Source organism: Grampus griseus, assembly GCF_964374135.1.
Source record: "Grampus griseus genome assembly, chromosome: 19".
NCBI lineage: Eukaryota > Metazoa > Chordata > Mammalia > Artiodactyla > Delphinidae > Grampus > Grampus griseus.
Genome location: NC_139013.1, coordinates 16,921,505 through 16,982,452, shown reverse-complemented (window position 1 = coordinate 16,982,452; position 60,948 = coordinate 16,921,505). Strand labels below are relative to the sequence as shown.

At 46.4% G+C, this 60,948-nt stretch overlaps 1 long non-coding RNA gene across 1 annotated transcript; it reads right to left on the bottom strand.

Annotated features, from left to right (window-relative positions):
• Positions 1-519: 519 nt before the first annotated feature.
• LOC309837295 lies at positions 520-27,086 on the bottom strand. The gene is made up of 5 exons (XR_014298245.1): positions 26,985-27,086; positions 22,796-24,024; positions 22,375-22,531; positions 1,576-1,631; positions 520-1,114 (listed from the first exon to the last, which is right to left on the bottom strand). It is a non-coding gene; the product is annotated as an uncharacterized lncRNA (long non-coding RNA).
• Positions 27,087-60,948: the final 33,862 nt, after the last annotated feature.

Sequence of the window (60,948 nt, the reverse complement as noted above, 5' to 3'; positions counted from 1 at the left end):
TTAGTGCAGTGCCAGCAGGGTCCAGCCTGCTCCCAGGCAGGACTTGGGCTTGAGGACACTTGCTTCCCCCATGACACTGACTGAGGGAAGCAAAGGGACAGAAACACATTGGGGCTGCACATCTGAGTGGGGAGACGACAGCAAACCACTTAGCACTTAAGAGGTTAATACAATTCCTAAGTGTTCGGCAATCACTGCAATTTAGTGCCATTTCGATTATTACACAATAAACAGACCATGTTGTCTGGAAGCAAATTTTTATGAGTATAGCTGAAGGGGCTGCAACTCCTTTAGCTGCAGAAACTAGAAGGGAAAGAGCGTTTCCAAATGCTAACATCACGGATCAGAAACTCAGGTAGAAGGGAAAGGTTATTTTTAGGTCACTGCTCTGGCAACTCAACACCCTGACCTTTAAAATGAGCCTGTTGTTAAAAGGAAACAAAGTTCACTAAGGTGTTCTTTAAACAGAACCATTTTAATAACAATATTGTTGAGTTTCAGAGTGAAAGATTCAGGAATTTTCAGAAACATGTTATGTTCAGGAAAGAACATCTTGTTAACATGGGTTGGGAATATGTAAACCGTTTTGCCTGCCTTGAATATATATTACACACACACACACACACACACACACACACACACACGGAGGCACGCATGCACACCAAAAACAGCCAATTCGTAGACACCAGCCACTGCTGTATTTTTGTATTTTACAGGTACTCAGGTGCAATGATCACAAAGCAGGTCTAATTCCTAATATAACAAGAGATGCAAACATTTAATCTGGAAAAGAGGATTGTGGGGACATGCTACAACCCTCAAAGCCTGTGCAAAGTTTCACTGCACACAGACCTTCAAGAGGCACTTTTCTCTCGCAAGGCACATAGAGGTTCAGATCTGGAGGGGAGGAGAGTCTTCCCCCAGATCCACCAATGGAGGAAGGAAATCACCCCAGATACACTTCAGGATTCAAGGTTAAAATGGGCCCATATGCGCAGAGCCTTTGCGCATTTTAAGACTTGCAAAGGTTTCTCACATTCCCGTGGTGTCCGAAGCAGCCAAGGAGGTTGTTCTTCTTACTCCCAGTTTACAGATGAGATAACTGAGGCTCCACCTAAGAAGAAATAGCTTCGTTAGTCCACACCGACAGCTGCTATATCCCAGGAATTCCTCCCAGAATCCCAGAAGGAAATGTCTAGGCTCCCTCCTTTGGGGGAATTGGACGAGCTTGTAGCGAACCACTGATCCAAAGGGCCTGGGGCCTCTCACAAGGTCCCTGCTACTCAAGGAGCTTAATGTGGGCAGCATGGGGGCAGGGCAAAGCTGCAAAAGGTCCACCCTGATCCCAGGGTGTGAGGAAGAAGCCTGCTGCTGAGAGAGATCGGATGGGGGCTATGGGAATGTAGCCTCGGCCTTGTGGCAGGGAGGGCACCTAGTGTCCAGGAGGCTGGGCTGGGTCCTCGGGCTGCCTTGGATCAGGTAGGTGGTGCAGAAAGGAGGTTTTAGCTGCTGATACCAGGGAAGAGCTTCTGCTCCCCCTCCAGGAGATCAGCATCCTAACTCCTAAAATCTTACCTTTAGAAAAGCAGAACTTCTCAAATACTGGAGTGCAAAAGAATCCTCTGGAGCACCTATTAAAAAGACACATTTCTGATTAAGTAGGTCTTGAGTGGGGCCCAAGGACCCAATGAAAAGGCTGCTCAGGTAAGTCGCATAACAGGTGGTCAGAGGAGCAAACTTTGGGTAACCCCACTTTGGGGTAACATTTCTTGGTGTGTGTAGCATCCTTCCTAGTGATAGAAGAAATGTTCACATATTGAGAAAAGGGGAAGTCATTCTGGCTTATACATGAATTAACTTGAACTGTATGCTAACTAAAGCAGACTGTTTGTGGCCTATCAAACACACGTTGTACGTCTGCTTTAATTATTAAGAAAAGGGTGCACTGGCCAGAAGTAAAGAATGTCCATATTAAAAATAAAGATGAAATGCCTACCTTACTGGGGTGCCAGTGCATACTCCTTTGATAAGACTCCCTTCCCAGGTGCCAGGCCATACTGACTCGCTGTGGACGTGCGGATCTGTTTTTTATGGAAACCCTGAAGGAATGTATCCCAGACTTGTTTAATGTTCCTTGTTCTGCCAAGGTATAACACTGTGCTGAAAACCGTGCTTCTCCGGAGCAGTTCCTCAGAGTTCTCCGAGAGGCTGTCTTCTAGACTATAGTCCTCAGTTTGGCTCACATAAAACTCTTTTCTATTCCTATCATAGATTGTTTATTGATTATTTTCTTCAACATTAGGTCTTTCAAAAAATGCCGATGCTCCTCGGAGGAGTAGCCTATTTCAGTTCCTGACATGAGTTTATGAGATACTCTCAACCATTCTCCAGTCTGTCCGTCCATCCATCCACCCATCCATCCATCCTTCTGCTCAACAGATCCTACCTGGACACCTGTTCTGTGTCAAGCCATGTTCTGGGTGCTGGAGTGATAAAAGAGATCTCAGCATGCAGATGAGGGAGCAAACCTTAATGGAGGCTAGTGACTCAGAAAGGGGACACCACGGTGGGAGACGCAGAGGTGGGTGAGCCCACCATGATTGTACACACTGCTGGCCCTGGGCTCAGGGTCCCACAGCAGGCCCTGCGTTGTCTGGACCACGACAAGAGATGGCTCACGGCAGTTTGGACCCCTATGGCACTAATCATCTCCTTGAGAGGTCTTTTCTTGCCATCTCAGAGAGGAAAATGCAATGCATCATCATTGCATGGTGAGAGAGGTGAGGACGCATGGGCAGCAAGGAAAAACAGGCATAGGAGGAGAATGACAATGGCAGCCACAAAGAGACTGTGCAGAACATTCTGCATCTGATTCCCCTTTAGAGACCAGAGCAAAGCCTATTAGGAGCCCAGAAGCCACCAGGCTTAGAGCCTTCTCGTCCCCATGCTCCAGCTCTATTTTGAATTCTCTTTGAAACATTGTAATTGGCCATTCAAAACAACCTTAGTAATTATAAAGCCATCACCTATGTGGTCCAGTCTCAGGGTAGTGTCTCAGACAAAGAAACACAATCTGTCAACGTAAACATAATAAATTTCAAAATAAGCCAAGTTCAATCCTGACATTCCTCCAACAGTCTAAGGGAGATACACAGATCACAGCACTACTTCTGAACCTGTCTCTTCTCTCCTGCTTTCTCCCTGACGTACTGCAGTGGCCCCATCCTTTTCAACACTCCTCAGCACTATCCCCCAGGCCTCTCCCTCTCCACCCTGACCTTCTCTCCTCCTCTCTTTCTTTCTGATCCTGCTGTCAAAACCCCAGAGGGACTGGCCTGGCTGGCCAGAGAGGGAAGGTGCTGGATGATCGTGGGCCCCTTGCACCTCTTATCAGAAAAGTGGAGACAATACCATGACCTCATGGATTTGTGGTAAGAATTCAATGACATAATATAAATAAAGCTTTAAATAAAGGAATTGGTAGACAACAGGTGAATAACTTTCCCATGTGAAAACTTAAATGTAGGGAGAAGACCATACTAGATTTTATTTCAGAAGAATTTATTATTTCACATAAAATGATTCTATATATTATAAATTATAAATTTGGGGGGGATGTGCTCATAGTTTATGGCAAGGAGAATTGGAGAGTAAAGTTACTATTATGCAACATTTCCCCCCCAATAATTCCCATACTGATGGTCTAATGAAAACGGGCTGCCAAAATTCTGCATTTTTATCATGTGTGTCTGTGTTAGCATTTATGGTATATTCTGAATTAACAAACATCAAACACTAAAACATTACATATGCATAAAAATGGGGAAAGGAATTTGCATCTTTTGTAAATCTCAGTGGAACGCAGTCAAACCTCTAGCCCCACCAGATACTCCCAGCTGAAACCACATGCTAATTTTGGAATAGAGGAGCATTAATGACTACAAAACAATAAGAAGGCTATTTGGGCATGTGCTAAAAAAAAAAAAAAAAAAAATCTTTAAATCAGGCTGTCCTTATCGTTGGATGCCTACTAATGAATATCATTCTCAGTAAAGAACCTTCTGGTTCACTCATGTTCTTTCTGTTTGTTAAAATGGCATTCAAGTCATTTTATATAACACAAAGTTAATGCAAACCCAAAACAAAATAAAAAAGAATGTCAAAAGAACAAACTTTTAAACTCTGCACTTTTTATTATTAGATGCTATTCCTAACTTGTTAAAATTGATCAAATAGAAAGCTGTGAAAAGAGAAAAAATTAAGCCAACTAGAAAAGTGTGACTTGGATTTAATATTTTATAATTGCCAAGGGACATACTGAGATCAATGAATTTTTGCCTGAGATGAACGTCAGAAAGAGATGTACTTCAGTCTTTTAGGGAACATTGGTCTATTTAATTCTTGTGTCTGATGCATGTGAAATAGGCCTGCCTTGGCCTTCTTTCTTTGCCAGGGGCACCGCCGGCAGCAAACATTACCGCTTTTAATAGGCCGCTGTCTGAGGAGTGGCAAGGGATCCGGTAACCCATCGACTCTAATGGATCTGCCTGTTTATTCACTTACACCTTTTTTCTTCCCAGCTAATTTCAGTTTTGCATGCTGAGTTGTTTCACTTTGAATTAAATGAAAAGAAACAAAGGAAAAAGCCCACGCAGCTAATAAACCATGATTATGTTCATGGCCCCTCTCGACAGGCTTCTCCACATACCAGGTGCACCATCGGAGAACAGATTCGCTGTGGCATTTTCTCCACTTGTTGATGAAATCAATATTTTATACATGCTCAAATTTAGAGGAAAAATGAGATTATTCAAATCACTTGACGTATAACGCACTGTTGTTTGTAGTAGATCCGAATGCCCAGCCTCAGGCCCCAGACGTCCTCAGATTTCAGACACCGGTCAGTGACTTTTCCTGCCTGGGGACTCACCCCAGAGCTCTCTCCAGGGTCATACAAACAGGACAAATGCCCAAATGCTTCGCTTTGTCTAATGTAAAACCAGAGAGACACAAGGAGACTAGGTCTAAGTGCCCTTCAACAGAAATAACAGGAGTCAGTGGTTTAAAAACATCCTCCCTCCCAAACTCCCTCCTTAGGCCTAGAAAGCTTTAAGTCTTCAGAAACGTTTTAGGCTGATACCTGCCAAGGGATTGGAGAGGGACAAGGATGTCCAATAGGAGAAGGAAAATTCCGGCTTCTCCGATTTTTCTGAACAAGAGCCATTTTCCATTGTGGGATTTTTGTCACAGAGATCCCGCCTACAGAGAGGGTGGGCAGTGCCACCCCTGCCCCATGGGAGGTCCCACTGATTGCTCGTGATCCCAGCCGGTTCCGAGGGCAGCCACCTCCCCACCACTGGGAAAGTCGGCCTAGATTGGAGGGTGGTGGCCTGAACTCCAGAAAAGGCATCCTCCCCTTGGGGGGAGGGATAACATTCCCCAAAGACCAGAAGGTTCACCTCTGACAGGTCACTATGCCCTGGCACCAGACTGTGCGGCTGAGTTGTCTCCTGGCCAAAAATTAATAGTATTGTTTCCCGGTCAGAAGCTAAGATAATTTACACAATAATCCGGAAAATTTTAGAGAATTTAGACTAGCCGGGAGGAATAGAACGTGATGTGTCATGGACCTCCAACAGAATGTCAACAGCTCTCTGAATGAAATCCCTTTTAGACGAAGCAACAGCCTAATACCTACTTCTGCCCTCACGTAATTAAAATAGGGTAATTTTTTAGCCCGTTTCTCTCAGCTATAATCTGTCACTCGAAGAAGCAAGCCCCTTAGCATCCCAGCTGTACCCAGTTTCACACAACGGCTCCTCTCCTCCCCACCAAGGCTCAGCGCAGCCGGAAGTCAGGCAGCTCGCAGACTCCTCAGCCCTGCCTTGCTTGGACTCACATTCCTGAGCGGTGCTTTCTTCTCTCCCTCTGAGCTCCACATCACCCGAATAGTCTTTCCTTCATTCAGCAGCATTTCTTCAGGAAATATGCATCGACTTCTACCCTATGCAAAGTACTAGACTGTCTGCTCGGTCGTTGGCCTGGAACTAAGATTTCCATGTGCTGAAGAAATGAAGAAATGCAGTGTGTAGGGTCCCCAACTTACCTCCCTGAAGTGTCATTCAATCCTGCTGTTCGACCCAGAGTCTAACAGGCTCTCTCTCTTATCAACACACAGGTTACAATGAAATAACAGACAGGTCCACAATCCACGCCTGCAGGGTTACTGCGAGCACATCCTCAACACGCAAGAAACTCTGCGGTCACTGAATAATTATATTTCCCTTCAGTCTGTGTGTGTGGACCTGGATCCTCACTCTCAGACGCAGTGTGCAGAGCAGACGGGAACAACAGACTCAAGTTGGAAGTGATTTACTTCATTAGCTGGGATTACAAGTTTAACTTACAAACCAGAGGTCAAAATTTCTCATTAACAAGGGGGCCGTGAATCGCTGCAGGCTTTGGTTCAAGAGGAGACCACTCTTACTACTAACTACACTTTTCAGTCTGTCTTTGATGTTCTCCTCCCTCCCTCCTCCCTTTTATTTTTGGCAGAGGAGCTGATTTTAATTGTGGCGCTACAACAAGGCTCTCTCCGTCCAGGGGGGCAGCCTCCTGGCTGCTGCCGCGAGCGAGCCAGGCTGCAAGATTGGGTGCAGCCAATCGCTCAGGGCACATTTTAATGGCTCCCTTTTCCTACAAGGCTTGGATTGTTTTCCACGTGATTCTGGTTAATGTCACCGCAGGAAAGGGCATCGCTTTTCCTTGTGAGCTTCTGCTCCGTCTGCCTCAGAGAGGTGAAATATATTACAACAGAGAAGGAGGCGTCATTCTAACTTTCCAAATGCAAAGGCCAGACCCAGCACATTCTCCAGCACTCGGAAAAGAGAAAGAAGTTTGACAGAGACCGTTACACTAGAAGAAAGTGCTCTTTTTGATAAATCAGCTTTGGTTGTTTACAAAATACTCAGACCGTCTTCACGTGCCTCTTCTCTTCAAAACCACTGCCAAGGGTTAAAAGAAGCAACTCAAATGAGAGACAAACTTTGCAGAGGACACTAGGAATATCAAAATTCAACAGCACAGAATCCTTCTCCAAATAGGAACACTGGGAAAAATATAGCAGAGCTTGAGGTGGGCAGCAGAAATAATAGAACGCTTAACATACACCTCCTATTTCCAAAGACCGAGCGCTACATGCAGGCCACGGTAGCACAATGACCATGTTAACTGAAACAGGGCTCCGAATGGAGTCACTGATGGAAATGATTACAATATCTAATTATTTAGAAGTACAGCCATTTTCGAAAATAACTAAATTGTTATTCTGCGCTAGTCTGGTAAGAAGGTCACATTCAAACCACATAAGCTCTAAATACTCCTCCGTTTCTGTTAATAGGCAGGGATGTTACCATTCAAGTCTGTTCTCCCTGAGAAATGTTTTCTTAGTCGCCTCCGTGTGAAGAGCCCGTGGGTACCGCAGAGACAGTGGATGAGTGGCCAGGGCCCAGCGGAGAGGCGGCTGTGCTGCTCCGGATTCAGGGGGCACAGTCAGATGCCTGAACCCCGGTTGGCCCACCTGGCTGCACCCGACTCCATCCACGTCCCCAGCAAGGCAGTCTGCTGTGGAAGCCACGTGCTACGGGGAAGAAAACTCACTGTGTAAAAGAAGCAAGATAAGTGGGGTTCAGCGGGGGTTCTGCGGAGGACCACCGGTCCCCATTCTGTGCCCCTTGGGGGCTCCTCCTCCTTGGAGGGATGACTGCTTTCTTTGCTAATGTTCAGGTCGAGTCCCTTTATGGCTCCAGTTCCCTTTAACAAAATACAGGTTAGAACTCAAGGAATCTCTTTTACCTGGAGGTGAGAGCAGTTCTCAGCCGGGGACAGTCAGCGGCTCAGACCTGGGAAGCAACGGTGGCTCCAGGTCATAGGGGCCCGAGGCAGCCCAGCCATCTGGGCTAGCGGCCACTTCCTGCCACCGGGCAGCACCTCCGGCCAAGCCAGGCGGTCACCTTGACCTGACTGCTGAGGTATCTCACCCACTCTGGTCGGGGGAGTGGGGGAGAGGCCCTCAGCAGCCTTTCAGACTCAACAGGGGGCTATCTTAACAACGAGACATCTTAGAAAGGTCATTATTGCTAGTCTAATTTCAAACAGGCACCACAATGAAGGGCTGTCTTTGTGTGGGATTAATTTCAAAACCTCAGGATTTGATGTCAGTGGGAAAGAACCAGCGTGGGACTCAGACGGCTGCCTTCCCCTGCTTCTGGCCAGCGCCGGCGGCTTGTTTCTTAGGAGATGAAAACTCTGACAAGCCCTTCAGTCAAGCTGAAAGCAGGCAGCGGCCCAGCAACATCCAAGGGCCCCCAGGGCATCCTGTGACCCCTCCGAAAAGTCACATTCACTTTGCTCTTGAGAAAGGAAAAATAAAGCTGGAGGCATTTTATTTTAAACCATGTGAAATAAGGAAATGCGAAGATGCGAAAATGAAGCGGAAAAAAAAAAGTTCGAATTCATTTCCGTCCTTTGCAGTGGCTTAGAAGCCAAACTGGTTCATTTTGAAAGAGTGTAAAAATCTGATCCGTTCACCAGTAGGCAGAGACTACAAAATGCTTAAGGTAAAATATGTAAATATGTAAAATTATCTGTTGAAAACCATCTCCTTTTGTGCTTGAAAGAATTTTTAAAAGCATCTTTATTTCTATTCTGCATTAATATACTGTTGAACAGAAAAGTTACTTTCTGGCAAAAACAACAAAACCAAGGTGCTGAAAATAAAGTGATTTTTTAAATGAAGTTCACAGATAAAGGGAAGGACAAAACAGTCTACCTTCCTGTTCCCCTGGATGGCATTTTTAGTAATAATTTAAAGAAGATCATTAATATAACAAATTATAGAATCCAGTTTTTTCAAAAGCAGTGTTTGCCTGAACACTTAAAATCTGCCTGCCTGCCTCCACTGCCATTTCTTTCAGAAGTGGGGTCCTTCTGCCCCTAGATTTCCTCCAGCTCCCCTGACCTGGTCTCCCGACATCCACCTTGATAGAACTGCAGCCCCCTCAGCAGCGACTTTATTTTCTGTTTTTTTAATAAATTATCTTATTATTTTTGGCTGCATTGGGTCTTCGTTGCTGTGTGCGGCTTTCTCTAGTTGCAGCGAGCAGGGGCTATTCTTCTTTGCGGTGCACAGGCTTCTCATTACAGTGGCTTCTCTTGTTGTGAAGCATGGGCTCTAGGAGGGCGGGCTTCAGTAGTTGTGGCTCATGGGCTCTAGAAAGCAGGCTCAGTAGTTGTGGCGCACGGGCTTTAGTTGCTCCGTGGCATGTGGGATCTTCCTGGACCAGGGCTCGAACCCGTGTCCCCTGCATTGGCAGGCGGATTCCTTACCACTGTGCCACCAGGGAAGCCCAGCAGCGTGTTTAGATACACACCACAAATAATTGCCACAAACAGCTTACCTTACTTCTAAATATTCTCAAATTAGTTTTTTAAAAAAATATATAGAAGAATGGCAGAATGCCTATGATTATATTATCATTCATTTAGTTTGACTTAAATATTGTATTGCAACAAAAATCATTTGTCACATGACTTCCAACTTGCAGAAGAACGTTTCTGGGTTTTTTTTCCCCCTAATCCCATTTCTTTTGGGAAGGGGTCAACCAACTAATGGATTGTCTCATCAAACCAACATCTTCTACACTGTAGCTGTTTCCTGTCTCTTCCTGGGTGAAAACATCCTCTCTCGCTGGGCATCCAGCCCCATCAGCCAGGGATGGGGGGATGTGCCTAGGATTGAGATGGGTGGTGTCTGAGAGCTAATCAGCTGAGCTTTCAAGCCAGGTGTACAGAATGCTCAGATCCTAGAAGGGCAGACAAGATGTACCCTTGAGCCTGTATTTACTGAAGCAGCATTGTTGGGGGAAAGCGAAAGCACTTAAAACTGAAAAATTGTTCTTGGTTTTGCAAACCCTTGACTATTTTCTGAAAAATAGACAACAGACAGTAGAAGACTTTCTGAAGTTTTCAAATCTGCTTTTTCTACTATAAACTCTCATGTTCCTATCACTTGTTTCTATGTTTTAAGTCTCTCATTTCCTCAATGAAGGTCACCAAAAAATAAAAATTAAAAAAAAATCATACACACACTCAAAGATAATTGTCCAGAAAGGTTTCCTAGCTCCTCCCCATGCTGATGAAAGGCAAGTCACAGAACCCATTTCCCAGTTCCCTTCCCCTAGACCAGGGCAGACCTAGCCGTGCCCAAGACACCCAGCAAGAAGGATGTTAGGACCCTGAGAGCTGCTGAAGGGGTCAGTAAGATGAGGCTGGAGGCCAGGGTGTAAAGTGGTGATATTTTGTTCATCATAATTTTTTTTTGCATTAATTCTTTTTTTAAAAAATTTATTTATTTTTGGCTGCGTTGGGTCTTCATTACTGTGCGCAGGCTTTCTCTAGTTGCAGCGAGCAGGGGCTACTCTTCGTTGCAGTGCATGGTCTTTTCACTGGGGTGGCTTCTCTTGTTGCCAAGCACGGGCTCTAGGCACACGGGCTTCAGTAGTTGTGGCTCGCAGGCTCTAAGAGCGCAGGCTCAATAGTTGTGGTGCACGGGCTTAGTTGCTCTGTGGCATGTGGGATCCTCCTGGACCAGGGCTCGAACCCGTGTCCCCTGCATTGGCAGGTGGATTCTCAACCACTGGGCCACCAGGGAAGTCCCTGCATTAATTCTTATTAAACATATATTGCAGTAAAATGTTATTTATCTTGACTACTGAGTTTTTTGGCACCTCCTTAAATTTTGCCCCCAGGCAATTGCCTCACTCACCTCTCCCTGGTCCTGGCCTTGCTGTGGGGAATGATGGGTGCCTCCCTAGCTGAATGGGGTCCCACCTCAACCAGCCAACATGGCAGAGGAGCTGACATTTCTCCCAACAAGCCTCCCTTGGACAGCTGGAAGCAATTTCTTTGCTGACCCTTCTGAATCCAGGCTCACTAGAGCTTTTTGAAACAGTGAAACTCCAACTTTACAAAACCCAGGATGGGAAAGACTTACTGAGTTGAAACACAGTTTTCCTGTTCATCACACTAGAATAAACTATTCTAAGTATGTCCCCACATTCATAGTACGTAAACATAGTGCGCTGTTCTGATAAAAGTCTTGAAGAGACAGGAGGAGATGTATCGTTAGCATCGTTATTTTCAACTACCACTATCACATACTGGGGGCCATTATGGAGCTGAGGGCTCGACACATTTTATTTTGCTTAGTTCCCAGAAACCCTGATGGCAAATCTGAGGTTGCACAAAGTTATACACGCTGGCCGTGGGGCTGAGCTGGCATATGAAGTCAGATCGGACTCCAAAGCCCACGTACTGTGGAGCCTGGGAGGTGGGTTTGGTTTTACTCTTCCTTTTGCATTTCTCTGGCCTAGCTCTGTGCAGGGATGCTGAGCCCAGGGCTGAAGGTTGGCCAGGTGGCTGCAACTGAGGCTCCCACACCACCCCCTCCTAAGCCTGAGGACCCCTGAGCATGACCCAGGAGAAGCAGGTTCCCCATCCACACAGCCATGGGCAGAAGCAGGTCTCCAGTCCTGCTGGGAAGCCCTGGACAGCAAAAGTGTGCCCAGGACCAGAGCCCACTTCCTTTGGATGATGGGGGGTCAGTAGCAGGAGCACTGATTTTCAATTCTGGGTCCTTATGCAAAAATAATCAAAACTTCCTATCTGAGCAGCGGAAGAAACAGATCTCCAGCTTAAAAGGAGGATAGGAGGGGTGTGAGGAAGAACCTTAGTTGTCACAGCTGGAAACTTAAGCATCAGGAAACACATCTCTGTGGGTCATGCTCCCAGCCCGGCCAAGGACAAAGCAATGAGCAGCCCAGCTCTTCACCTTCCCTCCCCAGTGATCCCTTCTGTGTGTCCAGGCTCCTTGACTTTCTCACTCTCCTCTTCTCTTTCCTCCCCTCTGCAAGCCCCAGAGGGCTTTTGCTCATAGTACACGCTCTCCCATTCCTTCTTAGCCATTCTCTCAGCTTTTCACGTATTCTGCCAACCACCCCCCTAGATGCACTATCTGTTTCCCCTAGCCAAACTCTTTTAAAAATTAACCTCTAGGGACTTCCCTGGTGGCACAGTGGTTAAGAATCCGCCTGCCAATGCAGGGGACACGGGTTCGAGCCCTGGTCCGGGAAGATCCCACATGCCGCGGAGCAACTAAGCCCGTGCACCACAACTACTGAGCCTGCGCTCTAGAGCCCGCAAGCCACAACTACTGAAGCCTGCGCGCCCAGAGCCCGTGCTCCACAACAAGAGAAGCCGCCGCAGTGAGAGGCCTGCGCACCACAACGAAGAATAGCCCCCACTCGCCGCAACTAAAGAAAGCCTGCATGCAGCCAAAAATAAATAAATAAATATATTTAAAAAAAATTAAAAATTAACCTCTATTCTACATGAGGTTCATTAACTCTTTTGCCTCCCCCAAACCTATAGCATTGCAGAGAAAGCTGAAGCCGCCCCACCCCCGCTGAACTCCTATCATCCACGGCTACCCTCAGCCTTCTAAAAGGTAGCCGCTGAGTCTGTATATATTCTTTCTGACTTTTATTCTATGCTTTTGCAACATACATGGGACTCCATTAAAACCAAGCAGTATTAGTTGTTATTGTTGAGGGTTTTTTTTTAACATAAACCATACATGTATTTGTTCTGCAGACTTTTTTCACTCAATAATACATCTTAGGGATCTATTTGCATACATATAGGCCCAACTCAGTTTTTTTTAATTGCTATATAAAACTCTACGCTGTGAAGATGCCTTCATCTATTTAGACATTTCAATATTGATGGGCATTTAGGTTTCTGCTATTACAAAGCCTGGTGTGATGATTCTCTCTCTGTGCACATAACATGTTTCTTGAGAGTAGGTAAAGCAGAAGGGAAATTGCTGGGTTTCAGGGTGTGTACATTTCTAGTTGTAAAGGAAACCGCTAGGTCCTCCAAAGAAGTTGCAGCAATAGGTAGCATCTGAGAGCAGTATCCTGACATACTCACTAGTACCTCCTATTATCAGACTGGTAAATTTTTGCCCATTTGATGAGTGACAAATGCTACCTCATTTTTAAAATTTAACTTTTATTTTATATTAGAGTATAGTTGATTTACAATGTTGCATTAGTTTTAGGTATACAGCAAAGTGATTCAGTTATATATATATCTCCATTCTTTTTCAGATGCTTTTCCCATATAGGTTATTACAGAATATTGAGTAACGTTCCCTGTGCTATACAGTAGGTCCCTGTTGATTATCTATTTTATATAGTGTGTGTATGTTAATCCCAAATTCCTCTCCCCACCTTTCTCCTTTGGTAATCGTAAGTTTGTATTTGAAGTTTGTAGTCTGTTTCTGTTTTGTAAATAAGTTCATTTGTATCATTTTTTTAGATTCCACATATAAGTGATATCATATGTTATTTGTCTTTCTCTGTCTGACTTCATTTAGTATAATTCCATCCATGTTGCTGCAAATGGCATTATTTCATTTTTTTTGACTAATATTCCATTATACATAAAAATGCTACCTCATTTAACTTGCATTTTCCTTAAGATTTGGCAGGATTGAGCATCTTTTTTTTTTTTTTTTTTTTTAGTAATCAATTTCCAAGCCTCTTCTGTGAATTGACTATTCATATTCTTTGCCCACTTAAAAAAAATAAGTTTATCTTTTTACCCTATCACTTGCTTTCCTGCTTGAGCACACAGCAGGTGCTTGGGACACATGGGATCTCAAGCCACCCATCCACTCTGTATGGGGGCACAGCACCTTTGGGCCACACTGTGGCTCTGACATATTCCTTTAAAAGAGATCACATAGCACCTCTTCTTGGAAGCTTTCTCAGTATTCCCATGGCATTTGGGGATCACTGATCCTGAAGCTGGCAGTGACATGTGCTAGCACTGACCAGGAGCCCCTTTTAAAGTCAGGGGAGCCTGTCACACACAGCACCTCGGGCCCCACAGCCAGCTGGGGCTTCCATCTGGAGCTGTCAGCCTCCAGTGGGCTAGTCCCAGGCCTGGCCTCAGCCCAGAGCTTGGGGCTCTATGGGCCCCACCCGCAGGAGCCTTCCACAGCTGAGGGCCTACTGTGTGCAAGCCGTAGGCAAGGTGGCCCGTGACCATCACTTTGTTTAATCCCACTACATTGACAGATGCCACCTCCCAGTTCCACAGCTTGCTCCAAACCTCCCAGTGTGGCCCCGGGAAGACTGGGATTTGAACTTGGATAGGCATCCCTGCTTTGCTGATGGCCCTGTGCACTCCTGGGTTGGCTGCTCCTGGAAGCTGAAGAGTGCAGGTCAGTAAAACCAGGGCCCAGCCACAGCATCCAGCACCCCCCAACACCCACACCCACTCCACAGCACACGCACCCTGGTCCATCGCCTGAGCTGCTGCAGGCAGAGCGCTGGACAGCCCGAATTTTCATTGAGGGGAACGCCCGCCTTCCCCCTCCCCATGGCCCCACTTTAGAGGATGCTGAGTAACAGGTACACAAGGGGAGAGTCATCCCTGAGCTCAGAAAGCCTCAGGTGGAGGACCAGATTCAGCCAGAGGTCCACCCACCCTGGGTGTCCCTGCCCCATGAGCCAAAGGGAGAGAGAGGGAAAGAAAGTGGCGCAGGGGTTCCTGAAGGTCAACAGACCAAAGTTTGGTCAACTTCTAATACATCTTCCACTTAATATTAATATTTAATACTGAAAAATCCTAATGGTGACCTGATTGTCTCCTGTGAATTCCAGCCCTCTCAGAGAGCCTATCTCTCAAGGTGACAAGCTGGTGGTACCTGAATTCATTACTGCCTGATTAATTATGCTGCCTTTGTACAAGGGAAATGGGGACTTCAATCAGCCACAGCCGCCACCCCCGGCCACCACCTCATCAGGCCGGCCGCTGTTTGGGAGCCTGGCCCAGCGCCTGACATGGGGGCGACCGGGAAGCTGTGAGTGGTGGCTGGTTACATGTGGCTGCTGGCGGTCAGAGGGCTTGGGATGTGGGGCCCTTTCTGCTAAAAAGGGCATTTGGGCAGTCGAGGGAAGGAGGGGTGAGTTGGTTCTACCAGCTGCTGAGTGGAGATTTCTGCTCTGTCCCAGGAGGGGCCTGACCAGGAAGCCCTCCTCTGGATTCTCTGAAACTGGCTGTCATCCCTTCAGGAAGGGGCACTAGGTCTCAGAAGGTGCTATTTAGAGCAAATGTATCCCTTGGGATACAAGGTCACTTTAGTGAAGGCAAAGGTTTACTTGCCAACTACCCAGAGCCGTGTTCGGGTACGGCCCTGGTGGGCATCAAAGCACAGTCTCACCATCTGGGGTGGGGCTCAGGGCAGCTCCAGGTACCTATGCAGGGTGAGAACGTCACCTACTGACTTCACTGGTTTGTTAACCTGCCAGGGCGCTCGCTGTGGCCCTTCTGCATTTGTCGAGGTCTACCAAGTTGTGCAATGCAGTCATATTTGAAGAGTTGCAGAGTGATATACTTTTTCAAAGAAGAAGAGACTAGATATCTTTGCAAATGTCAGTTCCCCACCCCTATCCTGAGCCTGCCCTGTGTGGAGCAACAGAAGAGGTACACACCAGCCTAGTGCCCTGTGAACCTTGGCCTCAGCAGGTCTGGTTTAAAATAGTATCCTGTCATGGATGTGCTGTGTGACCGTGGCCAAGGTACCTAACCTCTCTGAGTCTCGGTTTTCAGACAGCACTGAAAGGTGGTTGTGAGAGCTAAATAAGAGAGTACACGTGAAGTTCCGGTTTTGCCCCAGAATACCTCCTGACATGGGCCAGCTTAATCCAGCTGTTTTGGTGCCACTTTGTCAAAGCTGAGCAGTCAAAAGGGGAAATGCTGGTTTTCGTTACTAAGCTGTGTGGGAATCCATCTTCTCACTGCGAAGCTTCAGGGACTCGGAGAGCGTGCATTACGGGGCAATTCTACAAAACCTTGCTTCTAGGCCACAACAGAGCAATCCACACCCCCCAGCTTTGCTGAACTGCCCCACCCTAGCTGCCCTCCCTGGAGGCGTCACTGGCCTCCTCACAAGCCACCTGGCAGGTGTGGTCACAGAGGAACCCCTACAGGGCGGGGAGGGAGGAAGCAGGTCTCAGGAAGACCCAGGACAGTTGCTCACGTCCTAGGGAGAAGGGTGTGTGCCCAGAGGTGTAGCCAGCAAAGCCATGAAGAGTCGGCAGTGGTTCAGGGGCACCAGGCAATGGGGACAGGGGTGTCACCAATCAAAAGCTAGGATTAGAGTTTAGTCAAGGGAAAAGTCTAGGTCCAGGTTGGTCAGAAGCTGCCACACGTCAAACAGCAGGAGTCCTCAGCCTGTCAGGAGCACTGAGGCTTAGACTCCCCCACTCGGACTCGTGGTGCAGGCCCAGCACCTGAGGCAGCGCTGGGCTGGGTGTCTGAGCCTCCACTTGGAACCCTAGAGCACACAGGGTGAGGTCCTACCAGAAACTAGGTGGCTGGGTCCCCAAAAGAAAGATCTAGTAGCTGGGTTCTCCTGAGGACCAGAGGCAGTGGGGCTGGGGCAGGGAGACTGAGTCCATCCAAGGGAAAATGGGGCAACAGCCTCTAGAGCATCTTCGTTTTCAGCAGATAAACTTACAAGGTTCAAACTTTGGAGGTTTAAAAACAAGCTAATTGGGAAACCTGTGAAAGATATAAAGGTTGCTTAATGATTTGACCTTCAGATGGGAACAGCAGCCACCTTCCTTAGGTTGCCAGGTGCCTAGACACATGCTCAACACCACCTGAGACATCTGTTACCCGCCTCCTCCAAACTCACTTGGAGAAACTGCATGTAGCGTGCTTGGGGTCATTTTTCTCAGTAAGGGAGACTGGCCCCTCCTGAGCCCTGGCTGTGAAGCTGCCAAAGGGCCTCTGAAAAGACAAAGGGGAAAGAACAGACAGCAGGGCAGGGGCTCTTACTTTCTACCCCTTTGGAATCATAATATGCCCATTACACTGGTAAGGGATGAAGAGATTTGCCCAAAGGCACAAAACCAATGGCTATGGACTTTCAGTGTCCCCCAAAATATACATGTTGAAGCTCTAACCTCTAATGTGATGGTTTTTGGAGATGGAGCCTTTGGGAGGTAATCAGGTTAGATGAGACCATGAGGGTGGGGCCCTCATGATGGGATTAGTGGTCTTATTAAGATACCAGAGAGCTCACTCTTTCTGCCATGTGGAGACACGGTGAGAAGGCAGTCTACTGCAAACCAGGAAGAGAGCTTTCACCAGAGCCTGACCATACTGGCATCTTGATCTCGGACTTCCATCCTCCAGAACTTTGAGAAAATAAATTTCTGTTGTTTAAGTCATCCAGTCTATGGTATGTTATTAAGGCAGCCTGAGCAGACTAAGACACCTGTGAATAGTCTTTTCTTTGCTTTTCTCCTGTCTGCTTCTGAAGCTACACTATTGGCCCAAAGGACTAGGTGAACACCTTGCACCAGAGCCATCTATGCAAATGCCAGTTCTTAATGAGTACAGAACCTTCTGGAAACTGTCACGAAAATGCTAGGACCCTGATGACGAGAGGATCACCCACAAAGACAAAGGTCTTCACCCACCTTCAAATGCTCTATCTTATTACCTGTCAGTAGATGACAGGCTGATGCAAAGTCCCAAAGATAGGGAGGCCAAGGGGTGAGCAGTGGGTGGAGGAGGCACCAGCATCCAACCCCACGTGGGACATCTGGGCATTTCAACCTGAGAGCATAGCAGACACAGAGGCTGAAATGTGTTCCCCCAGCCTCCTCACGTTGCTTCACAAACGCCACCCCCAAGCCCACGGGCTCCGCGAGTGAAGAAGGTCTCTAGGACACCTATTACTCAGCTGCCTGGTACAGGAAGAACACTGGACCAGGAGTCAAAAGACTTGGTGTCTATAGATCAGCTCCTCAATTTGTAAGCTGGGGCCTTAGAGCAAGTTACTTAACCTCTCTGTGCCTGAATTTCCAATCTGTAAAGGGTATCCACACCTCCCAAATTAGGTTATTATGGGGATCAGTGAGAGAACAAACAATGGTGGCTCTATAAGGGCTGGTTTCCTTTCCTGTTTTTCCTGCCTCTGTATTTGGCCGTTTGCTGTTAATTTATAGATATTTCACAAAATTCACTGACTGGGGAGAAAAATCTTCCCCACTTTAAAAAAAAAAAAAAGATGACATAGTTTTTTGGAAAGAATATGGGTCTTAGGTCAGAAAAAAAAAAAACATGTTAATGAGCCTGGGACATAGTAGGTGCTCAATGAATATTTGAGGAAGGGAGAAAGGAACTCCGCAGGAAGAATGAGTCCCTTTCTCATCAGGTTCCCATGCCTTTGCTACAGTGCACATTCAGATATTTGGGGGTCCTATCCACACATGCCTATCTCTCTCTGGAGTTTTGAGCTCCACTAGGACAGGCACTGCCCAACACTGAACCTGACCTTCGGCAAAGCTCAGCAAACTTGGGGTGAATGGAAAGAAAGCTTCGAATGCCTACACACTACATACACACAGACTGCCAGACTCAACAGAATGGTTTTCAGGCTGGCAGGAGGCTCCTGGCACCTGACTCTTTGAATACGGATGGCATGTGGGTATGTCAGAGTGTGATCCTGCTTTAAGAAAATGACTAGTTTCAAAGACGTGAGAACAATCAATTTGATCCAATAAAATTCAGAAAAATACATTTTCCATTAACTGTTATCGATAGTGGCAAATTTGTGTGGTCACATTAGAAATATTGATATTTCTGCCTTCCAACAACCTCTTTAGTCATTGTTTGCATGGAGTATTTTTTCCCATCTTTGCACTTTATACCTTTCTTATCCTCATGCCTAAGGTGTGTCTCAATATGTAGTTGGCTTTCCGTTATTTATCCTGTCTGTCAATTTTTGTAGTTTGATGGCAATGTTTAGTTCATGTACATTTGATTTAATTACTAACATATTTAGTTTTGTTTTGCTTTGTTTTGTTTTTGGCCACGACGCATGGCATGCGGGATCTTAGTTCCCCGACCAGGGATTGAACCTGGGCCCATGGCAGTGAAAGCACCGAGTCCTAACCACTGGACTGCCAGGGAATTCCCTCATAGTTACGTTTAAATCTACAATGTTTCTATTTCTTTTTCTATTTGCCTCACCTTCTTTGTTTTCTTTTGAAGTAATTATTTTCACATCATTTATCCCTCTAGTATTAGCTTGATATATATATATATATATATATATACACATATATATATATATATATATATATATATATATATATATATATATATATACACACCCTAGAGATTATGTTATGGACAGAATTGTGTTCCCCTACCAAACTTATATGTTGAAGCTCCAACCCCCAGTTGACTGTATTTGAAGACAGGACCTTTACAGAAGTAATTAAGGTTAAGTGAGGTCATAAGGGTCTGACCTGATAGGATTGCTGTTCTTATAAGAAGAAACACCAGAGAGTTCTCTCTCTTTCTGACATCTGACAACAAAGGGAGAAGAGGGCCATCTAAAGAGAGCCCTCAGGGCTTCCCTGGTGGCGCACTGGTTGAGAGTCCACCTGCCAATGCAGGGGACGCGGGTTCGTGCCCCATCCGGGAAGATCCCACATGCCGTGGAGTGGCTGGGCCCATGAGCCATGGCCACTGAGCCTGCACGTCCGGAGCCTGTGCTCCGCAACGGGAGAGGCCACAACAGTGAGAGGCCCACATACTGCAAAGAAAAAAAAAAAAAAACATAAAGAGAGCCCTCACTAGAACCTGACCACGCTGGCACCCTAATCTCTGACTTCCAATCTCCGGAACTGTGAGAAAATAAATTTCTGTTGTTTAAGCCATCCAGTCTATCTTATTTTGTTATGGTAGCCCAAGCACACTGAGACAGTATAAAATGCATCTTAACTTATTAAAATAAGAAAAAAAGATTCGTAATTTTACTAGTTCTTTAACAGTGTTAAGAACCTTAACACATCTTAACTCTATTCACTCCCCTCCCACTTCTTGTTCTATTGCTGTCATGCATCTTTATTCTTATATATATATATTGTTAAAATGTTTTTCTATATGTATTTAAAACCCCACAAGATATTATTTTGGTCAGATTTACCCACTTATTTTCTCTTTCTGCTGCTTTCTACATTCATTCCTTTTGGCATTTCTAAAGTTCCACTTATGACAATTTTCCCTCTGCCTAAAAGAATCTCCTTTAGTACTTCTTTTAGTAGATATCTGCTAGTAACAAATGCTCTCGTTTTTTGTCTATTTTAGGAATAACCTCATTTAACCTTCATTATTGATAAGTATTTTTATTGGTTAAAAAATTCCAGGGACTTCCCTGGTAGTCCAGTGGCTAAGACTCCATGCTCCCAATGCAGGGGGTCCAGGTTTGATCCCTGGTCAGGGAACTAGATCTCACATGCCACAACTAAGAGTTTGTAGGCCACAACTAAAGACCCTGCATGCTGCAACTAAATACTCCCCATGCCACAACTAAGGATCCAACAAGCCACAATGAAGATCCCATCTAAAAAATTCTAGATTAGCTTTTCAGTGCTGTAAAGATGTTATTTCATTGTCTTCTGGCTTTCATGGTTTCTGTTAAAGTTAGCACTAAGTCTTATGATAGTTCCAGTGAAGGTAATCTGTCATTTTACTTGGCTACTTTTAAGATTATCTCTTATTCTTTGATTTTTGGTAGTTTTACTCTGATGTGTCTAAGTGTGATGTTCTTTATATTTATACTGCTTAGGGCTCTAAAAGGATTCTTGAATCTGTGGATTTATGTCTTTCAACAACTTTGGAAAATTCCTGGCCATTATCTATTCAAATATTGCTTCTGTTCAATTCTCTCTCTCCCTGTCCTCTTCTGGGACTTCAACTACAATTATGTTAAAACCTTTTCACTATGTCCAAAATACGACATACTCTTTCTGTATTTTCCATTCTTTTGTCTCTTGATGCATCACTTTGGATATTTTTTTCTATCTTCCAATTCACTAATCCTCTCTTCATCTGTGTCTAATCTTCTTTGAACTCACCTGTTACTTTTTTTTTTTTCACCTGTTACTTTTAATTACACTTTTTCAGTTATAAAATTTCTATTGATTCTTTTTTTATATACTTCTATTACCTGTTGGAATTTTCCATTTTGTCTTTAATCCCCTTGAATGTATTGATCAGAGGTTATTCTATCTATATTTGTCTATATCTGATAACTCTAATAACTGGATTTCTGTGAGTCAGTTTATATTAACTATTTCTTCTCTTGGTTTAGGGTGACTTGGTCTTGTCTCCTGGTATGCCTAGTAAATTTTGATCAACAGCTACAGGTTGTACATGAAAAATTATAGAATCAATGTGGTATTGTGGATGATGCTATGTTTCTCCAGAGATTTTCTTTTGCTTTGTAATGCAGTTAGTATAGAGGCAGACCATCTTAATCTGGTTTGAGTCAAAGCTGTACCTTTGTGAGAGTTGGTCCTTTTTTGATTTGCCCTTACTACTGGTATAACCTTTCAAAGGTCCTAACCAAAAGCCTAGGCTATTACCAGGGCCTCTCTGAGATTGCCAAAGCTTTGCTCAGCTTCTTAGCACTGAAATCACTGCCTTGAAGAGGCAGTGAAGAGGTAAATGCCTTGAAGGGAATAATAGTGCTGTTATGTACTAAATATTTGTGCCCCCCCATTCATATATTGAAGCCCTAGCCCCCAACGTGGTGATATAAGGAAATGAAACCTTGGGAAGGTAATTAGGTTCAGATGGCGTGATGAGGGTGTAGCCTCTATGATTGGATTAGTGTGCTTTTTTTTTTTTTTTGGCTGCATCGGGTCTTTGTAGTGGCATGCAGGGTCTTCGTTGCGGCAAGCAGGATCTTTTTGTTGCAGGCTCTTTGTTGCAGCGCACATGGGCTTCTCTCTAGTTGTGGTGTGCAGGTTTTCTCTCTCTAGTTGAGGCAAGTGGGCTCAGTAGTTGTGGTGTGTGGGCTTAGCTGCCCCGCGGAATGGGGGATCTTAGTTCCCCAACCAGGGATTGAACCCGCATCCCCTGCATTGGAAGGCGGATTCTTTACTACTGGATCACCAGGGAAGTCCCTGGATTAGTGCTCTTATAAGATGAGGAAGAGACACCAGAACTTCCTCTCTCTGCCATGTGAGGACACAGAGAGAAGGTGGCAATCTGCCAGCCAGCCCTCACAAAGAACCGAATCTGCTGACACCTTGACCTTGGACTTTTAGCCTCTATAACTGTTAGAAATAAATGTCTGTTGTTTAAGCCACCCAGTCTATGGTATATTTTATAGCAGCCCAAGCTAAGACAAATGTCAAATGTCAGGCTCACCTTTCTATGTTTCCATTCTCTCCAGGATCTTGCCCTCTCAGGTTCTTACTGTCAGACAGATTTTTTAAATTATCCAGCTGTTCTGCTTGTTTGAGGTGGGAGGTTTGGTTTGATCCAGGCTGGTGTTCAGAGCCAGAAGCAGAGGTCTCAACTATTCCTATAGCATAATTGCTCAGTTATAATGATGGTTAGCACAAAAATTCAGGTTTAGGGTATTAGCTTTGGTGTAATAAATTCCATCTGAGTGGATTAAAAAAAAAGTACACATTGGTTCAACTGATTGGAAAAAGTAGAAAATTATAGTTTTCTATTAAGGTAAATTATTCTAATTAAATGAGTATAAGAAGCTTTTGAGCAATCACTGGAAACATACAATGTATCACAGCTAATTTCCCAATATTTTTCCCACAGTGAAGTATACCTCTGGTTTATAGTAGTAAGAGTTAGAGGAGCTGCTAGCATTCCCAGCCCTCCACCAGGCTCTGGATCACACGGCTAGATGCAGCCAGGTCCCTAAAAAGACAACATATTAGACTCAGCACGATAGCCCAGGCAAACTCATTCAACAAACATATAGCAACCAAATTTAAACAGTCTTATCTTACTTCTCCAGAAGTTTCAGAAATTGTCCTTTTAAAGTACAAACATCCAAAAAAACTGAGAAGATGAAAACAGAAAAATAATTTTCCATAACAGAGTAGAGACGTGATACTGCCAACTACTTGCCAAATGACAATTGCTGTTTTAAGCTTTGCCCCAACAGATGGTTCATGTCACATGGGTGAAAAGGCCATCAAAGCACAAAGTTCGACCTGTTTTGGCAGAGTATCAGGACGAACAATTAACCCAAAGGCCAGGATGCATGCTGAATATTGAACTGCATGTCCTACAGGAAGAGAGGGAAGATAAAAGCAGTTGGGAAGGCTGAGGGTATCGACTACAGGCACCCATGTTTTGATGAGCAAATGGCTCATCAAAATGGCTGGGCCTTGGTATAGCTTGGTATAGCTACAGTTACTAAGTGAAATGCCTTGGGAACTAGATGGATGGAAATAAATCTATGAGCCCAAGAGACCAATCCCTAAGAAGGTTACAGACTGGTTAACATGATAATGCTTTGGCCTCCAAACACAACTGGGAGACTCAAGACCAACAGCTCAATTTGGATTGCTTCAGCTAACAAAATAAAGAATGATGACAGGAAGTCCATGGTGGTCTCTCAACTCCCTGGAGGGACACACAGAGAAGAAAAAGTTGATTACGGGCAGGTTATAACCACAGAATCTATTAGAATTAAATGGGTCCTCCACGTAGACCTAGTCTAACCACCTTATCTTATAGAAGATGAACTGACACCACCCAGGGAGCTCCTTTTCATCTGTCAGAACCCATATCAAACATCAATTCTTCTGCAAAGCCTTCCATGCTTCCATTTGGTGGCTTCCTTCTTTGTTATTTTCTAATCTGAAGTGTCAGCTCCATAATTTCAAAATCTCAAGCAGACAGAAGGTCCTCCATAGTGTTTCTTGAACGGACAAGTGAGAAATGACATGTGTAATTTCACAGAGCAAGACATGGGCCAGTCGTCCTGAGCTCCAACCCAGACAATTTAGTCAGGCTTCAAGGCAGGTTCCCAAGTTTGAAAACGCCCTGCAAAAAGTAAAAGATAAAAAAAATTTAAACATTAAAAAAAAATAATAAAATGAACCACCATGTACTCATTACTAATATTCAACCTTGTTTCCATCTATACCTTCTCCTACTTTCCTTACTACTACATAAAACTATTTAGATCTTTTTTAAAAAAAAAAATTTATTTATTTTTGGCTGCATTGGGTCTTTGTTGCTGCATGCGGACTTTCTCTAGTTGCAGTGCGCGGGCTTCTCATTGCGGTGGCTTCTCTTGCGGAACATGGGCTCTAGCCACACGGGCTCAGTAGTTGTGGCTCATGGGCTCTAGGGCGCAGGCTCAGTAGTTGAGGCACACAGGCTTGGGTGCTCTGCTGCATGTGGGATCTTCCCGGACCAGTGATCGAACCTGTGTCCCCTGCATTGGCAGGCGGATTCTTAACCACTGTGCCACCAGGAGAGTCCTACATAAAACTATTTAGAAATAAAATCTAGATATCATATCATCTGTAAATATTTTAGCACATATTTCCAAAATACATCGAAAATGTTAAAATATTTTTAAATACTTAAAAATGTAACCATATTATCATTCTGAAATAATGTAATAATACTTTTAAAATATCAAATACCACACTGGTGTTCAAATTTACAAGTGTCCTGTGAATGTCACTTTTTTCGTTTTACCATTTATTTGATTTAGAATCTAAATGCAATATTTTCCTTGCAAGTAATTATTAAAGAATTGAGTCACTTGTAGTTTCCCAAGATGTGGATAGTTTTGATTATGTTCCCGTAGTGTTGTTGATCCAGATGAGGCTTGATCAGATGCAGCTTTGATTTGTGTGGGGGCAGGGCTGTAAGGAGCGTCAAGATGACTTCAGAGTTTGTGCTGAGTTTTTCCATTAGCACATCATGTGGGTTCTCTCTTTTCAAGACTTAGTGGCCATAGCTGATCATGCCTAGATCCATTAATTAATTAGGAATACAAAATGGTGATGTTCTTTCTTTCTTCATTTATTAACTGGAAATACTTTTACAAGGGGAAATTTCCCCTCATCTACCATCTGGCCACCCAAGCCCAATTTTAAAACAATTTAACCAAGACCATGCTTTCTCTCAAGTTAGAATCCTCTGCAGGAGGATGAACAGCTTTAAGCAAACCTTCATTTATTCTTTATTTTCTAGTCAAGAGTTAACTGAAAGACGGTGGGCCTGACGGCTGCAGAAAAGACCATCTCACTTGGTTCTGAGGACCTGCCTGCCCTGAGATTTTCTTTAGAAGCATTGCTCCCGGGTTTGTTCTAAAGGTCTACCCTTTCTCTTTGAAAATGTTTTCTCCTGTAATTAAGGGAGTTTCTAATTTAGAGAACCGATAAAAATTCATCAAACTTATATTTTAAAAAAGTCATAATCCTGAAGCTGCAAAGATCTGGCTCCAGGGAAATCCTGAATTGAGGAAAGATGCTAATCAGGACAGAATTTAAGACAACAGTTTATAATCTTTCATCCCCAGAACCGAGACTATCCCAAGGAAATGCCAAGTAAAAAAGTAAAATCGGCGATTGATTTTGCATTTTGAGAAACTGGCCAAGCTTTTTGATCAAATGCTGATTGCAAGCCTGATTCAAGGTTAAGCAGATAAAAGAGTCCTTCAGGGTACCCCCGCTTTCGGTGCCAGCATGCTATGATTTGGAAAAACCAGATTCTGGCAATCAGAGACCTCACTTGTTCCACCGCCGCAGAGGAAATGAAGGATGCTTCGCCTCCAGTTCCTGGCTCCTGTTGACATGCCCTCGGGTTCCTGCTGGCGCCAGGCTGGGAGGGAGAGTGGTCCCTGTCGTACTGTCTGCAGAGGTTAAACGGAATCTCTACTCCTCGACTGAGGAAAGAAAGGCATCTTCCTCATTAATTTCGTGAGGCTGGGGGCCGTCGCGGTGATCCAGCTCGGTCCACCCCCCGGGGAAGCTGTCGCGGCAGCGGGCGCCCAGGCCTTCGTAGCCCCTCTTGTCTACTCCAGACCCCCAGGACTCGGCCTGGGAAAAATCCCGGTCTCTGTCGGGTCTCTCCCCATAGGCTTTCCCTTGGCTTCCTCGTGGTTTGCTAATTTTTGGTGCGGCCTTGGGACAGTCTGTGCCTCCGTTTTCCCAGCTGTAAAGTAATAAGGTTAGTCTGGACCCTTGATTCCCAGAATCACCCAGGAAGCTTTTCCAAAACCGTCTGTCAGGGTGGCCCTGGGGACTCACCGGAATGGAAAGAGGGGCCCCGGGGCTCGCGGCCCGGGCTGGAACCCAGGACCCGGGCTCTCCCGCCTCTCCAAGCGCTCCACCCACCGGCCTGCTCTCGCCCTCGGCCCGGGCGGGGTACTGCACGTTTCCGGGCGGGTTCCGGGAGGCTGGGGAGGGCGGACCCGGCTGGGCAGCCCCACCGGAAAGACTCGTTTTAGCCGGAGCAGGCGGAGGCCGGGCGGAAACAGACTTGTCGCCCCCACCTCGGGCCCTCCGGGTCCCCTGCCCCCAGCGCAGCCCCGCCGGACAAACGCCGGCCCGCAGCTGGGCAGCCCTGGGGTCACCCCTCCCACGCCAGTCGCGCCCCCCCAGGCCACACCTGGGCTCCGCCTCGGGCCCCGGGGCTCTGACTCCGCGTAGCTTCAATGGGGGAGGGGAGACCGACCAAGAAGGGGGTGGGCGCGACCCGAGAGGGGCCCCGTTGCCAAGAAACCGACCCCGCCTCGGGCTCTGGCCGCGAGCAGCCGCGGCGCAGCTGCTTCTTCCCCCTCCCCCCACGTCATCCCGAGCAGCCCTGTAAGCCGCAGTGCTCAGGCGACCCAGGCGGAGACCGGAACCTCGGACGGCGGCTCTGCGGGTGAAAGCCCTCGGGCACGCCAGCCGACGACCCCAGGCCCGCCCGCCCCGCGTGGGCCGCGAGCGCCGCGCCTCTGGGCCCCGGGTGGGGCCGTCCAGCCGGCCCAATCACTCCACCTCCGTGGGCCGCAGCTTCCAAGTGGGGCGCTCGGGCTGAGCTGTGTGGCGGCGAGACTCGGGCCCATAACGAAGGCCCGGCTGAGTACGGGCGGGTCTGGGGTTAGTGGCTCAGGTCAAATGGTCGGCTGGCGCGCGGCGGGCTCCCAGCTCCGCCCCTGGGGTGTCAGGGCACGAGGGAGGCCGGCCCCTCCCAGGCTGCAGCCCTGAGGAGCACTGACAAAGCATTTCCTCCTCTCGGGGCCTCTTCTCTGCCTTTCCTGCTGGGGAAGATCGGCACACCCAGGTCTCTGCCACAGCCTCCCTAGGGATACAACGATGCACGGGATGGGACATCCAGGCGTTTTACAGGCCTTCTGTGAGAACGGAAACCTAGACAGAAAACAGCCCTTTCTGGGAAGGCGCTCAGGTGACCAAGAGCGCACATCGACGACCGGCTCAGATCCCTGCTCGCCGCTCAAAAGCTTTCTGGGGATTTAAGCCAGGCGAGGAGTGCAGATGGAGAAGTACGACTCCCCGGAAAATACCCACAGTAGCCGCGGGCCTCTAAGAGCAAGTGCTGCTTAATCGTCAGGCTTGGTTTAGACGGAAACCAGTCTGGAGACCAGTTAAGAGAAATGCCAAGTCCAAAGCCCCAGACTTGAGCGCCAGATCTGTCCTGTCCCGTAATCCTGTGTGACTTGGTCAATATATTTAAAGTCTCTGAGCCTCACAGTGTTCTCATGCATAAAAAGAGCCTGCCCTACCTTACTTTCAGAGTACAGCTAGAACAAGTGGAGACAGCAAACATGACAACTCACTACTACCAGTTTTCTTAGCACCTGGAAAAGAATGTACAACTGCCAAGGTTGCTGGGAGGGAGACTCCCATCCCTGAAGGAAGAGAACTTAAATAAACTTTACTTTTCCTTCTATAAAAGTACAATTCCATAGTGGAGAAGTGTAAAAATTAAGGAGTCGTTAGAAGCCATTTACTGAGTTTTAACTTTCTCTTTTTATCAAAGAAATGGATGGAGGTTGGACAGGAATGCCGGTACTCAAGATGTGAGAGAGTTAAGAGCATCAGTTATGGAGTCACACATACCTGAACTGGAGTCCCGCCTCTGTTTACAAGCATTGTTACCTTAGATGAGTGACTTAACCTCTCTGAGCCTCAGATTTCTTAGCTATAAAATGGAGAAAATAATAGCACCAGAAAATAATAATATGGGGCTATTGAGAAAATTAAGTGAGATGATAGTAACAGTGTAACTAACAACAGTAAGTAACAGTGCTTGGCACAAGGCCCAGCACACTGTAGTACAAGATGAATGCTAGCTAGCGCTTTTTCTCTTATTCACAGTGGCCCCTACTCTTGCCCTTACCAACATTCTGTTGTAAAAAAGTCAAATATACAGAAAAATTCAAAGAATTGTACAGTAAACACCTGTGCATGTTCCACCTAGATGGTACAACTAGTATTTACTATACTTGCTTCAATGTATCTGTTCATCTTCAAGCATCCAAGACTGTAAGAAATTAAATATCTGTTGTTTAAGCCACCCAGTCTGTGGTAGTTTGTTATGGTGGCCCTAGCAAACAAACAGAACCCTTTAGGATTAGATGAAAATTGGAGTTATCAGTGTAAATTCATGGTTTTCAATATACATTAAAATAGATATAAAAATAAATGCAGATGTAAATGTGTGTGTATTGTATAACTGTGTATGTATGTTTGCATGTCTGTATATGCATTCATCTACTTCCTGTCTCTGTTCCCAGCCATGTTCGCTGAGAGTCCCTGGGAGCAATGACGTCCCAAAAGCCATATGTTCCCCTAGTGTCCAGATCTTGCTTTCTAAATACCATTCTCCATTAAAAGGGCAGGGCAGGGAAAGTACAAGATGAGCCTGGAATATCTTTTTGTGCCAGAAAATAAGGAAGTGCCCAAAGAATGATACAACATGTCAAACAGACACAGAAGGAGCTGCCACTGGCCAAATCTGGGGCCATTATGATCCACTGAATGAAAGAGAAATCCGTGAGTCCATACATTAATAAATGGGGAGAATGGTAGAATGCTTCCATATGGCAGAATGCCAACTATATAAGGAATAATAGAGTGAGAAAAGCATCATCTCACAACCAGCAGAGTAATTCGTCCAAGAATCATCAGTGGATGCTAGAACTTGTAGGAGGAGGTTTGATGAGGAACAAGATATTTACTTAGTTTCAAAGGACCGCCCCCCCCACCGCCACACAAAAAGCGTTTATTAATTACAAAGGTAAAGAGTAATTTTGTAGTAAAGAAGCTTGGCAGATACAGATACACCTTAATCAAGTTACCATCATCAGTAATGGGACAAATCGAAATCAGGTGCCACCTGACAAGTAGCACCTAGAGGAGCAGCCCCTGTGAACTTCCTGTCCAAAATACAATGCTGAATCTAAACCTGAGGGGACATCAATCAAACCAAACTGAGGGACAGTTACAAAATAACTGGCCCATAGCCTTCAAAAGTATTAAGGTCATGAAAGTCAAGGAAGGACTGGGGAACAGTAGAAACAGTTCCAGATTGAAGGAGACTAGAAGATGTGACAATTAAGTGCATCACAAGATCCTGGACTCAATCCTTCTGTATAAAGGATGTCATTGAAACAACTGGTGAAACTTGAATAAGGTCTGAGGAGTAGATGTGAGTAATGCATCAATGTTAATTTCCCAGTTTTAGCTATGTCTTATGGTTATTTAGGAGAGTGTCTTTGTGTGTAGGAAATACACATTCAGGTTTTGGGGAGTGACTCATATTGTTCAAGAATAGTGAAGTTCTTTATACCGTATTTGTCATTTTTCTGTAGATTTGCAATGATTTAAAAATAAAAATTATCTATAGAAGATAAGCATATGAAAAGATGTTTAACATAATTTGTCATTAGGGAAATGCAAATTAAAACAACAATGCAGGGATTTCCCTAGTGGCACACTGGTTAAGAATCTGCCTGCCAATGCAGGGGACATGGGTTTGAGCCCTGGTCTGGGAAGATCCCACATGCCACGGAGCAACTGAGCCCATGTGCCACAACTACTGAAGCCCATGTGCCTAGAGCCCGTGCTCTACAACAAGAGAAGCCACTGCAATGAGAAGCCCGCACACCACAGTGAAGAGTAGCCCCCGCTTGACACAACTAGAGAAAGCCTGCACGCAGCAACAAAGACCCAACACAGCCAAAAATAAATAAATAAATTTATTTATTTTTTAAAAATGCGATATTGCTACACACATATTAGAATGGCTAAATTCCAAAACACTGACATTACCCATTGCTGGTGAGAAAACGTGAAGCAACAGGAACGTATATTGCTGGTGGGAATGCAAAACCGTGCAGCCACTTTGGAAGACCAGTTGGCAGTTTCTTACAAAGTGAAACATAGTCTTACCATACGACCCAGTCATACTCCTAGGTATTTATCCAACTGATTTGAAAACTACGTCCACACAAAAGTGTGTCCATGAATATTTATAGTAAATTTATTCATAATTACCCCAAACTGGAAGCAACCAAGATGTTCTTCAGTAAGTGAAAGGATAAACAGTGGTAAATCCATTCAATGGAATACTAGTTAGCGATAAAAAGGAATTAGCCGTGCAAAAATATGGGTGAATATTAAATGTCTATTGCTAAGTGAAAGAAGCCAGTCTTAACAGGGTACAGATTTTATGATTCCATTTATATGACATTTTAGAAAAGGCAAAACTGTAGAGACAGTAAACAGATCAGTGGTTGCCAGGGGTTTGGAGAGGGAGGAGACTTGACTAAGATGAAGCACAGATGATTTTTTTTTTTTTAAGGCAGTGAAGCTATTCTATATGATGCTATAATAATGGATACTATGCATTTATCAAACTCATAGAACTTTACAGAGCAAAGAATGAACTTTAATTTGTGTAAATTTAAAAAATCACTTAGGAGGTTGGAGAATCCTGGGATTGAATAACGACAAGAGAATTTAACTGTATTACCAATGGATGAAGTAACTTCACTGAAGGGAGTGGGAGAGTAACTTTAGAAATGAGTGGAGACTTAGGACCAAAAGCAAAAGGAACTGTACGTAAATACTGAACTCTAGTTGATATAGTGTTTCCCATAGGGGTAAGGGTTAACAATTGTAAAACGACTCAATATATATAACAATTACATAAATGGATGGTGGATGGCTGGAGCCAGGTTTCTCACTAATGGAGTGTTAGTTTACACATAAGCAATAGGAGGAGATTAGAATGATCCATGCAGTAATAGATTAGAGTTGGAGATATCAGTATGAACTCCCGTTTAGCTTAATATAGATAAATATGGCTACGTCTAGAAATATTTAGAGATATGTGCGTACACAAGTTAGTATACACACGTATATTTTCTTGCTCTGTCATTTGAGAGGCCCTAGAAGCAATAAGACCCTGGTAGCAATGAATGCCCCTATTGCCCAGATCTTGGTTTCTATTATCACGCTCCAATAAAAAGGATCCAGGGCTCCTTGGAGAAATGGCTGATTCTAGGACTGGGATATACAAGATGAGCCTGGAGCATCTTATAGTGTTAGAAAGTAAGGTAGTCTCCATAAAGGCAAAGTTATGGAGGTATGTCAGAGACACAGGGACCAACTGAAAGAGCTCCCAATGGCAAAACTGGAGAAATTTGATCAACAATAACCTAGTATTAGATTTTAACTCAAAGTATAATTTAAAAATATCCATGAGTCCATACTAATATAAATAAATTATTAAATAACTAATTGGGGTAGAATAGACAAATCTTTCATGCAGAAGAATTCCAAATAATTTATGGATGTACTCTGCCCTAAGAAGGTGGAGCACACTCATTCACTCCTTAAGCATCATGACTTCCTTCCAAAGAGCACCGTAGGGAAGGGGGTGGGGAGGAACCATACGGTGGAGAAACCTGACAAACAGTCCCTAGGCCTGGTTATCAAGGTCACAGTGAGAGCGCATATCCTAGATAGGATATGATGAGAAGGTACTTCACCTCTGTGATCTTCCTCTCCAAAACCCACAACCTAAGTCTAATCATGAGGAAAACATCAGAAAAATTCCAACTGAGGGACAGTCTATAAAATACCCACTTCAAATCTGTGAAGGTCGGGATTCCCTGGTGGCGCAGTGGTTGAGAGTCCGCCGCAGGGACACGGGTTCGTGCCCCGGTCCGGGAAGATCCCACATGCCATGGAGCGGCTGGGCCCGTGAGCCATGGCCACTGAGCCTGCGCGCCCAGAGCCTGTGCTCCACAACGGGAGAGGCCACAACAGTGAGAGGCCCGCGTACCGCCAAAAAAAAAAAAAAAAAATCTGTGAAAGTCATCAAAAACAAGGCGAGTCAGAGAAACTGTAACAGGCAAGTGAAGCCTAAGGAGATATGACAACCAAATGTGATATGGTGTCTGGGATGGGATCCTGGGACAGAAAAAATGTTAGGTAAAAAATAAGGAAATCTAAATAAAGGATGGACTTTACTTAATCATGTATCAATATTGGTTTATTAATTGTGACAAACGTACCATATTGATGCAGGATGTTAATGACAGGGAAAACTGGGTGTGGGGTATACAAGAACTCTCTGCACAACCTTCACAACTTTTCTGTGAGCTAAAACTACTTGAAAATAAAAATGTATTAAAAGTTATCTTTAGAATTTTAGAAAGCTCAATATTGCGATAGAGAAACAATCATTATTCAGGCCTGTCAGTTCTTATGGTCAATCAGCTGTACGTGTGCAACTCTAGTTAGAGGCTCTTGCCTCTAGGTGACGTTGTCTTCTGTTCAGGTTTTTGGACTAGTCAAGTGTACTGCCAGACAGATGGACTGATAGAAAATTTACAGTCTTTATCTCTAGAGTTTAAAATTGTTTGGGCAAGCATGCCAGAACACCTAATAAAACTTGTGGTTTGGATTGATGCTAGGAGTCCATTTGAAATGCCCCAAAATTGCTTTGGACCTCAGCTACAACAAGGAGACCTTTGGGAGGCCCTTTGCCCTTAAGAAACATTTTTTTAAATTAATAAACTTTACTTTTTAGAAAGCAGTTTTTGGTTTACAGAAAACATGAGTAGAAAGTGCAGAGAGTTCTCATATACTCCGTTCCTCCCACACAAAGTTTCCCCTGTTTTAACATTGTATTTGTGTGGTACATTTGTTATAATTGATAAGCCAATATGGATACATTATTATTAATAATAGTTACATTGTTTACATTAAGGTTCTCTCTTTCTATGGGTTGTCACGTCTCCACCATTATAGAATCATATAGAATAGCTCCGCTGACCTAAAAAACCCCTGTGCTCTACCCATTCATTCCCCCCCAACCCATTCTTCCCCTGAACCCTGAAAATCACCAATCTTTTTACATTTTCCCTAGTTTTGCCTTTTCCAAAATGTCATAGAGTTGGACTTTTATAGTATGTAACCTTTTTAGATTATCTTCTTTCACTTAGAAATAAGCATTTAGGGCTTCCCTGGTGGCGCAGTGGTTAAGAATCCGCCTACCAATGCAGGGGACAGGGGTTCGAGCCCTGGTCTGGGAGGATTCCACATGCCCCAAAGCAACTGAGCCCGTGCGCCACAACTACTGAGCCTGCACTCTAGAGCCCGCGAGCCACAACTACTGAGCCCACATGCCACAACTACTGAAGCCCACGTGCCTAGAGCCCATGCTCCACAGCAAGAGAAGCCACCTCAATGAGAAGCCCACACACCACCATGAAGAGTAGCCCCCGCTCGCCACAACTAGAGAAAGCCTGAGCGCAGCAACAAAGACCCAACGTAGCCAAAGCTAAATAAATAAAATAAATAAATTTAAAAAAAAAAGAAATAAGCATTTAAGGTTCTTCCATGTCTTTCCATGGCTCCATAGTTCGCTGCTTTGCAGTGCTGTATAAATTCCATTGTGTGGATGTTTCACAGTTTATCCAGTCACCTATTGAAGGATATCTTGGTTACTTCCAAGTTTTGGCAATTATGAATAAAGCTGCTCTAAACATTCATGGGTGGACATAAGTTTTCAACTCATCTGAGTAAATACCAAGCAGCATAACTGCTGAATCATATGGTAAGAGTACATTTAGTTCTGTAAGCTGCCAGACTGCTTTCCAAAATGGCTGTATGCACTATTTTGCATTCCCACCAGCAATGAATGAGAGTTCCTGTTTCTCCACATACTCACCAGCATTTGGCATTGTCAGTGTTTTAGATCCTAGCCATTCTAATAGGTGTGTAAGTGGTATCTTATTGTTGGTTTAATTTGCAAGTCCCTGGTGAGCATATTTTCATATCTTCTTTTGCTATTTTTTGGTGAGGTGTCTGGTAAGATTTTTGTCCATTTTTAAACTGGGTTGTTTATTTTCTTATTGTTGATTTTAAAGAGTTCTTTGTATATTTCAGAGAGCAGTCTTCTATCAGATGTTTTGCAAAAATTTTCTAGTCTGTTTTTTCACTCTCTTGACAGTGTCTTTCACAGAGCAGAAGTTTTTAACTTTAATGAACCTCAACTTATCAATTCTTTCTTTCATGGATCATGCTCTTGGTGCTAGATCTAAAAGGTCATCGCCAAACCCAAAGGGCACTAAGGTTTTTTCCTAGGTTATATTCTAAGGGTTTTATAGTTTTGTGTTTTATATTAAGGTCTATGAAGACCTAGTTTTTGTTGTTGTTGTTTTTGCGGTACACGGGCCTCTCACTGTTGTGGCCTCTCCCGTTGCGGAGCACAGGCTCCGGACGCGCAGGCCCAGAGGCCATGGCTCACGGGCCCAGCCGCTCCGCGGCATGTGGGATCTTCCCGGACCGGGGCACGAACCTGTGTCCCCTGCATCGGCAGGCGGACTCTCAACCACTGCGCCACCAGGGAAGCCCCAAGACCTAGTTTTAATTGCAAACCCCAAGGGGTGGAAATCGTCAACACCTGGAACACCTCACGTGGAAATAATAATAATTGAAGGCCGAGTTGCAGTTGAAAACACCCACGACAAGTGTGGCAGGTGAGATCTAATCCTCCTGGAAAGATGGCAAGTTCTTTCAGACAGAGGTGCCAGAGATTTCTCCCCTAAGGATATGCTGCTTCTCCTTCATGTTTCCTGACTCCTTTTCAGCCACGAGGGGAGTTAATCTTATCAGGGAAAAAGGCAGGGACAGAAATATTCCTGCTTGCGAGCTGAGGATCACTTCCGTCCCCATCCTCAGTGTCATTCCCACCCCCACAGGATGGGCAGAAGAGAAGGGAAATCCATCCTACTGCTTCAGATGATGAGGAGCTGAGGAAAAAAGAAGGGGTGAACAAGAATTTCGAATTATTATTTGTTCGGGGTTAATTTTTTTCTGCTGCACTGTTGTTTCTTTGCATCTGATTCCAAGAAAAGGACAGACTCCAAGGAGGGGCTCTGGAGAGATCACACTTCCGTACCCCTGCAGGACTACTTTGCTTGGAGGTGGGGCCCGGAAAGGCATGCTGCGGAGGCTGGCAATGGAGGCTGGAGGTTTGCAAGGAAAGTTTTTCTTGTGTATGTAAGGCTTGAGCAAAGACGTCCTGGGACGGGGGGCTGGATCTTTTGATCTCCAAGGCAGCCCCAAACCTATTCAGAGAAAAATACACCCTCAGGGCTTCCCTGGTGGCGCAGTGGTTGACAGTCCGCCTGCCGATGCAGGGGACATGGGTTCATGCCCCGGTCCTGGAAGATCCCACATGCCGCGGAGCAGCTGGGCCCGTGAGCCATAGCCGCTGGGCCTGTGGAGCTTCTGGGTCACGCAAGGGCTTCCTGTTTCCTGGGAGCACCTAGGGTTCTAGCTGGTAAGGGGCAAGCATGGAGATAAGTGGTCCAGCAAAGACACTTCTTCTTTACCAATCTTAGTATTAAAATCCCTCTGATGGTCCAATGGGCCTTGGGCCAAAGGCAGGAAAGAGTTCATGAAAAAACTAAAAATAATTCGCTTATTTCTTAGCTAGGCTGGCTTTGCTCAAGTCTTGGCAAAGGAAGAAGAAAAAAACAAAAAACAAAAACTTGAGAGCAGAAATCCATGGCAACAAGCAACTTCTGTTTATGGATAGCATCCCAGGGAAACTGTCTGGCTGTGACAGAACAGAAGTGCATGTGAAGTCATACATATCCATTTACTTTCCTCTGATTGAGCAAAAGAAAATTCATACCTGTTCTATCTATTCATGAGAAGTACATTCTTATATTTTTGTTTGACAAGACATATGCCATATTGTTTCAGGAGTTTTGAATAAAGATGATAACATACCACTCTGATTGCTGACCCAGATTGCAAACTGGCTTTCTATAGCCTGCGCTACCAAGAAGAAAGGGGGACAGGATGAAAGGAGTGGGTGTTCACAGGTGGAGGTTCTAATTTCTAATTAAAATTCCTGTCACTTTTTCACTTAAACTGTTGACTGCCCTCCTTGATTCTCTTTTTAAATTATAACTGGTTTCAGACATACAGAAAAGCAAAGTGATCCACATTCCATGATCTCTAAATATTTTTAACACATTTTAGAATCTCTTTCAGTTTGTTCTATTATTTCCAGTTCCTGGGATGTCAATTTCTCTGTTGGAGCAGACTCTCTCTCCTGGTGGTTTGTAATTTATTATTGTGAACTCAACTTCAGCAGGGGTTCCTTTGGGAGTCTCATGTGCCTTGATTGCAAAACCAACATAACTGGAAGTGGTGTGACCCTCCCATCTAAGACCCTGAAGCTCTGTTCTCATTTCTGACCGGGCCCACTCTCAGGATCCAGTAAAGAGTTCACTACAGATGTATGTGTCTCAGAGAGCTGCACCCCACAGGTGACCACGTGTGCTTTTGAAGTCATCTCCCCTGCACTTGGCACTGGTGCCTGTCCCGAAAGACACTCCTTTCCATGAATAAGGACATTCACATTTCACATCTTCCGCTTCCTCCTGTCGGGGCTTCTGGCCAATCAACACTTTTATCCATCAATATTCCTCCCAAGCTAAAGAAATGCCTCTCACACCATAGAGGCAAATAGGAGCTGCTTTATGGATTTTGCTGGCACTGTCCATATTCCTGTTTTACAGTCTGGGAGTTGTAAACAATTAGAAAACCATGCTCCAAAGGAGTGTGACTAGAAGGGAAACTCTTTACTATGCTAATTTATCTTCCCTTCCATAGACTCACAGAATAGTCTGACTTTATCCATAACACACCACACTCTCTCTGGCTGCCGTGGGGGAGTCAGCCAAGCAAGACTGAAGAGATGGATGACAGGGAGATGGATGAGGGAAGGACCACCAGAAGCCTTGGAACCTGGAATGGGAGGTGAGAAATGAGGAGAATGAACAAGAATGGCCATTCTTGATTAGGGGAGGATGACTATGGAAGTCTAGAAGAGGAACGTTCCAGGGAAGCCAGAGCAGCGGGACAGAGGAGGGGAGGGCAGAGATGGGAACAAGGCTCTGGGCAGGTGTGCAGTGTGGGGTGGGAGCCCAGGAGGCAGGCAAGTGTCCTTTAGATGATGTAAGAGGTCAACGCTCTGAGGCCACATTATCTGACAAGCAGGGTTCGGGCTTTGGCCAGAAGGTTACCATCATTTTGGCCCCTCCATGGTGGGGAACCCTCAGGTTCTGACTCCACTGTTCCCATCCCCATCAACCCTGCTGACACAGTGTATCACATGAGGGGGATGCCTCGAACTGGAAGACATTTCCGGCTCAGTGATACAGCGCCTTAGGAAAACTGGTACCAAGCCAGGGTCCCTGGGCCTGCTCTGCTCAACCAGTATTCCCTCTTAAGGATGCTTAAACCTCTTGGACCACTTAGGTGAAATGAGAGCTCCTGCCTACAGGGGTGGGGCCAGAAGAAGGAGGGGGAGCAAAATCCCAGAGACAGGAACAGTGGTGGGGCGACAGAGCCACATGAGGGCCTGTTACCCAAAAAGGACTCTGCCTGTAGCACAAACTGCAGGATGGGGTATCTGTAATCAGGACCAGGTGACTGGGGGCGGGGGGCACCTGACACGCACACCCACCCCTGAGGATACCTAGATTTGGGGATAGGAGGCGAGACTTTCAGAACCAGTTTTGAGCCCTCAGGTTCTAATCAATTTTCCAAGTACTGAACACATTCAAATGGTGAGGTTTTCACCCTGGGCCAGGGGCTGCACACGGTTTAAGTACACATTACATCTCAATGCACGCCTGTGGCCGGCTCCCGGTTACTCCCCAGGATCTAACGAACACGTGCCCGCCGTTCATCTGTTTCTCAGCGAGTATTCACAGAGAGTCTTCCAAGTTGCGGGAGTGGTTCCAAACGCAAAGGGTCAGTGTGAATGGGACAGACCAAGACGCTGACCAATCTGTCCTCATGAGATTCACATTCAGGCAGGGAGAGATAATAGAACAATAAATAAACAAGATACCTTCAGAGAACAAAGAGTGCTATAAAGAAAATAATGCATGTTAATGGTATATAAAGTGACTGGGGCAGGTGCGGGAGGTGGGACACAGCTGGTGATGGGAAAAGCACCTCTCACAAGGTGGGTTTGAGCTGTGATCGGAATGACAAGGAGAAGCTAACCAAGAAGATCAGAGGGAAGAAGTTTCCAGGCAGGGAAATCGCAAGTGCAAAGGCCCTGGGGCAGGAAAGGGCTTGAGCAGTTCCAAGGCGGGAAGAGACCAGGGTGGCTGAAGCCTTTGGGAAGGAGGAGAGTGGAACAGAGAGGAGAGGCAGGCCTCGGGCCACGTTAACAGCTGAAGTCTATTCTGAGCGCAGTGGGAAACCCTTAGAGGGTTTGAGGTTGGGGCATGACATGCCAAATCATCTTTTAAAAAGTCCCCTCTGGCTGGGTGTGGAGAATGGGTTCTGGAGGACAATAGAATGACAGGGTGCCAGTGGAAACTATCACATTTGTCCAGGTGACCAGGGATGGAGCCCTGAGCTAGGATGGCAAGGGGAGATACACAGTGCGAGCTGGTAAAGAAACCTGTTGCACATGGTTTGACCTACTACTTCCCAAACTGTCTTGAAGATGGAACCCTTTTATCCTGTATCCTATTCCTGTAGCATGGGTGTTTTCCATTGGAAAATATGGCTGTTTGCTCTGCCCATTTCAGCTAAATTTTCATTCATGAAAGCCATCTCCTTTGTTGGTTTTGCCCCTGCCAGTTGGTCTGGGTGTGAAATTATACTATATCTACTTGACTGCACAAGTCAATTAGTCCAGAATCTTGGGGCACGTAGGCACTGCTACTTCTGAATTTCTTAACAGAAGGGTTCAGAAAAGAATTTAGAAGACTACCCAAACATTCATCGTTCACTGATACAGGTTTCTGATGACGGTCCCTGCCCATGAGCAGACTCCTATCTCTGCACTCAGGTATTTTAGATGCCTGTAGGATCAGCAGAACTCTGCAAAAGTAACATTCCCACGAAGGTTAAACAGTGACTTGAAGTGCAAATTATACATTTTTAAAATGCAGGCCATTATTCTAATCAGAATAATTACTAATAGTATATGTGCCAAGACAAAGGTGAAATTCAAGAGATACAATTTGCCTGTGGTGGGATCAGTTATCATACCTCACTGCCACGCACTTCCTTCGTTACCAGGAGCAATAGATTTTGCACTAAAGATTCTCACCTAAATCCTACTGTTATACATTATCTGCAAAACATGACACGAACGTAAGCATCTTTGAAAACACAGGTACACATGTTAATAGTGGGAAAATAAACTCAACTGAAATCAGCAAAGTCGCTGCTCTTCAGGGAGTGATCAAAAGGTAACAGCAAATAAAGATGCAGAGGCATCTTCCACAGTCAAGATGCTTTACCATCCCACACTGTGGCTGGGACTAATGCCTGATGATGCCAAGGGCTCCTGGGATGGCAGTTCAACGGATTCGGGCTCCAGGCTCAGATCTGCTGCTGAGCCTGAGGACACATTTTAAAGCCCATCCTGACTGCACACAAAACACATCTCACGCTTCCAGATTGCCATTGTATTTGGGAATTAAATCAATTGCTTCAAACTGTAATCCTTGGATATACCATAACAGAAATATCTTGAAATATGCTGTGGTCACATTACTGGGGCCTGCTAGAATGTATACATTAAAACCCAATGATGACAACTGGGAAAGCCCACTGAGTTCGGCCCCAACCTGTGAGATTACACTCTTGTTCTGTAAATAAATGGACAGGACCAAGGAGATGTTTTTTGTTGTTTTTTGGTGCATTTCAAAGGCCAAACAGAAGGAAATGCTTAGTCATGAGACATAGAAGAAATCATGCACATTCACACAGGTCGGGCTCACCTCCCCACTTGCGGAAAGAGCTCAAGTGAGTTCACCTCGTGGCCTTTCAAGGGCTGGAAGCTACTGATGCTATTCGGTTCTCTGCCTTTGCCTCAGCTGAGCCAGCTTGTCTCTGCATCTGTGGCAAAGAAAGAAAGTTGTCCTCCACATTCTAAGAACACACGTGTACTTGTGACCCATGGGGGAACACAGCCTCAGCACACACTTTCCTGAGACTTTTGCAGCAGGACAAAACTGTGGGTTTTTTTTTTTGCTGTTGTTGTTCTTTTAATAAATTCATTTATTTACTTATTTTGGCTGAGTTGGGTCTTTGTTGCTACGTGCGGGCTTTCTCTAGTTGCAGCGAGCAGGGGCTACTCTTCGTTGCGGTGCGCAGGCTTCTTATTGCGGTGCCTTCTCTTGTTGCGGAGCACGGGCTCTAGGCGTGCGGGCTTCAATAGTTGTGGCACGTGGGCTCAGTAGTTATGGCTCGCAGGCTGTAGAGCGCAGGCTCAGTAATTGTCGCGCACGGGCTTAGTTGCTCCGTGGCATGTGGGATCTTCCTGGACCAGGGCTCGAACCCGTGTTCCCTGCATTGGTAGGTGGATTCTTAACCACTGCGCCACCAGGGAGGCCCCAAAACAGTGGTTTAACTGAGACTTCTCATGTGATTTTAGATCGTAACTCTTAACGATGGCTTTCACTTCTGGAAACATTGGTGCTTTTATAAGAATTCTGTTAGCAGTTGCATCACAGAGAGATGCTAGCAGGCCAACCATGGGCTCAAGCTTCGTTTGCTGGCACATCTCAACTTATCCCCTCCCCGGCTTCCTCCTCTACTCCTGGAACCTCAGGTGTCCAGGAGCCAAAGAGGACTCTCGTGGGTTGGTTGAGAGTCAAGCTTTCCCTAGGGACTGGCACGACGAGGAGCTGCAGTGTCTATAAGGATACATTCAGGTGCTCGGGCGGGGACGGGAGTAACCACTGTCTGCGTCCTAAGCAGGTGCCAGCCCCGCTGCCTGGCTCGCTCAGGGGGGCCGACACAGAGCCAGCTCAGGGTGGCTGGATGCAGGTGGAGAAGGGGAGGTGTGGGCGATGATGGGGTGTTGTGGGGCATAGCGTGGGCAGCAGCTGATACACAGGTGCTGAGAAGGATGAGTCCCAGGGAAGCTGGCCTGGCTGCAGAGGGGACAGAGGGTGTCGTGAGAACCAGTGGGCTCCAAGGCTGGGCTTAGGGATGCTCAGAGAAACCCGAGACGGTGCTAGTAGCAGACAGCCCGAAGACCACCGCCCAGAAGGAAACAGGTTGCTATTACACAGAATAAGACTCTGGAAGGGCAAGGCCGACAACGCATGTCAATGGCACGGCCGCACCCTGACCGCAGATAGAGGTAGCAAATCATTCCCAACAGCGGCAGTTCAAGAAACTGAGGTGGGGCTGGTGGCCAAATAGGAGGCTGTCTCACCCTCCCCGTGGCCCCTACATTGCCATCAAGGGAGGTGGGTGGGAAGCGGTCTTCCTGACTAACCCCCCTCCCCGCAAATGCGGGAGGATCACGTTCCAGGCCTCGGTGGCTGGGCTTCAGCCCTCTCCCTCAAGCAGTGCCGCCAGGGGCCTCAGCAGGCTCCAGCGTGAATCAGAAACTCCAGCCCTGAACCTGAGGATGGTTGGGGCGTTACGTGGGAGCTCAAGGCAAGGTCTGGACCCAGTTTCTTACACTGAAGCTTTCTCAGACTTCACAATCTAAAGCTTAGCACGGAGATCAAACTCAGTGATTTAAAAAAAAAAAAAAAAGAAGAAGAAGAAAGGAAGAAACTTCTGAAACGTCTTTCCGGCAAATAACAATTTTTATCTGCAGGTTTACAACTTCCAGGGATGTTCCGAATTCAGCCCACAAGGGTGCCGAGTGCAGCTCCAACCACAGACATCCTCAGAACTCAGGACCTGGACAAAGGAAAGGGGGTGTGGGGGACCCCCCAGAAGTGTCCTTGGGGTGGAGACAAAGTCCACAAGCCCTTTCTCCACCGGCAGCTCGTGGCCGGTTTTCATCTGGAATATCTTTGGCCCACATCCAGATTAAATGCCAGTTAGAAAGCTCTGGCCGGTCGCTCTTTCTGGGCAGACGGCAACAGAGGTGAGCTCTAATCATTTACAAAGGTCACGATCGGGAGCCAGCCCCGGAGCGGTCATTTAAAATTCGATTGATCCCTATTTGTAGTCAAGGAAAGAAAATGGGCACTTGGACTGTATTGTAATTATGGGGCTTCCAGGCAACCGTAAATAGATGTGCAATCTTGATACTGGCAAATACCTGGGAGAAGAAATTATGACTCTGGTAGAGCACGTTGCTAGGAAAGGTTGAAGATAAAATTGCGCGTAAAAAAAAAATCAATCATCTTTTAGCTAATTTGCCCTGCTCACCACCCATCAGGGTTATCACAATTGTCAGATGTCTGCTGAATACATTAAGATGAGGGTCTACTTGTTAAAAATGATCACCTAGAAAGCAAAGGCCTCAAACGGCAGTGGGGACCTTGGAGAGCTGACACTGGGGTGTGGGTGGGTCCGGGGACCTTGAGTGCAAAGGAGGGGCCTCTTGTTGAGAGACAGGGAAGTAGGGGAACCAGCATCAGCTCTCATGTCTGAGATGCCCCCCGCCATGGGCACAGCAAACACCAGCCCCATGCCCACCCTGCTGATGACTGGGGAGAAAGACATCTGGAAGGAGGAAGGTCTGCTTGTCCCGTGAGTGGCAGTAGGAGAGTGAGTAGCTGGCACATTCTGTGCTGCTTGGTTACAGAGGACTGGGCCTGGCACTTTGACATCCATAACCTTGACCCTCACTACGACCCACCTGAGATAAGTATTATTAGCCCCCTTTACTGATGGGAAAATGCAAGCAGGGCAAGGTTCAGAAATGTGACCGAGGTCACATGGAAGCAAGTGGCAGAGCGGTGTCCAGAGTCAGCTGGAGGTAGAGACCAGGGTATCTGGGTGCCTCACCCCGCTCCGGCCGAGGTCGCACTAGCACCTCTGAAAGAGCTGAGGGGCAGGGACTGGCTGCACCCACTCTCCAAGTCTGCCTCTGCCTCTGTTCCACACCCCTGGAGAATCTCTCTCTCGCTTTGCCTCTCTAGGAACCTACAAGGCACCGAGCATAAAATGATACTGGTGGGAATTCCCTGGCAGTTCAGTGGTTAGCATGGCATGCTTTCACTGCCAAGGGCCCAGGTTCAACCCCTGGTTGGGGAGCACGGCCAAAAAACCCCCCCCAAAAAACCCACATGATATTGGCTGGACGGCACACATTCCCCACGGGGGCTGGAGGGCCTTCTGTCTTTCTTCTGAGCTGAGTCTACCTTATGAGAAGCAAGGCTGCTACGGTCTGGAGAGTTTGTTTCTGCTTGGGGATGGTCTCTAACACCTGCCCCCTCTCGTCAATCCCACCTTCTGAGGTCAGTATGCACAGTGCCTTGGCATCCCAGGAGCTCCGTGACGGCTGCCAGTGGGATGGGCAGTGCCTCGCTCAGGAGTGAGGTATATTAAACCAAGATACCCCCTTCTCCATGTGGAATCAACAGTTCTAGGACACAGGTGGTAGGCTGGGTGCTGAGGAAAGGGCACGCCTGTCAGCCAGGTGAAGGTATCAAATGGAGAGCCTTTCTGAAATTGACCAGCCACTGCGGGATAAACCTCTGTAAGGGCTCAATATCATACCCAAGTAAGGCTACTTCTAAAAATCTATTCCAGGGAAAATTTCAGGGAGTAGATAGAGATTTATGCACACTGATCACAGTGTTGTACATAATGTGAAAAATTGTGAAGAGCTTAAATAGCCAACATTTGGGATTGATCAAGTGAATTATGGCATCTGCATATGGCATTAGAGTGTTTTATATAGAGTTTCTCGTGATATGGGGAAATGTTTATGACATAAAGCTACACAACCACAACAACAAAAACCCAAGTATCAAATCATAGAAAACCTTATAATGAAAAATTCATAGATAACTATGAGGATTATGGGTGATGGGGTTCTGCTTTCATATACTTCAGTTCTTTTCAAAATTGTCTGCATTTAGTTCTCCTCCACGGGTGGCTGGCGTCCAGGCCTGGGCTAGGGTCCAGCCAGGCCACAGCGACCCCGGGAAGTCCAATTTGGGTTCATCGGAAGGTGCTTTTCTTCCTCTAATTTTTTTTTTTTTTTTTTTTTTTTTTTTGCGGTACGCGGCCATCTCACTGCCGTGGCCTCTCCCGTTGCGGAGCACAGGCTCCGGACGCGCAGGCTCAGCGGCCATGGCTCACGGGCCCAGCCGCTCCACGGCATGTGGGATCCTCCCGGATCGGGGCACGAACCCATGTCCCCGCATCGGCAGGCGGACTCTCAACCACTGCGCCACCAGGGGAGCCCTCTTGCTCATTTTTAATGTGGTAAAATGCACATAGCATAAATGTGTCATCTTAACCATTTCTAAGTGTACAATTCAGTGGCATTAGGTACATTCACATTGTTGTGCAGCCATTACTGCTATCCATTTCTAGAACTATTTTATCATCCCAAACAGAAACTGTGTCCATTGAACAATAACTTTCTATTCCTCCCTCCTCCCAGCCCCTGGGAACCTCTATTCTACTTTCTGTCTCTATGGATTTGCCTGTTCTAGGCACCTCATACAATATTTGCCCCTTAGTTTCTGGCTTCTTTCACTTAGCATGACATGTCTTCAGGGTTTATCTAAACTGGCACACCCACCCTGCCCTTACTTCCATTTAGTCCTCATTGAACTCAGGACGGGAGGGGTTGTTCCCATTCCACAGCTGAAAGAACTGAGGCTCACAAGGGTAGAGTGGGGACTTTTCCTCGGTTTGACTGAGTCCATCACTTGCAGCTGGCACCAGGACACCTGCCATCAGTGGTCCAGAGTCAGACAAGGAGCGGTGATCTGGCCTCTTTGCCGCGAATACCTATGCTGAACTTACGTGATTGCGTATCTCCCTCACCAAAACCAGAGAACAAAAGGGACATTTTCCCCAAATACTTTCTGGAGGTCACTAGGGTCTGGCACAAGAATCCCACCCTTTGTGGGCAGCGAGTCTCTAGCCGGACCCTTCCCAAAGCACAGCTCTGCACCTGGCTCTCCAACCTTCCTCCCCACCCGTGGGCGTAAGGTGAGCAGACACCCTCCCCCCCCATCTGCCGCCCTTCCCCTGCAGCATCTCCAGACTGAGGAAAGAGCCTGGCTGCAGTCCCGCTGGGAACCATCTCACATTCTCCCTCCACATCTGTCCTCAAGAGGGATGTGGTGACGGCTGTGGCAGCAGGGTCTAGCTGTCCCAGGAACAGGTCTTCTCTCAGTGCTGGCCTTTTGCTCCTGCCCTGAGCTTTCGCACTCTGAAAGCTACATTCCAGTCACCGGCAGATTGTGAAAAGTCTACCTCTATTAACGGTACGTTTTCCAGTATGGAGGTTTCTCAAAAAACTAAAAATAGAACTACCAAATGATCCAGCAATTCCACCCCTGGGTATATATGTGAAAAAAACCAAAAACCCCTTATTTGAAAGATACATGCATCCCTATGTTCACAGCAGCATTATTTATAATAGTCAAGATATGGAAGCAGCCTAAGTGTCCATCAACAGATGAACGAATAAAGAAGATGTGATACACACACACACACACACACAATGGAATACTATTCAGCCATAAAAAGAATGAAATTTTGCCATTTGCAGCAATATGGATACACTTGGAGCGCATTATGCTAAGTGAAATAATTCAGACAGAGAAAGACAAATACTGTATGATACCACTTATATGCAGGATCTAAAAAATACAACAAACTAGTGAATATAACAGAAAGTAAACAAACTCACAGATACAGAGAACAAACTAGTGGTTACCAGTGGGGAGAGGGAAGCGGGGAGGGGCAATATTGGGGTAGGGGAGTAAGAGGTACAAACTATTAGGTACAAAACAAGCTACAAGGATATATTGTACCACATGGGGAATATAGCCAATATTTTATAATAACTATAAATGGAGTATAACCTTTAAAAATTGTGCATCACTATATTGTACACCTGTAACTTATATCATATTGTACACCTATACTTCAGTTTAAAAACAAAAGTGGTAAAAAGTGGTTGTGCTTTCCACAACCCAATCACAACAGCTCATCAATTGATGGAGTCTAATACCTGCCAACAACACACACCTCATAGAATACATTAACCGATGCCAGGCAATTATCAAGTTTCTTCTGTATGTAATACAACACATTGCATCATTACTGTGGCACAATCACCTTAGAAGATGGTAATTTTTGTCCTTCTGTGTATCATTTTGATCCTAGGACATCCAGACAGGCCTTTCCCTGCAATGCCCGTCTTTGCCAAATCTCTCCCACCGTCCCCAGCTTGGACCACCACGGGGCCTCTTCACTAGCTTCCCTGCCTTTGCTCTTGCCCTCTTTGAGTCCATTTTCCCAACGAATGCCAGAGTGACCTTTTAAATATGTAAATCAGATAATGTCATTCCTTGCTTCAGAAGTTCCAATGGTTGCACATGGCGACTAGCCTCACCTCAAGCCCCCTATGGCCTACTGATGGTGCCCTGAGTGGTGTCACCCAGCAGCCTCCTGGCCTTGTCCCCTCCAGGCACACGGCTTCCCCCTCTCCCTCGAACACCCACCCCAGGGCCTTTGCACTGGCACATCCTCCCCCAGTTCTCTGCCCAGCTGGGTCCTTCCCATCCCCTGCAGTCACAGCAGTTTTCACCTCCTCAGAGAGGCCTTCCCTAACTAGTCCAGCTGAAGTAGCGCTGTCACTCGCTATCACATCACCCTGATTTATTTCTTCGTGCTTCTTAATCAGTATCTGAAATTATTTTATTTGCGTTACATGTTTACAGCATCTGAAATTATTGTGCTTTTTATTACATGTTTACTCTCTGAGGACAGAAGCTTAGTGTGTGTTGATAATGGTCACATCTCCAGGGACTATCATGGATTAGGCACTCAGTAATGCTTGTTGACTGACTGACAGAATAATTTTTTTTTTTAAGTTCTCCTTTCACTCCAACTCTCCCTCAGCCCCTGTCTTATGGTTCTCCTTGAAGGGACTGTCCTCGGCTATAGGCTCTACTTCACCAACCCCCCACTCACGCCCGCACCACTGCCGTTAGATTTCGTCCCTCTGCTCCTCTGCAGCTGGTCTCACCAAGATCACCTCACCCACTCCAGGGCCCCTCAGTCCTGCCCCAGCTCAACCTGCCTGCGTGCCCCGGTGTGCACAAACCCAACCCACTGCTGACTACACTCTGTGTACCCCCCCCCACTCCTCTTACGTGATCCCCTACTCCCCCACTTGCCCGAGCAGGAAACTCAGGAGCCTGGGGCAGACACTTTCTGTGTCCTAGCCGCATCCCTGGGCACACCTGATTTCGGCACAGCAATTGTGAATGGTCCCAGGCAGACGGCCTGGGTCCCACATCGAAGGCACCCCTCAGCATCCATCAGATTTTTCAGTGGCCACAGGAGGCCACTCAACAGGAGATAGTGTGTCAACCTGACCGGGCCATGGAGTGCCCAGATATTTGGTCAAACATTATCCTGGGTGTGTCTGTGAGGGTGTTTCTGGATGAAGTTAACACTTGAACTGCTAGACTGAGTAAAGCAGGTGGCCCTCCGCAGTGTGGGCAGCCCTCATCCAGTCTGTTGAAGGTCTGAATGGAACAAAAAGGCGGACCTTCCTGAGCGTGAGAGAGAATTCCTCCTGCCTGTTTGAGGTGGGAACATCAGGTTTTTCCTGCCTTTTCTTAAATGGAAACATCAGCTCTTCCTGGGTCTTGAGGCTGCTGGTCTTCAGTGGTCTTCTACCCCAGTGGCTGTCCTGGGCTGCAGCTGGCTGACTGCAGATCTTGGGGCTTGTCAGCCTCCATGATCACATGAGCCAGTTCATCATAAAATACGTCTCTCTATCTCTCCCTATTTATTTATTTTTGTTACATTTAACAAATATATAGAGACATTATATATATATATGTACATATGAGAGAGTTACTGTGATGAATGTTTAATATATTTAGATGAAACATAATGAATATACAGCTCATTTGTTCTGTTTCTCTGGAAAACCCTAATACAGGCAACCGTCAACCACCGGGAGATGGGCGCTAGTTGATAGGTGCCCCAGCTTCCTGTCCTTCTGAGGGACGATTCAGAGGAGTATTCTACATGGTTCCTCTGCCCACTGCAGTCACCAGCTCACTCACGCACCTTCACGGGAGTCTCCTCCTTCCCTGTGCCCTCCCTCTGCTTCCTGGGCCTGCTCCTGTACCTCTAGCTGAGTCTCAGGCTTGATTTCAGCAGGACGCAGCCGGGGGACCTCCTAGATGCCTCCCATCCCCACAGCAAACACATCCACTCAGTCTCCAGACTGGTAGGCTCTACCCCTAAGGCTCTCTGACACTGTCTGCATTAGTTTCCTGTGACCACCGTAACAAGTCACCACAAATCTTGGGCACGGGGTCTGGGGGTGGGGGGGGAGGAGGTTAAAAAGAACAGAAATATATTCTCTCACGGTTCTGGAGTGGAAGTTAAAAATCAGTATCCCTGGGCTGAAGCCAAGGTGTCAGCAGGGGCACACTCCTTCCCAAGGCTCCAGGAAAGAATCTGGTCCGTGCCTCTTCTTGTGGCTGCTGGCATTCCTTAGCTTGCGGCCACATCCCTCCTGCCCTTGCTTCTACGGTCCCATTGCCTCCTTTTCTACCTGTGTCAAATCTCTCCCTGCCTCCTTCTTATAAGTAGACATGTAACTGGCATTTGCGGCCCACCTGGATAATCCAGGATAACCTCCCATCTCAAAATCCTTAATTTAATCAGGCCTGCAAAGTCTCTCTTTCTCTCTCTCCTATATAAGGTAATGTTCACAGGTTCCAGGGATTAGAATCTGATATCTTTGGGGGGGGCAGTTTTCACCCTCCACAAGCCTCCCCCCATCATTCTTCCCATGAACTATTATGAACAGCCTCCTGTCCAGCCCCACCAAATCCATTCTCCAGGCTATAATCAGAGACACTTTTCTAAAGGCAAACCTGCTCAGGTAGCTCCGCACTCACAGCCCTGGAAGGCTTTCTGTTGCCTGCAGGACAGGGTGCCCATTGCGGAGCCAAGGCCCCACCCACCTCTGCACTGCCCCTTGCAGCTCCAGGCTCAGACACCTTGGGGACCAGGACTGCTGTCAGGAGGGAATGCAGATGCCAGGATTTTTAGAAAACCCAAAAATCCAGGTTTGGCTCGGTTTGGTTTTGAATGTGAAACCGCTCAGTGTTTAAATGTTGGCAGCTAATTTAAAAAGAAAATGTAACACATCGCAGGCCACCCAAAGCAGTCTTCAAGCTGTCCCCTTTCAACCTCTGCCCAGCAGCTGCAGGATGTGCTCCTTTCTGGCCTCAGGCATCTTCTGATCTCCCCGCTTTGCTGGAAGCACTCCCCTGACCACCCCAATACACTCCTTGTCTGACTATCCCCTGCTCTCCTTTTGGTGGACTAACTCCTGTCAGAGCTCACAATCCTCCTCCAGGGGTGGTGCCCGCCCATGGGACTCTGTCTCCCACCAGACTATGAGCACCTCAAAGATAAGAGCAAATCCTCCCCTACTTTTCTTTTCTTTTTTTTTAATACCATTTTAGTCTCTTATTAATTTATTTTTGGCTGCATTGGGTCTTCATTGCTGTGTGCGGGCTTTCTCTAGTTGCAGCGAGCAGGGGCTACTCTTCCGCTGCGGTGCGCAGGCCTCTCGTTGCGGTGGCTTCTTCTGTTGCGGAGCATGGGCTCTAGGCGCGCGGGCTTCAATAGTTGTGGCACGTGGCTCAGTAGTTGTGGCGCATGGGCTCAGTTGCTCCGCGGCATGTGGGATCTTCCCGGACCGGGGCTCAAACCCGTGTCCCCTGCATTGGCAGCTGGATTCTTAACCACTGCACTACCAGGGAAGCCCAGTCTTTTTAAAAAAGTATTTATTTACTTATTTATTATTTATTTTTGGGTGCATAGGGTCTTCGTTGCTGTGCACAGGCTTTCTCTAGTTGCATTGAGCGGGGCCTACTCTTCATTGTGGTGCGTGGGCTTCTCACTGCGGTGGCTTCTCTTGTTGCAGAGCACGGGCTCTAGGCATGTGGGCTTCCGTAGTTGTGGCACCCGGGCTCAGTAGCTGTGGCTCGCGGGCTCTAGAGCGCAGGCTCGGTAGTTGTGGCACACGGGCTTTGTTGCTCCGCGGCATGTGGGATCTTCCCAGACCAGGGCTCGAACCCGTGTCCCCTGCCTTGTCAGGCGGATTCTTAACCACTGCGCCACCAGGGAAGCCCAATCCTCCCCTTTTTGTTAGAGAACCTCCCAAATAGGGAGTGCTCAGCAGATAGTTGTAGAATTATGAATATGTCCTCACGTTTAAGAAAGCATCAAACATTTTATTTTCAGAGCAGAGCCACAGATTCACCAAATTTGGAAATATAAATATGGGTTAAAGTTGTTTCAAAATGAGTCTTTCAGTTCAGAATTCAAGATTGTTTGGTCTATCGCAGCAAAGGGCAGACAGGAAAAAACAGATGCTGCCTGCATTTCATGGGCAGATTCACTAGTCACTGATTTGTACAAGTTTGCTGCAAGCACTTAGCAGCCTTCTGTAGCTGGGACACCTGCATCCATCTGCACACATGCGCATGCCCCTATATCCCAGCTCATCAATACTACTGTGCTAAGGTTAATCATTCTTATGAGTGTGAATGACACTCACTTATCTGCTTTGTGTACACCAACTTGACCTCACCTGCCATTGTATCATCCCAAACCCTCTACTAGGAAGGAGGTGGGTGTCACCACTTCAGATAAATCATGCTAGGAGTTTATACTCATATTATTACTGCAAAAGAACACCACAGAGTTTAGAATTCTTCCTTCATCCCAAAAAGTCCATTAAAAGAGTTAATTTTACAATAGCCAATACAAAGTAAGAAGGCTGAATTTTGGGAGTCGAAGTGTAAAATCAACTAGAGCGTTGTAAAGGTGGATATTGGGAGGGCAGGGGGTATGTATTTGGCCTAAACGAGCTGGATCAGTCACTCCGAAACAGTTCAGCACCTTTGCACTTTCCAAATTATCTACCATCAACACACATTACCTTTAGAATCAAGCAAAGGATGAAATTTTTAAATGTGTGGAGAAACTACTAATCAATTCGCAGAGGCTTCCCAAGAATCCATGGTGCTGCTGGACTTGGTACCACCGGGGCAACAGGAGGTGGGCAAGACTTTGCCCTCCTGGGACATGTCACAGACTTAGGAAGCTAGCACACCAACATGTGGCGCTCAGCCCGGAGGAGGAGGGAGGGCGGCAGGGTGGTTGGTGGGCAAGCAGCAGGGTGAGGCCCATGGCGTGAGGGGCGTCCAAGAGGTCTCATGTCCCAGGAGAAACCTTATGGGGCTTTCAGATGCTATTTTAATACTACTTTCATTTCACTGTGTGTGTATGTGTGTGTGTGTGTGTTTCTACCTCTTCATTGTCTTGTAACTCATGTTACTGGAGCCAACGACTTGCTAAAGGAACAAAGTCTGGTGTTGTACAACTGGGTGCGGGAGGGGCTGGCAAAAGCTTCCTTTATAAGTTTAAATCTGATCCTGTTTCCCTCCGATCCTCTTCCCCCTGGGACCCTACTGCAAACCCTCCAGGCTCATTCCCTGAGTTGGAACCTGAATGAATTCTTGCAGCTCCTGAACCCACAGTGCACGTTCACAGCTCCTTGCTCTGCACGTACTGTCCCTTGTTTAGAAAATCCTTCCTCACCATTTCAGTCTAATAAATCCTATTCATCCTGTAAAACTCAGTGCCAGTGTTACCTCTCCCGTGACACCTCCCTCTCCTGGCTGCTGCTTTGATACTTAACAGTGCGTCCTCTACATCTCTGTAAACACGCATCACTTCTGCCATCTCTTGTGAGCTTCTTAAAGGCATGAGATGGTGTCTTTTTCATCTTTGTATCCCTGACTATTTGCTCTAACCCCGGCAAAGGGCAGGTGCTCAACTCCCACTTGAGGAACGGATCTAGGTGTCTGGGAAGCGCTGTGTGAGGGCCCATGCTGCAATCTGGATCCTTGGTAAAATTCTCAAGGTCAAACTGGTGGAGGCTCTTGCAGAAGTAGCTTCTTTTGCCCATGAGATTCCTGGCAGGTCAGTGTCCACCCTCACCACGCCCTCTACTCCCTATGTTTGATGGATCCTGCACCCAGGGCTGGAGCTGTGCACAGGGCAGATGTGCCGAAGAGGCCAAGTGCACTTCTGCATCCTCCTATGGAGTCCTACGGACCCACACGGGCTATTCCTGAGCCCAAACCCAGGTCTGGGGTGGCCACATACTGACCCCTCTGCCCCCTAGTCCCCGCCCGAGCTGGAGGCTGTAGCATAGCCAACAGCAATGCTGTGCACCCAAGGTAGAATCCAGGGTAGAATGTTGGCCCTGGGGACCTGACTGGTGCCTCCCTCCCCTGCAGCCCTCTGTCGTCTGACTCACTCATCCTCCAGCCTTCCCGCCACTCACACCCCTGCAACGGGCCAGGCATTTCCACACCTTTGCATGCACTGTGCTCCCTGCCTGCAAGCCTTCCTCCACCTGGCCAGCTCTGCTCAGTCCCCAGCAGCCCTCACAGACGTCCCTCCTCTGTGACCTCAGTCCCAACTCCCCTCCCCTGTGCAGGCTCCCCAGTGCCCACCACTCGGTGGTAATGATTTGCTTCTTCTCCGATTCTTTCTTCCACCCTCACGTGGTGTCCTGAGGACAGGGGTGACCTCAGGACTGGGGCAGTGTTTTGTATGCAGCAAGTGCTCAATGTGTGCTTGTGGGCCCAAAATCAGATATTGAGAATGGTGGGGAAAGCATCTAGAAAACAGTTACTCCAGTCTACGCCTTCCCCAGGAAGAGCAGGTATAAAATTCTTTCCTTTTTCTAAAGAAATATTTGCAAATCTTTTGCCAGAATCTCTGCAAGTGAGATGCTATGGATGAGGAGAAAGGTGAGCCTCTTTAAGATATTAATTAACAGGGACTTCCCTGGTGGTGCAGTGGTTAAGAATCCACCTGCCAATGCAGGGGACAAGGGTTCGAGCCCTGGTCCGTGAAGATCCCACATGCCGCACAGCAACTAAGCCCGTGCACCACAACTACTGAGCCTGAGCTCTAGAGCCCACGAGACACAACTACTGAGCCCACGTGCCAGAGCTACTGAAGCCCACGCACCTAGAGCCTGTGCTCTGCAGCAAGAGAAGCCACCACAGTGAGAAGCCCGTGCACCACAGCGAAGAGTAGCCCCCGCTCGCGGCAACTAGAGAAAGCCCACGTGTAGCAATGGAGACCCAACACAGCCAATAAAGATATTAACCACACAGACTGATAATGTGGCTAATGAACAGGCTTCTCAGCAGAGACAACCAGACTTGGTGGGGCTGAGCCCCATCCCTCCTTTTTTTCATGGGAAAGCTACACCTTTACTACCTTCCTTTCAACCAATGAGAGTTCACTGCCTTTTTCTATTCTCCTTTAGCCATAATGCTTCAGTTTAACCAAGCAGTCGGAGAGAAGGCCACTGAAACTAATTTCCGAAGTGTTGTGCAGGTTGGAAAAGGAGGCAACGTGGTGCTGAAAGGCACTACTGCTTCTGTGATGGCGTCCAAGCCAAACTATTAAATTGTTTATTTTTTAAAGACACACAATACATCTAAAATCTCAATTCCAAGAAGTGGGGGTCTCTATTACAAAAGAACGTCTCCATCAAAATGACCTGCTGCGCCCTGTTTCTTCCTGAGCAGACGGGGGCCCGGGAGCGGCCAGGGAGAAAAAGCTGGTCAAACCCCCTCCTCAGAGGCCTGGGTTTCAGAGGCTTCCCTTCCTCTGACCAAGAGAACAACAAACCACCAGTCCAGACTCCGACAGCTCAAAAGAAGCAACTGTGTTTCTCACTCAACACCCTCCTTTACCAGATGAAGGACACCGATTCATGGAGAGGAGACATATATTTCAGGCCATTTTTCATACACCGACAAGAAGTGAATTAGGAAATCATGTAAGTACAATACACGAGTCATCCCTTCCTATTGATCACATGTAATTTACATCTTACAGAGAAGTGAATTCTTGCATTCTCACTCCACAAGGAAAATCTCAATGATTTATTCATTTCAAATGAAAAATAGAAGGTAGATGAGAAGAATGACTTCACAGACGCATCGTTCTCGGGGCACTGGTGCGAGGCTCTCTCGCACACTGCCCGAAGGGCTCCGTGTGCAAGTCCCTCTAATTAACAAGGTGAATCAGGCAGCAGCTCTCTAATTAGTGAGCATGACAAGCCAGTGGAAACAGGCAGGCAGACTGGTACACATAGCTGGCCAACAAAGGCACGGCACATTTCAAGTGAAAAATGCAGATTTCTTCTAAATAACTATTAAAAGTAAGACGGTTGGGGGGAAAAGAACACCTAATTTTAATTCGCATGTTTCATGTGTAATGCTCATTCATTCTCAGGGATAACCAGCTCCTTTGGTAAGACAGGGTTTGTGTCAGCCCTTTGTACAACCTTTCCAGGCAAAGCGTCACGAAAAACATGGGCATTTTTGCTTGAAATGAGAATCAACATCTTAGTTTGGGATATATGATCAATTTGTGTGTTTTAGGCTAGTAAGCAATACCTGCTCTTTATCTTTATTTCTTGTTCTTCCAAAACTCAGAGATGTCTGATGGGAAACACTCTCCAGAGATTTGCTCAGTGCTGTTCAGTCCCTCGGGACACATTGCAAGGAGCCCCCATAGGACAGAAACTGCTAGCACCTGCACTCTCTAAAGAGGGGCAGAGCCCCTGCAGGGCCACACCTGGTGACCAGCTTGGCCTCAAGGTGAGTCTGGACTGCCACTGGACACAGGTTTGGCACCCTGGCCATTTGCCCTGGTTTTACCTGTCTTTGCTCATCTGCCACCTTTAATGCCTTCAAGATAGCACCTACCTTTGCCAGGCAAGCTCCCCTCTGCAACAGCCAGGCTCTGTGGGTGCAGCCTGCAGTCACCCACAGCACAGCAGTATGTCAGTGGGGACACCACCACACAGGGTCACCTCCTCATTGATGCTCCTAAGGACACGACCACACCTTGCTGCCCGATGGGTTTGACTTCACTGAGGATGGTGAACAACTTCTGAGTCTTTTCTATTCCAGCCACTTGCAGTGTTGCCCGAAAGGTGTTTTCTTTCAGCATCAGAGACTAGTTATTAGGTAGCTGCTGAAACAGTCTTGTGAGTGGAGAACGTACTGACTCAGATTCAGATACAACACACATCTACTGAATCTCCGTCCCGGACACTTTGCCGGGCACTTCCTCTGGAGCAGGAACTGATGTTACCACTGTTTATAGTTTACGGTCAGGAGGGGTGAAGACTGTGCCCTGGGTCCCTCAGCTGGAAAATGCTGCTGGAAGCAGACAATGAACTCTGGGTTTATACCCCAACCTGCACTCTCCTCTCCTCTCCTCACTAAGACTCACGTGCCCCTGCTCTGACCTGCAGGCCAAAAAGTGTCACTTCATAAAACTCACTGTTGTTCCCACAACAGCAAACTCTAAGACCCATAAGCAGTTCAACAGTTGTTTCCAAAGAATATTTTCCCTGCCTTTCTGGAGAGAAATAAGAGGGACAGCTTAGAAATGTGGGGATCCTTGTAAGGGCGCCCCTCCCCCCAATTTTACTGTCCCTGGAACCTCGTAAAAGATTATTTCTGGGCAAATGTAAGTGAAAAAGATCTGAAAAGCAGTCACGGAGGAGGGGGGCAGTCAAAAGAAGCTAAAGGAAGCTGGGCCAACTGGGAGACTGCACAAGCCCTGTTTCACTGTGGCTTGGAGTTCCCCTCCCACACGCGCCAGGCAGCTCCCAGATTAAATTTTCTTGGGGTTTTCTCTGCATCCATGCAAACATCCACCCACATGCTCTCTCTTCCCTCGTCAACTCTTCACTCACGATCAGCTTCATCTGTATAGTCTCCATCTTACGCACAAACTCAGCATTTAAGAGTCTCCAGCGCACACTGGCCCACAGGACAGCGGTGGCCGAGGGGACAGGGAGGGCAAGTGTGTCACTCCTGCCTCCTCCCCATCCTCCCACACGTTCCTCACCAGCTCTGCCTGCAGAAGCCTTTGTAGCCCCTCTCCTGCACCCACTCTTCCACTCATCACCCTCATCACCAACTCCCCCTAGAATAACAGCCCCCCTCCTCTGAATCCTGTAGCGATCTGATGGGGCTCTTTTGAGCCATCACCCTCTGTTTCATACGTACAGTCACCCGGGCAGCAGAACAAAACTGTGCTTTCAGCCAGTCAGACCTGGCCTCCAATTCTGCCTCTGCCAATTTCAGGCCACGATACCTCATTTCCATCATTAAGTTTCTGCTTCCTTAGCTGGAAAAAGTGGAAACAACCCTCCTACCTTGAAGAGTTGTTCAGAGGGTTAAATGAGATGAAGCTGAACTAGCTTCGTGTGGTATCTGGCATATAGCAGGTGCTAAGGACTAATCTAAGAAAAATTCTTTTCATTTTGGAAACTACCTGGTATAATTTAAAAAATGATGTATTTGAATTTCATTTATGTCTGCTACCAACCCCAGGCAGGTCAGTCATGAACTAACTACGTGACCTTGTGCAGGACACCAAACCCCTCTGAGCCTCAGTTTCCTCATCCATGATATGAGGTTAACCATACCTGACTCACAGGCGTGGTTTAATGAAGCAAGAGATGCCAGAGCCCGCAGCACAGGAGTCATTCAGTAAATGTCAGTCAGAAGCAAGAACCTTGTGTGTGCCCAAACCTTCTTTGTGTGTGACAAAGAATCTGAACAGGAGGACTACTCTCAATAAATGAATATTTGTGCAAGGAATGAGAAGGGAAGAGGTGTAACAGATGCATGTACCTTAGGCAATTTTTATTCTTTATGCCTTTGGGTGAGCCACTCACCCTTCTGGGGTCTCAGTATTTTCAATCCACAAAATGGGAGAAAATCTATCAACCTCATTGGATTGCTTCCAGAATTAATACTTACAAAATGTAAGTCTAGGGAAAAAAGTACATCAAATTATGAAATAAGGACTATTTCAGAAACTTAGTTAATTATTTCAACTGGAGTGAATATTAGAGATAAAAGCATCTATTACATTCATTATAATCCCATGTTTTCACTTGATCAAACTTTGATGGTCACTTTTTTGCTCAGATACCAAGTATTTCTGCCTTTGGCTCAGAGGCGAGCCATCTGAGGTAATTCAGGACAGCTGTTTTTACATTAAACATGGAAAATTTTAAATTTCATTAAAAAAATTACAACATGTTTTATGTGCAAATAGTTTTAAATGTCTGAGCTTTCTTACTGGAAAGTTAGTATGTGATTAAAAATTCCAAAGTAAATTTTTGGGGATTTGCAAAGCATTGAAATAAACAGACTATGTTTACTTATGTTTGGAGCAGAATGGTAAATTCCCACTTTAAATAAATTATAATTTGTCTTTAGGAATATCTTTTGGCGCTAATGCCTTCTATATACATAGCTGAAATGCTTGTCTTATCTGAAGCTAACTTTAAAAAAATTAAAAAGCACTGGACAGTACTTACTCAGCCCTGCAGAACATCTATCCCTGCTGGTAGAAATTCTCCATGGCCAGAGATTCTCTACAGCGACACCAAGTTTGCCCAACCATAGTTCATATTCTTAGGGGATTGCTTTTCCAGCAAAAGGTAAAGTCAGGGACAAGGGCTAAATGGTGAATCGTAACTAACAGCTTTAATTCAGAGTTCCCTGGTAGAAAGTCCAGTACAAGGTGTATTAGTTTCCTAGGGCTACCATTAAAAAGTTCCACAAACTGGGTGGCTTAAACAGAAATTAATAGTCTCCCAGTTCAGAGGCTAGAAATTCAAAATCAAGATGTCAGCAGGATTGGTTCCCTGTGAGGGCTGCGAGCTTGTTACAGGCCTCTCTCCTAGAGTCTTGTGGCCTCAGGCATTCTTTGGCTTGTAGATGGTGTTCTCTCCTATCTTTACATCATCTTCCCTCTGTGTCTCCAAATTTCCCCTCTTTATAAAGACATCAGTCAAACCAGATTAGAGTCTACTCTAATGACCTCATCTTAACTAGATCTTCTGCAAAGAGCTATTTCCAAATAGGGTCACATTCACAGACACTGGTGGGGTTAGGACTTCAGCGTCTTTGGGGGACACAATTGGGCCCATAACAAAGGGAAAACTGTCGAGAGTCACTGGTTTAGAAGTAAAGTCTCCAAGGCTGCAGCTGGGCAGAGGGAGGAAGTGTGCAGCTGGCCTGCTCTTGCACTGCCTCCTGGAAGGCAGCTGGCAGAACTGCCACAGTGCAGGGTCTACCCATTGGCCCTGCAGGCTTGGAAGCTGGGTGTTGCCAACAAGTGGAGAGTGTATCCATCTCACAGGGGCTGTGTTCCATGAGGCTAGCTCTCAGGACTGCTGTAAAAACTCAGCATGCCCATTTATTGACAGAGAGGGACCATTCACAGGGAGGGTGACGCTTGGGTCTACATGATCTGCACATTCTCCTCCTCCAGGTGAACATGCAGCTGTGCAGAGAGTGTGGGTTTGTGTGTTTCAGGGCATCACAGCTTGGTCTCCATCTCCACACAGGGGTAGCCCTGCTCATAGGGTAAGGTGCTGCCAGGATTCCCTGGGGAGGGCCTAGAGTGGCCTCTCATAATCTCTCCCTGCTGACCTTGAGTGGACCAGGCATGTTTCTAAGAGACACATTTTTCTGAGATATTCCCAGGAACCCTCCTATTGACAAACTGACTCTGAAGAACTCAGCTTTGATTCAATTCCTGTAGATTTCATCATTTAGCTCTGAAGTCATTCTCTCCTCCCTCATTTCCGATTTCTTGGGGTACCTCACTATGGTCCCCAACTACATACCCACAGCCTTCCTGAGAACATGTTTGCCTTAATTAATTCTCTCTTTAAAAATAAATAAAACCCGACCTTCTGACTGTGGTATTTTATTCAGTGCCCCTCCTGGACAAGGTCTGCTCTTCCTCTTTCACAAATAGGGGCTGACCAGACAAGCTCATCAAGCTCCACCCAGCAGGCTCTGAGCAGAGCTGGCAGTGGGTGTGAATGGCCAGGAGGAGTTGGTCTTTGGTGCGATGTGCAGCGAGCTTGGGGGGACTCAGATGTGGCTAAGAAACAAAGGAAGTGCTATAAGAATTCTCTTTTGGACCAGCACATTGGAGCTCCTGAAAAAAGGTCTTCAAATAAATCATTCCTCCTGTGTCACATAAAAGGTTCAAATAGATCACTGATGTCAATTATACCTCAACAAAGCCGGAAAAAATAGAGAAACTTGAGATATTTTAAAAAATAGATCACAGATTTTTCTAAGTGACAAGACAACTAGATGCACAATAAAAAACAAGTCTTATTCCAAGATCAGGAATATACATCTCTACTAAAATATAATTATTTGGGGGTAAGCTAGTATTAATGGCAAGGATCACTCAAAATGAGTAGTTGAGGGGCTTCCCTGGTGGCGCAGTGGTTGAGAGTCCGCCTGCCGATGCAGGGGACACAGGCTCGTGCCCCTGTCCGGGAAGATCCCACATGCCGAGGAGTGGCTGGGCCGCTGAGCCTGCGCGTCCGGAGCCTGTGCTCCGCAACGGGAGAGGCCACGACAGTGAGAGGCCCGCGTACCGCGCAAAAAAAAATAAATAAATAAAAGTCATTAAAATAGAATTATCACTAGTTTTTAAAATACGAATACCTTAAAGAAGATTCACCAGATACTGGGAGATTTAAAGATTTATTTTAAAATGTGTCTGTGATGTTTCTGTATAACAGCAGAACCTGTGCAGCAGATAGAGATTCCCTTCATCCTGCCCCATAGAAATGGCAAATTCTATAACCAAGGCAAAAGATGCAGAACTAAGAAGCCATGGCAATTGGAACAAAGAATCTACACAATCTCACCTATAAAGAGACCGACAAAGCACTGTAAAATGACAAACAGAAAGGCATGGAGGTGAAGAACATGGGGCTTTTAAGTCATGTAGCCCTGTTTGAATCCCAGCTTCCCTCCACCCTCATTACTGCTTCCTAATTACTGTCAACTTCAGTTTTCTCATCTGGTGGGCAGTTCTGCCTGATTTGGATCCCCAACCAAGAAGCCATACGAGCTGTGGAGCTTGTTCTGCAGCCCTGCCCGGGCAAGGAAGCAGATTTGAAGTCCCATCTACTGTACAGTCTAGCCCCCAGTCTAGCCCAGATAAGTGGCCTGGCTGGAGCACCCAGGGGGCTGCATGACCCCGTCCTACAGTCCTACTTATAGTGGTACCTGAGCACAGAGTCACACCAGCAGTTCTGTCCACACATAGAGCTGAGCCAGTGGCCTTCTCTGGCCAGAGAACTCAGTGGGCAGTTCTCCTCATTCAAGTTCCCAGACAATAAGCTATGCTATCCTTGGAGCCTGTTCTGCCACCCCGCCCAGGCAGGGAAGCAGGTCCATGGTATAGTCCTGCCATGAGTATAGCCCTCAGTCCCACCTAACCGGAAAGGTTAGCTAGAGCACCTGGGAGACTGTATGGCCCA